Raw genomic sequence first — 66,901 nt, 5'->3', positions numbered from 1 at the left:
TTCATATTAAACTTCGGTTACTTACAACCTTTCGGCCCGGAATGTTACTATCTGTGGACAATTCGTATCGTTTTGACACTATTCGGTCCCATTCGTTCTGATCTTTCCGACCGCAGTGGTCGCTGGTCTGGTTGAACTAAATGAGCAAAAGACCTAAAAGAGCGAACTAGTTCGTGGGAGCGATTGAACGAGATCGGAGCGCTCCGATCAACGAACGAAACGGCACAAGCCTAGTTCTTTTTGAAGTTTTATTCTAGAGTGTGTTCATAAGAAAAGAGTCAGAAGGTATTTGATCCCATACATTTCATGATTCTTTACTACCTATGTGTGGCATTTGACAAAAAAAGACAAGGCAAGCTACACTGGCGCCATCTATTAAGTACCACTATACACTAAAGAAAATACAAATTGATAATGCAATGCGGCAAAAGCGAACATGCCGTGGCATTCTGTTCTTTAACCTTTTTTTTTTAACTCGCCTGTCAGTCAAGGCGCTCTTAAAAAATCAGCAATAATTTTTATAACAGCAGTGGTATCGGAATCCAGATATTCAAATTGTTAGCAGTTTTGATATTGGTGTAATAACGGAATGCTCTGCTTTTCATAACAGTATCAAAATTAAAAAAAAAATGACAATTCTCTGTGCATTCAATGTTAACGGAAAAATTTGGACCGGATTAAAAATATACCTCGACCATCTGACCTACGAGAGAGTGTCGAAAAGTTTATCACGAAAAACATGTTTAAGAATAACGCCGTGGCTTGCTGTCGCGCGACCGTCGAGCGACAGCGATGCGACGCGACGAAATGAAACCTTCGATCTCTATGGAAGTAGGCGATGCGATGCGAGTGTCGCCCGTCGTCCACGCAAGACACGGCATAATCATACCAAGCGAAGTTAGCAGCGATTTTGATTGAGCATCATTATAAACGTGTAACGTCAATGAAATTAAAGCCTGACCAGACATGTATAGTATATACACAGTATAATAAAGAGTACTATAGTCAAGAGGGCGCTGTTATTCGATATATCCGGTGACAGTTCAGTTAAGTATGGAAAAAATAGTTCTTATAAAATTCCGCAACATGGCGCATATTCGTATATTTATCAGGTTTAATGACATTGGCGGGACTATCAAAAATGGCTGCCAGCTTTGTTTAATATGAAACACTTTTTTAAAAACTTTTTTAAGAAAAATCACTCGTTTCTCGACATCACCTTCGGTCATATTTTAAAACGATCGTCCCCTTACAGCGAATTTTCTCCTTGACTTAAAATTTGTTTAGTAAGTGATCTGATAAAAACTTTATTGCAACATTGATCTAGTTTCTAAGAGTGTTGACTGGATTTAGAACTTTGTAGCATTAACTTTTAAGTGCTTGGAGTAAAAGAGATAAATTACAATTCATTTTAACCCCCTACTTAATAAGAATCTTGTTTAAAATGGCAATTAAATAAAAAATAAAAATTAACTCTATCAACAGCTATTAAAATTATTATTAAAAATAGATCAGTTTTTTGGCGTTTAAGGGGTTAAAAAAATTGTCGTCTATTTTAAAATACAGGAATGAAAATTGTGTTTTAAATAATTTGTTTATTTAAAACATTTGTATGGACCAATGTAAAGTAAGCTTTTAAAAAGTTTTTACAACAAAAAATGTACCAAATCAAAGGATAAGACGATAATTTGGAAGCCAATTCTATTTTTTAAATGAAAATTGATGTTTTGTTGATATGATACGACATTGCAATTTTGTCCTCAAAAAAAATTATTCAAGTACCTGGAATTACACTAAAAGTACATTTTGCGTACACCAATAATAGATGAATCGTATTATATCAATTTCAAATTTTGAAATATGAATGGCGCTCCAGAAAGATGTGACATGTGGAACTGATAGGAAAATTTACAAAACTAGTTGTATTTTTGTCCCTTTCATACTTACCTCCATTCCCAAAGTGGGAGAGAGAAAAAAACTGTCATTTTATATTAAAATACCATTAACCTATTGTAAAAAAATCTCATTAAAACTATATTAGGCTAAAATTGTGATACCAACTTTGCAATAATACGGACAAAAAAATACTCGTCAAAATTGCAATAAAAATAATAATTCTTAAGTGCCTATATAGTTATGTAAATAACTTAGTTGTACATAATTTACCATTTATTCTATTGTAAATATTTATTTGGATAAGCTTTAAATAAATTATTGAGGCATGTATTTATTTTCTGACTTGGATTCACCTTTTTATTGTTTGATTGAGGATGTAGCACTATTTAAGAACAATTTAGGTTTAATAAAGTGTATTTATTGTTAATTTATATTTGCAACTTTTATTTTAAACCCTTTTTATTTTAGGTCACCTCCCCACACTAGGTAGCGTTTATTTGCATAATCAAACAGCTTATTAATTAAATCTTAGGCTTGTTATTAAAACGAAAATAATAATAAGTACATAGCAGACTAACTCCGTATCGACAGATAAAGTCGAAGAAAAAAACGTACCTCTGTACCATACAGAAAAAGGTACGGGGGGCCTAGATGGCATTACATTAGCTTTGGGGTACGCTCGGCTAGATGGCGCTAATATTAATATTTGACATTCTAACACATATCAAGCTAAGAATATGGGCCAAATTGTCAAAACTGAGGTTCAAAAGTTTTAAGCCTATGTCAAGAGATGACAGTCTATGCACTATTACACATTTTACTTTGACAGTAACTCTCTATAATACTCGATCCTCTTCGGTACATACTAATTATTTTCGTTGGGTTGGGTTATCCAGTTACTTTTTGAAATCTACAAATGTTTTCTTTTTACTAATTCATAGAAGAATCTATCCATAATTTAAAACTTTTCTGTATTCAGTTTAAACAATTTATAACTTACATCATAAAATTAATCAAAACGGCCCTTTAAATATATATTTTATTGGGTTGGTAAGAAAGTAATGAGCGATCGATTGAATTCCACATAAAATTTTTGAGAGAGTTCTAGAATCGTCTATGGTCGAAAGTATATAAAGGGCGAGTCGCGCAGTTTCTCGTCAGTCATTCACTAGCTGTCGCCGAGCTAATATAAGGAAGAAAATGGACGAATTAAAAGTGCATGTAAGGCATTGCTTACTATATGAATTTCAGTCTGGCCATTCAGCCGCCGAAGCAGTGCGTAATATATGTCAGCGTGTTGCTCCTGAAATTGTGTCTGAGGCCACGGCGAAACGATGGTTCCAGCGGTTTCGTAGTGGCGACTTTTCATTATCAGATCAACCTAAGTCTGGTCGACCGGTGAAGATTGATGTAGCCAAATTAAAAACCTTAATTGAAGGAGATCCGAGGCTAACGAGTCGTACTCTTGCTACCGAGTTAGGCTGCTCTCATGTCACCATAGAAACACATTTACACGAGTTGGGAAAAAACTACAAATACAATGTTTGGATACCGCACGAACTTGATAGAGATCAACTAAACCGCCGTGCCGATATCTGCATAAGGTAACGGCGGCTATCAACGCGGGTATCGAAATCGACGTCCATTACCGCCGCATTTGCAAATACACATTTTATAGGCAAACCGACCAATTTCTTAAAAAAAGTTACTCACACAAAGGAAGCCTGTTTAGTTGACTAACGCACATATAGGCGATAGAGAGTGTGAATGAAAGAAGACGCTCGCTATTTGACAGTTTTTGCCACGGGGCCGCGAGAAGAGGTTGTGTCATACTGACGTGTGACGCTAAACCTAAGTGAACTCCAATATCATTTAGTAGTTTACGTAATAATTATGGCAAACAGGTGAAAGTTATGCATTTCAAATTATTGTTTATAGTTTTCTACATGACTTCTGAGTACTTTTTACGTATTGTTTAGCCTGGAAATGTGTTTAAAGTGGAAATTAAAAGACAGCGGTGAAAGGCGCCATTTCGTGAGTAGATTCTATTACTGTGGTATACCACAGTAATAGTTAAAGTAGTGATATTAGTTCTTTTTGCTTTATTTTAAGTATATGTGATCAGTTATATAATGTCTTACAGTTGTTTCAATCTTGATCTATTCACGCTATCAAAGAACTATTTACGCGGTATGAAAATTATTCAACAAAACCTTAATTTTTAGCAAAAACTTCATGACTGATTTCGTAGTTTCTATGAAAACCGTTAATTTGTCAATTTTTTTAAACATTGACATAAAGTCTGATGCTTACTTACCAGTTATGTAAACTTGGTTTTAATATAAGGTTGCAATATTTTATTTTGATTTGTAATGAAAATACATCTGTATGACTTTGTTTTTATGGGTCGGAATTAGATTTTATAATACTCAAATTTATGCCTATTACCGATGGTACGATCAGATAACCCTCGGTAATAGAATATATAAGAATCTATTACCGATCCATGCAATATTTGTTTGGGTCGGTAATGGGTTCCTATAGAAGTATCTATTACCGAGCGACATATTAGTCTTGTATCAAAATATGACATTTAGTGTACCGTAAGTACAGATTTCTTAGGTAAAACTGAGTCTTCTGTGGGTATTCATAAAGGAGGATAGTATAGGTATATGTATTTGTCATAATTTGTATATTCAACCGTCGGTATTAAGCTCCGAATTTTGAGATGGGTTTCTATTTACCGATGGCAGAAAAACACTGTCATTCATACCCTCGGTAATGAAATCTCAATTCGCGTTAATAGAACTGCAGCCTGTTCATTACCACGGTAATAGAAAATTTAGGTATGTTGGCTTCAATAATCATTTTATGACATATAATAAACTAAAATGATCCTAAAACTCTTCAAAACTAATAGTTCAATAAATACTCTTCCATAAAAAAAATATTTGTGGTCGTTAATGAGCTTTGATACCCTTAATTTTTTGGTATCTTTTGAAATCTTCCTTAAGTACCACGTTAATAGGCGCCATTACCTTACAACTTCTGTCTTTTCGCCGCACATTCAACTGGTTGGACCATCTTATCACTGGAGATGAAAAATGGGTCTTATATATAAATCATACACGCAAACGTCAGTGGCTAGCTCCAAACGAAAAAGGAATAGAGGCACCAAAAACAGAGCCTCACCCGAAAAAAGTTATGCTGTCCGTTTGGTGGGATATTCATGGTATTATTCACTGGGAACTCCTACCAAGTGGAATGACTGTTACCGCATCAGTATACTGTAATCAGCTTGAAAATTTAAACCAAAAAATCTGTCAGAATCGTCCACAGCATGCTAAAGTTTTTTTCTTACACGACAATGCTCGCCCACACATTGCAAAAGTGACTCGGCTAAAGCTATTGGAGCTAGGTTGGAAAGTGATACCTCATCCACCGTACTCTCCAGACTTGGCACTTACGGATTACGCATTGTTCAGATCCCCTAAGCAATGCCTTGAATGAAAAAAAGTTCGATGATCAAGCCCATCTACGACAGTACATAGCTGAGTTTTTTGAATCTAAACCTAAGAACTTCTTCGCCGATGCTATTCATTCTTTACCAGAACGATGGAGATAAGTAGTAGATAACGAAGGCCGTTATATTTTTGATAAATGATTAAAATAATAAATTAAATAAAAATTACAATATTGGTTATGATTCGCTCATTACTTTCTTACCAACCCAATATAATTAAAGATCATCCCACATTCAAAATAAGTTAACTACTTTATTCTCTATATTCCTTCTTATCTTCAAAATTCCTTATTCAAACGCTCTGACGCTCTGATTGGTCAGCTACCAGCCAATAGGGATGCGGAGCGCGCGCACGTGTTTAACCAGCAACGAGTGCAGAGGGCGGTAGTATCGCTCGAGAGCTGATGAGGAGATGCCGTCTATGCCGATCGTCACTTGGAGTAATTCTTGATAGTTATGAGAATGGCCTTTTGACATTAGTTCTCTGTAATGTGAAAAGATTTAGCTATACTTAATTGGCGTTTTAAGCTTTTCTTCATAGCGTTGCTAATATCTATAATATCTGAAATTCTTTTAATTATAATTTAATTCTCAAACAATTCATAGAGTTGTGTTCCTGCCGGCAAAAATTGCCAGAGGTCAACATGGGTAGTGTGTGTTAGGTCCGTCATCACATATGAACACATCAGGAGTTGGCGGTGATCATCAGTCAGACCATATGCTTGTTTACCACCAACGTAGTATAAACAGATCCGCCTTGGTAAGGTATTGACGAAATTTCATTTGTTATTGTTAGTCGCGTTTCGGTTAACGAAAACATTGTGAGGAAATCGGACTAATCCCAATAAGGACTAGTTACCGGTATGCTTGTGTTAGAAGGTCAGATGGCAGTCGCTTTTGTAAAACTAGTGTCTACGCCAAATCTCGGGATTAGTTGTCAAAGCGGATAAAAGGCTCCCATGAGCCGTAGCAAATGCCGGAATAATGCAAGGAGAATAATGATGATGGGATACGTATTTGCGTCTCTCACCCTCCAGTCTCTGTGGATTTATAAGTTTTATAGTTTCTTAAATCGTACTAACTTCAACAGTTTCCCAGCAGCCTTGGATCCGTAGATATCACACCGGTTCATAGGTATGGTTTTTGGTATGTGTTCTTTAGCTCCAACTCGGCCAAATACGGCAGCTTTGCAAAGGCTTTCGAAGAGCTGGTGCTGGAGAAAGCTGCTTAGGAAGTATCTAAAATCATAGAAATCTATATAAGTTTATAAACGGCAAAGTCCTGAGTGACTGACTGACTTAAATCAACGCACAGCCCAAACCGCTAGTAGTTATATAAATCAAGGTGAATTAAGACGAAAACAGCTACAAAAAAGGTTCCAGTCTGATCTTGGATACAATAAATGTACCTACAATATTTGACAATGAGGTCACAGAAATGCAAGAGATGGCAAAGTGCAAGAAGTTAAAGGTAAGTTTAGGTTAAAAATAAGTATAGCAAATGAGGAGAGACTATAAAAGTTACCCTTTATCGTCAGGTATACATGACGGATGAAATAAATAAAATAATAAATAAATATTAGTGGACATTCCTACACAGATTGACTGAGTCGCACGGTAAGCTCAAGAAGGCTTGTGTTGCAGGTACTCAGACAACGATATATGTATATAATATACAAATACTTATAAACATAGAAAACATCCATGCCTCAGGAACAAATATCTGTGCTCATCACACAAATAAATTCCCTTACAGGGATTCGAACCCGGGACCGCGGCATAGCAGGCAGGGTCACTACGCGCTAGGCCAGACCGGTCGTTAAAAAAAGTATCGTCGATCCCGAAATTCTGCAAAAAACTTAACTATATACTTAAAGCAAATGTTATTTTGAATGTATCTTCGATGAAATTATGGCGTTTACTTAACTTATTCACAAGAAGTGCTATCAATGTCAGTTGCCAATTTAAATTGCAATGATCCATCTACGAAAATATTTTTTTTTTATTATAAACTGGCCAGTGATCGACCTTAGTCGCACCTGATGGAAAGTGACGACAAGGCCGAGGTTGTAACTCACTGGTTCAGTAATAGCCTATTCACTCTTGACTTGAATTCACCCAGATTGTATTCGCCCGGGAATACAGACGAGGGGATCATGTTCCATTCCTTAGCAGTTCGCATTAGGAAAGAAGAGGCAAACCTCTTCGTGCGAATGAAAGGTAGGTAGACAACGTAAGGGTGAAACCGCTCCCCGCGCCTGGTTGTCCGGTGATGGAACGGGGAAGGAGGAACCAGGTCATGCAGTTCCTGTGCACACTCTCCAGAATGTATAATAATGTGTAATTATATTTAAGTTCGTCGAACCTTATAAATGGTGTGTTATCAGGGACATGATACTTAGCCCCAGCATCAAATCCCTCCTCACTCCTTCTCTCCGGAGGCGCTACACCTTGCAGTTCCATCATCAGATCCCAAAACTCTTCATTCAGAGCTTCCTCCTTCAAATCTCCTTCAAAATACCTCCATCTATACTCATCTATGACCAGCGCAAATGGTATCTGTGGTATTTTATTTAGAGCTTGTTTAAGAAGTAATATATCATCTGTGGTTAAATCTTTCCATTCTGCATTTGAATTTTCATGAATTTCTTTAGATTTTAGAATTTCTTCATCAATGTTGTCTCTTTGGGGATCTTCATTTGTTGAATCGATGGAATGTAGTTGCTCTTTAGGTAAGGATTCTTGGCTGGATAGTTTAGTATCCAGTTTAGGGTTGATGAAAAGCATGGAGTCGTTGATAAGGCCGAGGCGGTAGAGGTGTTGTGGGGTTAGGACTCCGTACATGATGGTGTCTCCGATGGTTTCGTGGAGTGCTGAGTTTGCTTGCTGGGAAAAAAATAGAGTAACTGGAGGTACTATTAGCTGCAAAAGTGCAAGGCGAATTTATCAATTAATTCATTCATCATTTCTCCATGCAATTTTGCAACTGATAGTACATATTCATTTGAAATAGTGATAAAATCCTTCAGTATGATGCCAAAGGAAATACGATGACATATCATCATATTTAAATCATCCTTGGCAGGAGTGGTGTTCAAGACATGGAGAGGTAACTTTTGAAATTTAGAATAATATTTGAAATCGAATTTGAATTTTACGCTCGAGATTAAGACCAAAACATAAACACTTTTGGAGATAGAAAAAAATCAGGGTGGAACTTAGAATTCCTATAATTTTGGAATTTGTAATTTAGTTTTGCTTTAGTAAGGTGAAACACGTACCCTAAAAATACCAGGCTGGTTTTCGTACGCCATGTAGTACTGAATGTGTCCCAACTCATGATGGATCACGTACAGATCTTCTGCTGTTGACCCTGAACAATATAAGAGCCTGAAAAATTAATGGTGAATTTAATTCGGGGATCCGGCAGACCACACCGCCGATGGCGGGATAAACTGGACTCATTTTTGATTGGCTGGCCAGAAATAGCACTAGACAGAGAAGATTGGAAAAAGAGGGGGGAGGCCTTTGCCCAGCAGTGGGACACAGTAGGCTCTGAATAATAATAATTAATTCTTCTAGGAATTTTTTATATCACGTCGGTGACAAACAGGTATACGGCCCGCCTGATGGAAAGCGGTCACCGTAACCTATGGACGCCAGCAACTCAAGGGAGTCACATCCATTACTTTTATCGATGAGGGCGTAACAATAAGGAGTTTTTATGATATAGAGGTAGAAGACAAACAAGCGGACAAGTTGCCTGATGGTTAGTGATCACTGCCGCCCATGGATTCCTGAAAGACCAGAAGGGTTGGATACAATCACGCCTGTATCCCATAAAGGGGTAGGCGAAGCACATGAGACTACTCAAGTTTCAGTGCCACTCTTGGCAAGAGGTTGAAAGAAACGAAAATTGTGACATTGAGGTTGCCAGCCTCTCGCCTTCGCTACAACCATATCACACAGACGACTTTTACGACACCCACGGGAAGAAAGGGGGTGGTGAAATTCTCAACCCGTCACTACACGGGCAATACTCTGTGGTAATACCTGAAGTCGCCACCTTGAAACAAGTCTGCCGCGGTGCCATGGCAACGCGTGGTTGCGCTGCGCCGTTCAAACACGGATTGCCGCCAAAACGTATCCGTCATGGCGGGCAGGCCGAGGGATTGGTAGAAATCTTCCGCGTGTTTTACCTGCAAAAATGTAATTAGTTATACTCATTAGATTCAGACTGTTTCAGTATTGCTGACTTGCTGACGCAAATAATATATCTTAAATGCATTGCGGCATTTGCGGCAGTACCCTCGACAACATTACCACAGCAATGCTGACTACATTTGTGACAGCAGTGCCGTATAGTATGGCCACTCCTGCTCCCCGCTGAAAGTGCCGCCCACCCCCTCTCGGTTACCTCACAGTTATCGCCTGTCAAAACGCGAACCGTCGACCAGTCATATTTCATTATACGCGTTCACCTACACGAGCTTAGACTGTGTGATGAACTCGCCTCTTTCATATATTTGATCGCCAGTGTCCGAGGTGGTAGTGCGGTCATAATATTACGCTGCGTAAGTGCAATTACACCTTGCGTATAATTTAATTAGTTCGTAATGTTTCAAATTTACAGAATAACTTATTTTAAATGGGAGAAGAAAGAGGCTCAAGAAGAGAATCCATACTAATATTATAAATGGGGAAGTATGTGTGTCTGTTTGTTTGTCCGTCTTTCACGGCAAAACGGAGCGATGGATTGACGTATTTTTTTGAGTGGATATAGTTGAAGGGATGGAGAGTGACATAGGCTACTTTTTGTCTCTTTCTAATGCGAGCGAAGCCGGCAAAAGCTAGCAGTATATAATTAGACAGACTCATGTAGGTATTATAAGTACTTAGGGATAGGGATTTGCAAAGAATTTAAAATTACATACTGTTTTAACATACCATGTCCACAGTAGTCCAGTTAGTGTTCTTAATGCTTTTGTCGAGGTCTATTATTTGAGGCAGAATAAGATCAGCAATTGACTCCCAGTTCTGTGCCCATAAATTGCCTAAAAAAAAAGAATTTAAAACCTTTAAACTCGAGATTAAAGTCTACTTGATGTCTCGACTCTCGCACTAGGTACATTTATTTATTTATTTATGTATATGTGTATTTTATTCATATATATATATTATACTAATATATATGTAGGTTTACTTATTGTATTTGTGTATGTTTATTTTATAATAGTAGATATTTAATCGTTAAAATCTCATACTGGCTTTATAATCTTGTGCACCAAACTAACTATCTCTGTTTTTCCCAATGGTTGACTGGTAGAGAATGCCTTAAGGCGTTCAGTCCGCCATTTGTACTTTTTATTGATAATTTGTGCAATAAAGTTTAAATAAATAAATAAACTCTGAAATGATCTCGTCAATCTCGTGTACTTATTATTGTTTAGTATCTCATCATCATCATCATATCAGCCCTTTATCGATCACTGCTGAGCATAGGCCTCTCTTCTAGTACGCCACTTTTCCCGGTCCTGGGCTAGTCTCATCTAGTTGTGACCCGCTATTTTCCGGAGTTCAGTATTTAGGTCTAGGTGAGTTTAGGAGTAGTCACTAGATTTTGGTCGCAACTACATTTGATGATGATAATCTAGCCATGGAGCCCCGCGTGGCGGGGTTTTTAATTCCATTCACTTGGTCAGTTTGCTCTTTGGGTATCTGAAGCAACCTAACAAATATATGAATTTTACTACTACATACATACATACATACATACAATCACGCCTGTATCCCATAAAGGGGTAGGCAGAGCTCATGAAACTACTAAAGCTTCAGTGCCACTCTTGGCAAATAAGGGGTTGAAAGAAAACGAAACTGTGACATTGCAGTGACAGGTTGCCAGCCTCTCGCCTACGCCACAATTTAACCCATATCCCACAGTCGCCTTCTACGACACCCACGGGAAGAAAGGGGGTGGTGAAATTCTTAACCCGTCACTACACAGGCGACTAGTAGTATGTTGAATTTTATAATTAGCTACCAACTACCAATATAACCTTACCAAGTAAATGCGCAGGTATAGCACCTTTCTCCGGCACTATATCTCCATACTTCTTTCTCAAGTAATATCTGGCAACACCATGTAGAAGGGAATACAACGGTTTGACTCGGTTGTATAGACGACGGCAGATCAGACGTAAGTCGGTTACTTCTGATTCGTCACGCCAGGTGGCGCCGATGTCTGTGTAACCTAAAATAAATAAATATTTTTAAGTGAGTTCTAATATCGAATCAACTTAGATAATTAAGGTAATGGCGCCTATTAACGTGGTACTTCAGGAAGATTTCAAAAGATTCCAAAAAATTAGGGGTATCAAAGCTCGTTAACGACCACAAATATTTTTTTTATGGAAGAGTATTTATTGAACTATTAGTTTTGAAGAGTTTTTGGATCATTTTAGTTTATTATATGTCATAAAATAACTATTGAAGCCAGCATACCTAAATTTTCTATTACCGTGGTAATGAACAGGCTGCGGTTCTATTAACGCGAATTGAGATTTCATTACCGAGGGTATGAATGACAGTGTTTTTCTGCCATCGGTAAATAGAAACCCATCTCAAAATTCGGAGCTTAATACCGACGGTTGAATATACAAATTATGATAAATACATATACCTATACTATTTTCCTTTATGAATACCCACAGAAGACTCAGTTTCATCTAAGAAATCTGTACTTACGGTACTCTAAATGTCATATTTTGATACAAGACTAATATGTAATAGATACTTCTTTAGGAACCTATTACCGACCCAAACAAATATTGCATGGATCGGTAATAGATTCTTATACATTCCATTACCGAGGGTTATCCGATCGTACCATCGGTGATAGGCATAAATTGGAGTATAATAAAATCTAATTCCGACCAATAAAAACAATGTCATACAGATGTATTTTCATTACAAAATAAAATATTGCAACTTTATATTAAAACCAAGTTTACATAACTAGTAAGTAAACATCAGACTTTATCTCAATGTTTAAAAAAATTGACAAATTAACGGTTTTCATAGAAACTACGAAATCAGTAATGAAGTTTTTGCTAAAAATTAAGGTTTTGTTGAATATTTTTCATACCACGTAAATAGTTCTTTGATAGCGTGAATAGATCAAGATTGAAACAACTGTAAGACATTATATAACTGATCACATATACTTAAAATAAAGCATAAATAACTAATATCACTACTTTAACCATTACTGTGGTATACCACAGTAATAGAAGGTATACCACAGTAATAGAATCTACTCACGAAATGGCGCCTTTCACCGCTGTCTTTTAATTTCCACTTTAAACACATTTACAGGCTAAACAATACGTAAAAAGTACTCAGAAGTCATGTAGAAAACTATAAACAATATTTTAAAATGCATAACTTTCACCTATTTACCACAATTATTACGTAAACTACTAAATGAGATTGGAGTTCACTTAGGTTTAGCGTCACGCGTCAGTATGACACAAGCTCTTCTTGCGGCCCCGTGGCAAAAACTGTCAAATAGCGAGTGTCTTCTTTCATTCACACTCTCTAGCGCCTATATGTGCGTTAGTCAACTAAACAGGCTTCCTTTGTGTGAGTAACTTTATTTAGGAAATTGGTCGGTTTGCCTATAAAATGCGTATTTGCAAATGCGGCGGTAATGGACGTCGATTTCGATACCCACGTTGATAGCCGCCGTTACCTTATATTAATTATAGACTTACATAATATTGTCTTCGGTTACCGCGATAGTTACCTACTCATAAAATAAAACTATGGAAACGGAATACATCGCGTATAATTAATTTAAAATTCATCCCAATTTCATTGTAAATTCATTAGCATGTACATAACAATTATCTTAACTTAACAGATTGCTCCATCATTTCTTGTCTGCATATCGAAAGCTGTCACAAAAGCTGCCCTAGCGTAAAAGTGACTGATGACAATCAAGTGCGGGTAGTTCGAAAAACTCGTACAGCTAGAAGATGTTGATACAACTTCCAGCCAGTCTACCCGTGACCACGGACGTAATGTCATGTCCGAAACGTCGGGTTAAATATAAAACGTAAGTTTTACGCGATTAAGTCCCGTTTTAATTTAATAATATGAGCTGTCACAAAACTTAAAATTCCGCTTAGCAGCCTTATTCTCTACATCCACCAACTCCCTATATGGCAGGAGGCGACCAACTATTATATTTTCCCCTCACTAGCTCGGAAACACGTGTTTTGTCCTTTAATACCAGCGGGTAAAAACGCATTTTATCCACAAGTGGGTAAAGTAATCTGCCACCGCCAGTAGGAATAGTTATTTGTTATACAAGGGGGCAAAGTTGTATTTTAACGCCGAGTGTGGAATTGAAAAACGAGCAAGTGAAAGGATTCTATAGTTGAACCACGAGCGAAGCGAGTGGTTCTAGAATAGAATCCTGAACTTGCGAGTTTTTTAACACATGAGAAGTAAAATACAACTTTGCCCCCTTGTATAACAAATAACTATTCCTACTGGCGGTGGCAGATTGTTCCAGCACCTGATGGCTGCATATCGAAAGCTGATAAAAACTTACCATTCCGTTTAGCAGCCCTATTTTCCACATCCACTAGCTCTCGATATGGCTTCTTCATAGGAGGCCCAACCTTCTCCCTCCAAGATATCCACAACCAGCGCAAAACTTCCTCGTTTCGGGAGAATCTCATCATTTTATCGAAATCGGTGTCGCCGTACAAACAGAGGGAGGTCTCGGATTTCTCGTTTACTGCTAGTTTTGCGACTCTGAAATAATATGTTGGTTGACGGATTTTTTAAAGAATAAATTTAACTAATGATGATACAATAATAATAGGTACAAACTTTAGAGTTGTATATTACTAGCTTTTGCACGCGATTTCGCTCGCGTTAATTTCGCCAATTGCGGAATGCTCCATTCAAACTTCCACCCCCATTTTAGGGAAGTGGGAGTTTAGTAAAAGATAAAAAGTAGCCTATGTCACTCTCCATCCCTTCAACTATCTCCACTTAAAAAATCACGTCAATTCGTCGCTCCGTTTTGCCGTGAAAGACGGACAAACAAACACACACTTTCCCATTTATATAGTATGGACTTGGACTAGCTCTTGCCCGCGGCTTCGCTTGCGTTAGAAAGAGACAAAAAGTATCCTATGTCACTCTCCATCCCTTCAACTATCTCCACTTAAAAAATCACGTCAATTCGTCGCTCCGTTTTGCCGTGAAAGTCGGACAAACAGACAGACATACACTTTCCCATTAGTATCAATTTAAACTTACCTGGATACTCCTTCAGACTTCACATTCAGTACTCGTTTGACAGTTGCGATATAATCCAAGATGGCGGACTCCATTCCTGACAGATCTGTAGGGGGTTTGGTTTTGTCAAACGGGATGCAGACTTTTGCGTCGGAGTATATGGATTGAAGGCGTTCGTATAATTTGCTGATTTTCCTGAAAAAGTAATTAATGAAATGAATAAATATTATAGGACATTCTTACACGGATTGACTGAGTCCCACGATAAGCTCAATGAAGGCTTGTGTTATGGATACTTAGACAACGAGATATATAATATACAAATACTTATAAATAAATAGAAAACATCCATGACTCAGGAACAAATATCTGTGCTCATCACACAAATAAATGCCCTTACTGGGATTCGAACCCAGGCTAATGTTTGTTACCACACCAACTTGTAAAAACTCTCTTGATTCTTTGAAAACGGATGAGAAAGCTGCTTATTATTGTAGCGTTACGTACTCTTACAAGAGTCTTTTGCAAGAGTACGTAACTGCTAACCTAAAGGGTGAAAAGAATTTGAAGGGATGGAATGAAAATAAGTAAATAAATCAGGGGTAGGTACTTTATTATACGGCTCTTTTGACGATATGACACGAGGTATTAAAAATAATAAGTCAGATAATCCAAAGTCCCAAAGCAGCGGCACGCAACGTGTGAGAAGACTCGAGGTAAAGGCGGGCAGCGGTTAAAGATGATGCGGAGTACAACGTGCAGGGGCAAACGTCGAGTACGACGTGCAGCAGCGTTCGCCGGGAGCTTCCAGCAGACAGGCCAGGTCACGCGCCCTAGCGCCAGGCACAATCAGCAGCGTTCGTAGGAGCGCCCAGCAGACGGGCCAGGTCACGCGCCCTAGCGCCAGGCACAATCAGCAGCGTTCGTAGGAGCGCCCAGCAGACGGGCCAGGTCACGCGCCTCTAGCGCCAGGCACAATCAGCAGCGTTCGTAGGAGCGCCCAGCAGACGGGCCAGATCACGCGCCCTAGCGCCAGGCACAATCAGCAGCGTTCGTAGGAGCGCCCAGCAGACGGGCCAGCTCACGAGGTAGATTGCACGGCCCGCAGCTCGCCGAAGGAGGAGAGGACTTGAAGAGGGTTTTCTTGAAGAGTGCGGGGCCTGGCTTGGCCCCGCACGGACCCTTTATAACTCGTTAGCTCTTAGGAGAACGACGAAATAATAACTGATGGGTTTGACACGAGGGCCGCTTATATACCCATGATTGAGAATTTAGAAAACTAAATTTAAAATTTAAATATTATCGCTAGCCAATTATAAAAATATGGTCTAAAACTAATAAACCTACATTAAAAGTATACATACTTAACTCTTTAGTCAGTTTAAAACATGAAAGAATATTGATTGACATGGTGATGTCAATCAATAAATAAATATGTCAAATTAAAATATGAATCTAATTCGATGTTTTTCTGCAAACAAATAGTTAAAAATGTTGTAGACTAGAAAGGTAAGTTTCGCCGTTGCGAACTGCATCGATCAATACTATGTTTATTACATGTAGGAGAAATAGAATCTAAATTTGAACATAAATCGTTGCAGTTACAGACAGACGCCAGTAAACAGATAAAAAGGATTACAAGAGCATATCTACTACATTTGTCAGGAAGAAAACCATGAAGTATTTCCAGAAGGTAACAAAGTAAATTTAGAATAGAGATCATTAGAAAAATAGAGAAACAAACAGAGGTCGTAGTCTTTCCACGCATCTTACAGATTCACGAGAGTTTTAGGTCTCCCTATAACGTTAACATATGCATTTTCCAGGCAAGTGAACTGAAGATAGAACGTACGATTTCGATGAGTTGAAAATCGGAATAAAGGATTGTCGCTGTCTTATAGCAACAGAGTGCAGGATCGCCAGTCTGTGAAGTTAAATATTAGAAGGTATGATCGAGATACTACATTATATCCACAATAGTAATTTCATACTTATTTAAGTTTGACGACCGGTCTGGCCTAGCGCGTAGTGACCCTGCCTGCTACGCCGCGGTCCCGGGTTCGAATCCCGGCAAGGCCATATATTTGTGTGATGAACACAAATATTTGTTCCTGAGTCATGGATGTTTTCTATGTATATAAGTATTTGTATATTATATATATCATTGTCTGAGTACCCACAACACAAGCCTTCTTGAGCTTACCGTGGGGCTCAGTCAATCTGTGTATGAATGTCCTATAATATTTATAAAAAAAAAATACAAATTTAAACATGCCCATGTGGAGACGGCTAAATTTAACAGCATCATTCCCAGATATTTATGCATTTGAAAAAAAAACTTAACAAGGAGATTACAAAAACTTACATAGCCTCATCGAGCGTGAACCTTGGGCCCCTGCAGAACAAATACGCCATCCTCCTCTCCGTTCCATTTAGCAGCTGACTCCGCTCAAGCGAGGCCAATCTTGCGCAACTCCTCTCCTCCCACGCAATCCGCTGTCGTTGATAGTTCGCAGACCTGTAATAAGAAAAGTGAATACTTTACTGCCTGTGTGGTGACGGGTTAAGAATTTCACCACCCCCTTTCTTCCCGTGGTCGTAGAAGGCGACTATGGGATATGGGTTAAATTGTGGCGTAGGCGAGAGGCTGGCAACCTGTCACTGCAATGTCACAGTTTCGTTTTCTTTCAACCCCTTATTTGCCAAGAGTGGCATTGAAGCTTTAGTAGTTTCATGTGTTCTGCATATCCCTTTATGGGATACAGGCGTGATTGTATGTTGTTGTTATGAATACTATACTATATTCTAGAGATGAATACGAATATTCGGCCGAACATTCGGTTCAGCTATTACCGAATCGAACATTCGGCCGAATATTCGGTTCCGCCATATTTAAATCCTGGCTTACAGTTAAAAACTTTACAATGATTGGTAATGGCAAAGAGGATCAAGTATTATAGAGAGTTACTGTCAAGGTAAAATGTGTAATCACAGTGCATAGACTGCCATCTCTCAATACAGGCTTAAAACTTTTGGACCTCAGTTTTGACAATTTGGCCCATATAGTTAGCTTGATATGTGTTAAAATGTCAAATATTAATATTAGCGCCATCTAGCCGAGCGTTCCCCAAAGGTGTAACGCCATCTAGGCCACCGTGCCTTTTTCTCTAGGGCTTTGAGTTACGTTTTTTTCTTAGATTTTATCCGTCTATACGGAGTTATATATGTCTTTGATTCTGTCTAAGCTAGCTCTACAACGACATAAATAAGTTTCGCGGTGTCACTTTCTTATAAGTACTTAATACTTTGTCACATCTTTGTCACTACAGATGCCATCAGAGTTTGCTACTAGGCATTTTTTTTTCTTTTTTGTGCATCCAACCAAGAGTGTATCCTGAGTCTCAATTCGACACGGCCAACTTGACGTTTCACGTTGATTCTCCGTTGATAGTGAGCGTAGCCGAATGCACACCCGCTCACGATAATATCTCTTTCGTAGCTATCTATCTCTATCGCTCTTGTGTATTGGTGTGACAGAGCCAGACTACATTTCTGCAGAGTTTCGGTGGCGTTTCGTGTCGCAGAAATGCCATTCGGTTACCTGTACTGTATTATCCATCCATACTAATATTATAAATGGGAAAGTGTGTGTCTGTTTGTTTGTCCGTCTTTCACGGCAAAACGGAGCGACGAATTGACGTGATTTTTTAAGTGAAGATAGTTGCAGGGACGGAGAGTGACATAGGCTACTTTTTGTCTCTTTCTAACGCGAGCGAAGCCGCGGGCAAAAGCTAGTGTATTATATTTGACGACCGGTCTGGCGCAGTCGGTAGTGACCCTGCCTGCTACGCCGCGGTCCCGGGTTCGAATCCCGGTAAGGGCATTTATTTGTGTGATGAGCACAGATATTTGTTCCTGAGTCATGGATGTTTTCTATGTATATATGTATTATATATATCGTTGTCCGAGTACCTGCAACACAAGACTTCTTGAGCTTACCGTGGGCCTCAGTCAATCTGTGTAAGAATGTCTTATAATATAAAAAAAATGCGACATATTGTTTAAATTACCTCAAAGGAAGCTCAGGGTTCCCAGGATCCACAGAAGACTCCCAGGCAATCTCAGCAGCTGCAGCATTGAACTTAATGGTCACATCGTTAAGGTGGCGGATGTAAGGGCCGTGGGGAGACCCAGTGCACGCTCCTATGACGGTAGCTAGGAAAATGAGTAGATTGAGTAACTTCATTTCTGTGTTATTCGCATAGTTGTTCTCCTGAAAAATAAATAATGCTAATTAGTAAGTATATTACGAACTTCCATTATTTATTTATTATAACATCATCGTCATCATCCGCCTTGCGTTATCCCGGCATTTGCCACGGCTCATGGGAGCCTGCGGTCCGCTGTGACAACTGATCCCAAGATTTGGCGTAGGCACTAGTTTTACGAAAGCGACCGCCATCTGACCTTCCAACTCGAAGGGTAACTAGGCCTTATTGGAATTAGTCCGGTTTCCTCACGATGTTTTCCTTCACCGATAAGCGACTGGCAAATATCAAATGACATTTGTTTATTTGTTTATTTATTACAGTACATCCACATCATATGTATTACATCTTACACAATTGATTTAATTGCTTATAGTTCTCAGTCTGATACAAAATGACAATTAAGGAGTACATAGCACTCTCCAAGTATGAATCTGGGAACGAAATCATCAGACATTTCACACATAAGTTCAGAAAAACTCATTGGTGCGAGCTCTACGTATACAATACCATAAAAAAGGGTTCACCGGAGTCCCAGTGATCCCTAAACTTGAAAAGCGGCCATCTTATCTCAAGTACCAGTGATTTCAGATAGACAGCGTTCATTAAAACGTACACGATAACAGCTGTCCGTCCTGATGGACATTTGATTAATGTTGACGTACTGTAGCCTTAGGCACTGGTCCCACCGCGATTTAGTAAGCTATGCAAATATAACCTAACCACAAAATTAAAATTTTGAAAAAACCCCCGACCGCGACATAGTTGACCGATTTTCATGAAACATGGCTAAGAACACTCCCGACTAACTCAGCTTTCAGACAAAAAAAATTAAACCTAAATCGGTTCATCCGTTTGGGAGCTACGATGCCACAGACAGACACACACACACAGACAAACAGACAGACAGACAGACAGACATACACACAGACAGACATACACACAGATAGACACGTCAAACTTATAACACCCCTTCGTTTTTGCGTCGGGGGTTAAAAAGGGACTGACGGGAAATACTGCCGAAATTTATTTTTTATCTGAAAGTTGAATTTTCAGGTTTGTATGAGATTTTCAAAATTTCAAACGTAATGCGGAGGCTGAAGATGTTGATTTAACATACATACATACATACATACAATCACGCCTGTATCCCATAAAGGGGTAGGCAGAGCACATGAAACTTCTCAGGTTTCAGTGCCACTCTTGGCAAATAAGGGGTTGAAAGAAAACGAAACTGTGACATTGCAGTGACTGGTTGCCAGCCTCTCGCCTACGCCACAATTTAACCCATATCCCACAGTCGCCTTCTACGACACCCACGGGAAGAAAGGGGGTGGTGAAATTTTTAACCCATCACCACACGGGTTTGTATGAGATTTTCAAAATTTCAAACCTAATGCGGAGGCTGAAGATGTTGATTTAAAAAGCTGAAAATTCATACAAAGGCTTCATAGACTAAGGGTCATTGATTGATAACTATAAATTAGGTTTGCTAATTCCAGAAAAGTGTTTTTTCTCAAACATGCAATGAAATTAATTTTGTCTTTACGTTCCTTAAAATGGGCTGGGAAGTATCGCTTTTTAGGCGCAACAACTCGAGAGGACTGTAAAGGGATTTCATATTATTTTTTAGGCAAAGTATATAACTTTTTTTTATAAAATATTGTCCTTTAGAGCATTTTTTATTTATTTCATTGTATGTTTGAGAAAAGCACTATACATGCCTCGGCGTAAAAACGGATTCCCGGCCTCGTATCCCTATCCGGATTATATACCCATATGGTATATACCCACTTGGCCGGAAATCCTCATTTTCCCGGCCTCTGATGTAATGTACTATTTCGCTCTACACTAACTGTACCTACATTAAGGCTGCTTTCAAAAAAAAACGTCAAAAGAATGTAAAATTGATAGTTTTAGTCGGTGAAATACTACACTTTCCGTTATCCAATAGATTTATTTAATTCAAGTTCCAGTTAGAGCATTTTATTATCTTGATTTTTATGAGACTGGATTTTTGAAAACTAATTTACTAAATTAATTATGAATTTTTCTCTAATGCACGTTTAGAAAAACGCACGTATAGAGCTGAATCAGTCGATCTTATTTGTAAAATTTGGACAATTTTGAATATTAAAACGGGTAAATTTATAATTCGTATATCCTGTACCACAATCATTTCAGACTAGATTTTTATTTTAAGTTTTTGAAAAAGAGTAAACTAGCCTAAGGCGAATTCAATTTTTTCAGAAATTACCTAAAATTAAGTGACAATTTCTTTGAAAATCTACATCACATCGAAGTAAGTTTTGTACTTAATTAATCAGCAACGTTTACTTAAATTGCTGTTATGTCTTAGTGATTATAAATTGCTATTATTGATTTTTGCCAATTTTTTGAAAACGAGCCTTCACCGGTACAATTATTACCACTTTTGGACATTTTCTCATATTTTGTTAGACCAAGTAGAAAAAGTCCTATAATGTGATATATATTTATAAACTACTCGCAAAGCCCTTTAATTTGATACCACACACGGTATGATCGAGCGCTCGGTTGCGATTTCACTATTTTTAACACGAAAGCCCTCTTAAGGTGTATACATATTTTTGGCACTTTGTATTCACAGCTGTGTTGTTAACAGTGAGCGTAGCCGCATACACAAACGCCCACGAAACGCTCACGATAATATCTCTTTCGTAGATCTATCTTTATCACTCTTGCGTATTAGCGCGACAGAGCCAGACTACCTTTCTGCGGAGTTCCGATTTCTCCATTCCGTTCAGCTACGGGACCTGCGGGCCGATTTTTGAGTCTCACGCGTTCGAATTCAGAAAATTGTCACCGAAAATAATTAAGTAAGTCACCGTTTTGACGCGTGATTGATGCGTGGATTACGCTAGGCTAGATGTAGGTACAAATAACATACATTCACTGATGTACCTATGGATTTACAACTCTTCCCTTACTTCTCTATGATTTCGAGTCACTTTCAAATATCGGGGTGAAACGTATTGTAAAGTTTATTTGTTTTGCGGTTTTCGGACAGTTCATTTGAAATAGTGTAAATATGCCAACTTAATTAAAATAGGGATATTATTAAATTCGAGGTCTCAAAGTTTCCAACGCGAAAATGAATAGCCTAACCACAAAATTAAAATTTTGAAAAAACCCCCGACCGGGACATAGTGGACCGATTTTCATGAAACATGGCTAAGAACACTCCCGACTAACTCAGCTTTCAGAAAAAAAAAAACTAAATCTAAATCGGTTCATCCGTTCGGGAGCTACGATGCCACAGACAGACACACACACAGACAGACAGACAAAAAGACAGACAGACAGACAGACACGTCAAACTTATAACACCCCTTCGTTTTTGCGTCGGGTGCTTTGGGGAAGCGGTATATCCCCAATATTACTTACTAATTTGGTTTGTATTATACTCTGTCAAACAAGTCTGTCAGTAAATAAGAACAAAGAAAACTATATGCATCCTTTTCTTTAGGGTGCTAGAGAAAAGGATACCTATAGTTTTTTTTGTTAATGTTATTATAAATAAAACGGATGACAATATTTTAAATTACTACAATTACTGAACAATTGTGTTTTAAGGGATACATAAATTAAAAAGGTATAGGTACTCAAGTTTTTCTAATAATATAAGGTGCTAACAAATTAGTCAAGGATATTTTAAGAGATAATAAATTACATTAAAACAATTAACTTTTAACTATAATTAAGGAACCTTTGTATACCATATTTTTTGTTTTCATTTTCCGAACAAAAAAAAAATTATAATTAATTTTTCAAATAATCACCCCTATAAGAGGCTATTACTTTAAGAGGCCACTTGAATGATAGTTTAAAGAGGTTCTAGAATGTCTAGAGAGATCTCATTTAATCATCTTATTAAAATGGTGTTTTAACGTAGCAAATTTGTTCCTATTTTTCTCCAAAAAAACATAACAAAACCAATGATATTTTATACTTAAATGTACTTCGAGAGCCGAGTACTATCAGCTGTAAAAATATCCGTGACTAATTTGTTAGCACCTTATATATAAAATGGCAAAATGTGTCGCTCTCGCATAGGTCTCTTTAGTCATCAAAAGCGATGTCTTTCGGACATTGCACCATAAATCGTCTGAAATAGACGCTAAGGCCATATATATATATAGGAAGTCATTCAATTAGTGTAAGATAATAACTTTGGTACAAGTGCAAAATTAATGACGTTTTTAACCCCCGACGCAAGTGGTGTTTGACGTGTCTGTCTGTCTGTCTATGTATCTGTCTGGGTTTACTGACGATTCGCCAAAAAACGTTTCCCAAAGTTTCACATCCCAAACTATTATTCCCAAATTATCATTTCCCAAATAAACGTTTGGCAAAACAACTTATCGCAAATTGACATTTAGCAAAACTTTTTTTGGCAAGTATTTGTTTCCCAAAATATTTACTTGGTCAAATTTCATTTTACCAAAAAATATTTAGTCAAAGGTATTGTTTGGCAAAATAACCATTTCCCAATATATTTTAATTAAATGGCGCACTAGAAATTTGTTTGTTGATTTTATACTTTGTGTCCAAGATTTGTGTGAAATAATGTGTATGTCGTACTTTTTTTCCTCCTGCTGAAAATGTCAAGGATGACATTTTCACTTACATGTTCGGATAAATTTATTAAACGAAACCTGATGTTTTCAAGACCATTATGTTCTATTAATTTTTAATTACTTTAAAAAGTCATTTCCGGTTTGCTCACTGTCAACCTAACACGCTCCTCCTCGCTTCGCTCGTCGTCGCACCTAAACTGACTCTGTCACACACGAGTTTTCTGTTACAATACTAATAGAATCATTACATTACATTTATGCCTGGTAATATTTATTGTCAAACGTGGTTTTGCATGGTGTAATTTGTAGAAACATTTTTTTCCAAAAAATTGTCGACAAAATAATTTTGTCTAGTAATCAATTTGACAAAAATAAAGTTTAGAAAACTTTTCTTGTCCAACTGAAGCACTTGGGAATAAAACTGAAATTATCATTTGACAGATTTTAAGTTAAATGCAAAAAATCTTCGGTACATGAAATGGATCCCGTAGAAATGAAAATGTAAATGCCTAATTTTCACGAAATTTTCGATGTGAAATTTTGACAAAACATGTTTTTGGGATATAAGTTTTGCCAATAAAAACGTTTGCGAAATAAAGTTTTGTCTAAATAAAATTTGACTAAGTGAAATTGTGCCAAATGATAATTTGACCAAACAAATTCATTGCGAAACATACCTTTGCTAAACAATACTTTGGGAAATGAAACTATTGCGATATGATTATTGGGAAATGAAATTTGACGAAACGTTTTTTGGCGAAACGGCAGGACACCATCTGTCTGTGCCATCGTAGCTCCCGAACGGATGAACCGATTTAGAATTTTTTGTTTAAAATAATTAGTCAGGAGTGTTCTTAATTAGCCATATATGTTTCATGATAATTGGTCTACTAAGTATGTCGAGGATTTTTCAAAATTTAATTTTTGTGGTTAGGTTATAGATTTATTTTTAAAATATTTTTTTTTTATTTCTAATAGGGTTCAATTTTATAATGATTTAAAGTTTTATTAGAGGTAAAGAATTGAAGATTAAAAAAAAGTTACATTAAATCGCGATCGACCGTTCCGTACCTAATTTCTTTTTAATCCCTATTATGGGCCTTATCCACAAATGACGTCACAACAAATCAAGTTACTACCTTAATATTGACTAGGTACCACAAGTCTGTATTCGGAGGCAATGTCGCCAGTACCCTTGGTACAATGCAGCAACGGACTAGTTTAGACATTAGCTAGCTTTTAAGTTTAGTTTAAGTAGTTTCTTACCTACCCACCCAATGGAAAACAAGATATTACAGTGCTGTATTGTCTTGTTTGCCATTGCTAGTAAATAATATAAGTAGATACCTATAGAACCTAATGTATTAGGAGCCTCGTCTGCCAACAAACCATACTCTGGTTTGGCAGAAGTTAAATTTTAGTTTTAAAGTTTTAGTTTTGAATAAACATTTATTTCATTTCATTTCATTATATAATTATGTAAATATGTACAATACAATACAAATATTCTTTATGGTTCACCAATATAACAAGATTTCATCACATAACTTTAATTAACTATGGTAGACAACAGGCGGTCTTATCGCTAAAGAGCGATCTCTGAGCGATGTTCATGTAAATAAAGTTAAATTTTTCAATGAGTATGAGTATAGTTTTGTCCACATGACGCCACAATAAATCATCCGCTATCCTTGTAATTCAATTTAAAAAAAAAGTTACCTTAATATTGACTCCCACAAGTCTGTATTCGGCAGCAATCGGCAGAGTATGTGTCGATGGCGATTGCTCGAGCTCAGGAATCGCACTGGCAGGACGATAGTGACTTATTGCCGTCACGGATTTAGGGCAGAGTCACAGCGTTAGAGAAGCGACACACTTACCACTTCACTTATAGTATGAATTTTCTGAGACGATTTTTTGGCTTTTGCCGTAATCTGTTAAACAAAAGCCTTTGTTTCTATTATTCACGGTGGCTAGCTCCCGTTTAAACGGCACGCGGTAAAGTCTCAGTGTAGTTAAAAAGCAACTATCATGATAGTAATAAGGTTCAAATCCATAAAAAGCCATTTCGGAGATAACACGTGTTGTCATCTTCGAAAAAAGTTACCTGCATGCTGCGAACTGTTTCATAAATTTCAACCTTATTGCTATCATGATAGTTGCTTTTTAACTACACTGAGACTTTAGCGCGTGCCGTTTAAATGGGAGCTACTGTCCGCGCACGAGTTCCGTGCACGCGGAAGGAATGTTAGGAATGTTGGGTGACATGACCGAGAGCTGTGAATTTGTCGATATAGTTGTCGCTGATATGCAACGTATTTTCGTAGGACAGATTAGGTACTATGAACTAAGTTATTTTAATCAAATTAAAATTAATAATCCACTTTTAATTCTATATGTACGTACAATTGATATAATGAAGTAAATAAAACTAGTGTAATTATAATATAGTTATATATTTAATCATAATAACCGGACAGTAACCGGATTAGTATAATGTGTTTAAAAAAATATTTTTTATTTAATTGTATACTGCAAGCAGATGGCATCGCTTTCTCACGCCGATAAAGACCCGACAAAAGGTATTAGACAAAACAAACAAAAAAGAGAGGTAATAAACACGTAACGATAATAATATGACGCTAACATCAATAACACAAACGTGCAGAATTGCAGATGGTGCGTAACAATAAACTTTACGACTAGAGAATTAGGTACTTAAGTAAAAAATATGTGGTTTTTAGTTTTACCTCAAAAATAAACTTAAAAAGTTTGGGAGAGTGTGTAGCGACAAGATTCGATTTTGCATTCATAGTCATACTTGTTATGGAGAATTTTTGGCCAAAAGCTGCACTTTTGGATGGAAGCAAGCCGCTTTGCATGGTGATAGTAGACATCATAGTAAACGATTTTTTCCGAGGATATCGAAATTTCATCCCTTAGGAAGCCGAGCGTAGCGAGGTGTTTTATGAAAATGAAAAAAATTCTATCTTTTTATTGTATCGTCCGATTTTGACAAAACGTATCTCAAATGAAAGGTATTGATTTGTGTAATTTAAAAAAAATACAGAGAAAAAAAATTTGAAATAAAAGTAAGAAAAAAATAAAAAAAGTAAATTTACGTCTCGCACTGAATAACTTCAAAGAATGACAGACAAAATGTACAATGTCGATATACGAGTTTTTTTTAAATAGAAGACAGATAAATTTTTAGTTGAAAACTGAAGACCGCATCGAAATCAGATTAGCATTTTTTAAGATACAAGTTGCCAAAGTTGGGGAAGATCGCTTTATATGGCCACTTTGAAATTCCTTTGCCAGAAAGTCAGAAATAATATGTTTTTCTGACACAGAAAAATACATAGTAACAGTACACATCAAAATAAAATTAAAAATTCCGAGGATATTATAATTTCATCCCTTAGAACGACGAGCGTAGCGAGGTCGGTTACGAAAACCGAAAAAAAAATCTCATTTTTTTGTACGTCGTCCGATTTTGACAAAACATATTTCATTTGAAAGGTATTGCTTTATGTAACTTAAAAAAAAATATTGAAAAAAATTGGAAAAAAAAGTGTAAGATTTAAAAAAAAAAACCTTAATTTTCGTATCACACTGAATAACCGCAAAAAACGGTAGACACGGTGTATAATTTCGATATATGATTTTTTAAAATTAAAGACAAATAAATGCATGATTATAAACTAAAAACTGAATCGAAATCGAATCAGTAGTTTTTAAGATGCAAGTTGTCAAAGTTGGCTTAGTTTGTTTATATGGTCGCTTATAAATTCCTTAGTCAGAAAGTCAGAAACATTATATTTTTCTTACAGTTAAAAGTATGCATAGGTAATAGACATCATTATAAACATTTTTTTATAAGGATATAAAAATTTCATTCCTTAGAAACCCTTAGAAAGACGATCCAATAAAAAAAAACTGCCTTTATTTGTTTTTCGTAACAGACATCGCTACGCTCGGCTTTCCAAGGGATGAATTTTTTATATCCTCGTAAAAAATTGTTTATTATGATGTCTATTACCTATGCATACTTTTAACTGTAAGAAAAATATAATGTTTCTGACTTTCTGCCTAAGGAATTTATAAGCGACCATATAAACAAACTAAGCCAACTTTGACAACTTGCATCTTAAAAACTACTGATTCGATTTCGATTCGGTTTTTAGTTTATAATCTTGCATTTATTTGTCTTTAATTTTTAAAAATCATATATCGAAATTATACACCGTGTCTACCGTTTTTTGCGGTTATTCAGTGTGATACGAAAATTAAGGTTTTTTTTTTTAAATCTTACACTTTTTTTTCCAATTTTTTTCAATATTTTTCTTTAAGTTACATAAAGAAATACCTTTCAAATGAAATATGTTTTGTCAAAATCGGACGACGTACAAAAAATGAGATTTTTTTTCGGTTTTCGTAACCGACCTCGCTACGCTCGTCGTTCTAAGGGATGAAATTATAATATCCTCGGAATTTTTAATTTTATTTTGATGTGTACTGTTACTATGTATTTTTCTGTGTCAGAAAAACATTATTTCTGACTTTCTGGCAAAGGAATTTCAAAGTGGCCATATAAAGCGATCTTCCCCAACTTTGGCAACTTGTATCTTAAAAAATGCTAATCTGATTTCGATGCGGTCTTCAGTTTTCAACTAAAAATTTATCTGTCTTCGATTAAAAAAAACTCGTATATCGACATTGTACATTTTGTCTGTCATTCTTTGAAGTTATTCAGTGCGAGACGTAAATTTACTTTTTTTTATTTTTTTCTTACTTTTCTTTCAAAATTTTTTTCTTTGTATTTTTTTTTAATTACACAAATTAATACCTTTCATTTGAGATACGTTTTGTCAAAATCGGACTACATAATAAAAAGATAGATTTTTTTTAATTTTCATAAAACACCTCGCTACGCTCGGCTTCCTAAGGGATGAAATTTCGATATCCTCGGAAAAAATCGTTTACTATGATGTCTACTATCACCATGCAAAGCGGCTTGCTTCCATCCAAAAGTGCAGCTTTTTTTTCATGTACTAGTATGACTATCAATTCGTCCCCAACACTGTTTTCGGGCGAGCGTGGGGTGTGATGCGACGCACGGGCGCGGGGTACTCCCTTTACCTCAGCCCCCGAATGCACGGAACTCGTGCGCGGACAGTAGCCGCCGTGACAACAGATTACGGCAAAAACCAAAAAACCATCTCAGAGAATTCATACTATACCTAAATGGTCGCGCACCGTGCTGTTTCAGAGGAATTTCTTCCCACGAACGCTCCGGTTGTGGAATGAGCTCCCATGTCGAGGTATTCCCGATGAACTGAGTATGGGGTACTTCAAAAAAGTTCAAGTTTCTAATGGGTTGGCAACGCGCATGTGACACCCCTTGAGTTGCAGGCGTCCATAGGTCCCCATCAGGCGGGCCGTATACATGTTTGCCACCGACGTGGTATAAACGTGAAACGTTAGGTGAACGTCTTTAAAAACCCGTAGTAGAGTGACCGGACCGAAAACCAGGTGTAACGAAAAGTGTTATGGCGCGGTGGCTTATATCTCTGTAACTATAATACATACATAGACAATTTTAATATGAATGTATAGAGGAAAGTAGCCATTACTCGGACATACATAATTTGTTGATACAGATAGCGCCACTTTTGCAGTAAAAGCGTTCCATTCGGGCCAAAAATGTCATTTTTTGTAGTGTTTGTTTAGGAAGTACTCACAAAAATTGTATTGTGCTGTACCATAAAATGGTATTATTAGATAGATCTAGTGCTAAATTATCAAAATATTATAAAAGATTAACATATTTATTTATGACCAGCTGGAAAAATTCAATAATGTGGCATTTTTTACAAAAATTTGGTGCTAGTTCATATTTGAGGACATCGTATGCAAAAATTAAAGCATAAAACTGTCAAAAATTACTTAAAACACTAAGATTAACTAATAAGGATTAAAATAAATATACATTATCCATAGCAAAACTTATTCATCTTATAAAATAATGCATTAGAAATTATGACGGCGGCAACGGCTGGCAATGTACTGAAACTTGTTGGCAATCGTGACTCTTTCGATTCGTTTGAGGCAATCATATGCTAAAATTAAAACATAAAACCGTCAAAAATTACTAAAAATACTACGACTAACTAATAAAGATTACAATAAATATAAATTTTCTATAGTAAAACATAGATCTCCTTAAATATGCATTAGAATGTAATAGCGCCGCCGTCGCATATAACATACCGAAGCTATCTTGTCTCTTCCGATTCGTTTAAGGCCATCGTATGCAAAAATTTAAGCGTATAACTGTAAAAAATTACTTAAAATACTAAGACTAACTAATAAGGATTACAATAAATATACATTTTCTATAGTAAAACATATTCATCTTCTCAAATATCACCGGCGGCCGCATATAACATACCGAAGCAATCTTGTCTCTTTCGATTCGTTTAAGGCCATCGTATGCAAAATTTCAAACATTAAAGTGTAATACTTTTATTATGAAGATCAAGCAATAATGATTCATTGTAGTTCAAATTCAGTAAAGTAACATATTAATATTCTCAAATAATGCATCAGAATCTGTAGCGGTGCGGCGACAGTAAATGGAAGCGACGGCGGTTGCTTGAGAATTTGGTCTTTTTAATGTTCATTCATTCATTCAAATAGCTACACACTTACACTTAGACGACCTGCTAAGCCGCGGTCCTGGGTTCGAATCCCCGTGAGGGTATTTAATTGCGTGACGAACCCAGATATTGGTTCCTGAGTCAAATTTCTATGTATAATAAGCTTTGCTTAGTTTGGGGCTAGGTTGATCTATGTAAGGTGTCGTCCAATATTTATTTATTTATTGATATGTACGGTACTTTTTTTAGTGGTGCGCAAGTCCCACAGTGTTTTCATGCGAGGCCGCAGGCCGAGCTACAAATAGATAGTGCTAACGCAGAATACTTTTCGCCGCTTCGCTTTTAAGACACTTTTATTATTGCTCTGTGTGGGAGCACTATCTGTCCACAGCTCGGCCTGCGGCCTCGCGTACTTTGGAGCGCCTCGGGGACGCTCCGGGCCTTCGGCCCTACGCGGTGCTCGGCCTTCGGCCTTCGCTGGGTTTCAAAGCTCAGCGTTGGGCCTCCGGCCCACCGCTTCGCTTTTTAGACACTTTTATTATTGCTCTGTGTGGGAGCACTAACTATCCGCAGCTCGGCCTGTGGCCTCGCGTACTTGGGATCGCCTCGGGGACGCTCCGGGCCTTCGGCCCTACGCGGAGCTCGGCCTTCGGCCTTCGCTGAGTTTCGGAGCTCAGCGTTGGGCCTCCGGCCCGCCGCTTCGCTTTTTAGACACTTTTATTATCGCTCTGTGTGGGAGCACTAACTGTCCGCAGCTCGGCCTGCGGCCTCGCGTACTTGGGAGCGCCTCGGGGACGCTCCGGGCCTTCAGCCCTACGCGGAGCTCGGCCTTCGGCCTTCGCTGGGTTTCGAAGCTCAGCGTTGGGCCTCCGGCCCACCGCTTCGCTTTTTAGACACTTTTATTATTGCTCTGTGTGGGAGCACTAACTATCCGCAGCTCGGCCTGTGGCCTCGCGTACTTGGGATCGCCTCGGGGACGCTCCGGGCCTTCGGCCCTACGCGGAGCTCGGCCTTCGGCCTTCGCTGAGTTTCGGAGCTCAGCGTTGGGCCTCCGGCCCGCCGCTTCGCTTTTTAGACACTTTTATTATCGCTCTGTGTGGGAGCACTAACTGTCCGCAGCTCGGCCTGCGGCCTCGCGTACTTGGGAGCGCCTCGGGGACGCTCCGGGCCTTCGGCCCTACGCGGAGCTCGGCCTTCGGCCTTCGCTGAGATTTGAAGCTCAGCGTTGGGCCTCCGGCCCACCGCTTCGCTTTTTAGACACTTTTATTATTGCTCTGTGTGGGAGCACTAACAGAACTGTCCGCAGCTCGGCCTGCGGCCTCGCGTACTTGGGAGCGCCTCGGGGACGCTCTGGGCCTTCGGCCCTACGCGGAGCTCGGCCTTCGGCCTTCGCTGAGTTTCGAAGCTCAGCGTTGGGCCTCTGGCCCGCCGCTTCGCTTTTTAGACACTTTTATTATCGCTCTGTGTGGGAGCAATATCTGTCCACAGCTCGGCCTGCGGCCTCGCGTACTTGGGAGCGCCTCGGGGACGCTCCGGGCCTTCGGCCCTACGCGGAGCTCGGCCTTCGGCCTTCGCTGGGTTTCGAAGCTCAGCGTTGGGCCTCCGGCCCGCCGCTTCGCTTTTTAGACACTTTTATTCTTGCTCTGTGTTCACTATCTGTCCGCAGCTGGGCCTGCGGCCTCGCGTACTTGGGAGCGCCTCGGGGACGCTCCGGGCCTTCGGCCCTACGCGGAGCTCGGCCTTCGGCCTTCGCTGGGTTTCGAAGCTCAGCGTTGGGCCTCCGGCCCTCCGCTTCGCTTTTTAGACACTTTTATTATTGCTCTGTGTGGGAGCACTATCTGTCCGCAGCTCGGCCTGCGGCCTCGCGTGCTTAGGAGTGCCTCGGCCTTCGCTCTTCGCTAGGTTTCGAAGCTCAGCGTTGGGCCTCCGGCCCGCCACTTCGCTTTTTAGACACTTATTATTGTTATGCCTGGAAGCACTGTCTGTCCGCAGCTCGGCCTGCGGCCTTCGCTAGTTAGATTAGGATTACGTCCCCTCCTTAGTAGCGGTGGTCCACACAACGTTTCACGTTATCCATCGCGGCTGTGTCTCTGACGCAGCCTACCTTAATTTTTTTTTATACTACGTCGGTAACAACTTGGCAAACAAAGTATACGGTCCGCCTGATGGAAAGCGCTCACCGTAACCTTTGGACGCCTGCAACTCAAGGGGTGTCACATGCGCGTTGCAAACCCTTTAAAACTTATTGTATACTCCCTTTTGATGTGTTAAGCACAGGTTCCAAGGAGGGTTCGGGTTGCCGACGACTCAAAGACCTCTAATACAGAAGTCTAAGTATATTGAACGTCCAATTTTTACCATATTTTAAGTAGAACTAATGCCTATACATAGTGTTAAGTACACAGCAAAAAGGAGTGTACAAGTTTCTAATGGGTTGGCAACGCGCATGTGTCACTCCTTGAGTTACAGGCATCCATAGGCTACGGTACCGCTTTCCATCAGGCGGACCGTATGCTTGTTTGCCACCGACGTAGTATAAAAAAAGTACAAAATATAGAGTGGACAATCGGACACGATTCTTCAAACTAAAACGTCACTGTTGACACTGACATAATATCCGATCTATATTGCATCTACGAGATAGCTAACATTTAAATTTTGACTCGCGCCGCATATCTTTAACTGGAAGATGCGCTTAAGACTAAGCTCTCCCCCGGGGCGAAGTCAGTTCGTCTTAATTTGCGTGTTTTCTATTCCATTACCACGTACAAATCTTTGTTATTAAGTCTATTTGCGATTTGGCTATTTTTGTAATTTAATATAAAATGGTTTTATTGTAAATTGAGGAAAGTTGGTAGGGGAAAAATGTTACAGAATATCATATTTAATTTAAATGTAAGTAGTAAGTATCGTAACAATAAATAGATATTTGCCAAAAATATAGTTCATTATATTTAAAGTCACACACAGGTCGAACGCGATTAATTAACATTATTATACCTTTTTTCCAACGGGCATTAAAGGTTAGCGAAGAAATCCCTATAACTCTTCCTATGCCATATTCCATACATACCATAATAGTGTTTTCAGTACAGGCCCCGTAGCCGAATGGCATTTCTCCGACGCCAAACGAAAGCGATACGCCGCTGGCTCTGTCGCGCCAATATGCAAGCGCGATAGAGATAGATATCTACTAGCGCTTCGTTTCGTGAGCGTTTCGTGAGCGATTGTGCCATTCGGCTAGCCACCCAGGCCCCGTAGCCGAATGGCATTTCTCCGACGCGAAATGAAAACGAAACGCCGATAAAAATTGTCTGGCTCTGTCGCGCCAATACGCAGGAGCGGAAGAGATAGAATAGATATCTACGAGCGTTTCGTTTCGTGAGCGTTTCGTGAGCGTTTGTGCCATTCGGCTACGCACCCAGGGGCCCATTTCTCGAAAGTTATTAGTCTAATAATTTTAGTGTGTCGTCATGGCAACCCATACAATTTGACAGTTCGTGGACTAATATATAATATTAGTCTAATATGGTTCGAGAACCCGTGTGGTGACGGGTTAAGAATTTCACCACCCCCTTTCGTCCTGTGGGTGTCGTAGAAGTCGACTGTGGGATATGGGTTAAATTGTGGCGTAGGCGAGAGGCTGGCAACCTGTCACTGCAATGTCACAATTTGGATTTCTTTCAACCCCTTTTTGCCAAGAGTGGCACTTTGTTCATGTGCTCTGCCTACCCCTTTATGGGATACAGGCGTGATTATATGTATGTACCTATGTATCATTCGAGAAAAGGGCCCCAGATGGTATTATTGTACGCATTAGTGCGAGAAGTGGTTCATTAAATGCCAGGTCGAAACTTCGGAGGGCCATCTGTACTGAAAACGTCGTACGATACACGTGCGAAGAGAGAATTCGTAATCCGTGTCGATTTTAGTTTAAGGCTACTCTTATCATACCCTTTTTTCCGCACTTGTAATCGTAGTATTACATATATCATTTGTAGACTAGTTTGTAGTTAAAACCCGTTACAGAGAAACTACACAGTGTTTGTGTGCAAAAGTGCTAAGCGAATAATGTTGCTGACTGTACCTACATACTTCAGAAATTCAATGCGAGCGTGTCTGTTGCAATTTTCAATAACTAGATATTGAATTCTGTCTTGTAACCTATTGGAATATTTTACGAGAATTACGAGATACTTATTCTCATCGCTAGAAATAGTACATTAAAATCGCCGTCAATAGAAATTGTCAACAATGTAAACAAACTATTGTATTAAATATAAATATTTTAGCACAATTTTAATACAACTAGGGAACAAATCAAATTATTTTATTGAATATTTTTTGATTTGTTCTTTTTTCAAGTAGTCACACTACTATATATAAATTATAAATTTAAATAGATATCATACACGAAAGAAAAAACGACAAGGCCCACTGGTGGCCGAGCCGGGAATCGAACCCGGGTCTTCAGCTTACGCGGCTAACGTCTTCACCACTAGACTAGGGCGGGCGCCACCAGTGGGCCTTGTCGTTTTTTCTTTCGTGTATGATATCTACTCGTATTTAAATTTACAATTTTAATATTTTAAAGGTTGAGTACCATAATGTGATATGAATTAATTAAATAACTCAAGGATTTAGCCAGTATGTGATGAGTTAGAATGGAAATTAAAGGCATTTTGACTGCAAGGTTTGTTTACATTGTTCACAAATTCTATAGACGGCGACTTTACGATACCGGTACGGAAACAAGGAAGTTCTAAACGAGTGGAGATAAATCACAAACTACTAAGAAGATACAGATAAATTAAAACACGACTGAAGGGAGTGTTTTAAATCGATATGAGATAAGTTACGAGCGTGTGTGGTGACGGGTTAAGAATTTCACCACCCCCTTTCTTCCCGTGGGTGTCGTAGAAGGCGACTATGGGTTATGGGTTAAATTGTGGCGTAGGCGAGAGGCTGGCAACCTGTCACTGCAATGTGTATAGTTTCGTTTTCTTTCAACCCTTTATTTGCCAAGAGTGGCACTGAAGCTTCATCAGTTTCATGTGTTCTGCCCACCCCTTTATGGGATACAGGCGTGATTGTATGCATGTATGAGTTACGACGTTTTTCAGTATAGATGGCCCTGTGAAGTTTTGACCTAGCAAGAAATTTGCATAAAGAATGGATCGCATAAATGAAGTGTCGCACAATCGTTATTCGCCCAATTACATTTCGCACGAATAGTGTCGCACATCCGTGGTAAACCCAGAAATGGACCAACTTTGCGCACTATTACCAATTCAATTCCTCTTCTTCTAACTTAAGAGCAGTGCTCTTGTCGGTGGAGCAATCTCCAACTCGTCCGGTCTTCTGCCAACTCCTTCACCTTCTGGTACGACACGACCTGAACCTTTTCTTTAATTTGGGTGAAATAGTTTCTCCTAGGTCTTTCTCTTCCCCTCTATTACCAATAGTGCGGGCAAGAAGCACCATCTGTAAGCACTGAAATAGTTATTTGTTTTACAAACCCGGACCCGGGGGCAAAGTTGTTGTTTAACCGCACGTACTAATATTGATAACCGAGCAAGCGAAAGATTCCAATAATGTCCCGCGAGCGTAGCGAGTGGTTCAAAAAGCGTAATATTGAGCGTTTCGAGGGTTTCAAGGCACGTAAACACTTTTGGTTGATTCTCGGCTAGATGGCGCTTATAATAAATAACGGATTTTATACTAAAGGAACTTTTGCAGGGGATTTTTTTGTATGGAGTTATCGTTTTTCTCTTATTGATTATTAGCCTGACAAGTTTTTATTTGACCCTCGCCACGTTGCGGATTTTCAGCTGAACTAATTTCTTTTACTGGCAAGTTAATATTTGACACCCGTCATCGAAAGTCATTGAATGTCAGTGATGTAAACGAGAAGTAAATATTTTAGATTTTCTAACGGTTTCATCGCAAATATGCCCAAAATAATATTTAAAAAAGTGAAAATAATTATACTTAACGAGATAAATTACTAACAACAAAAAAGGATGAAGGATTTCACAGTATTTCGATAACAATGTTCCGAAATCGGTTGTTGACATGTCCGGTACTGACTACTACTGACAATATATAGTGCAGTTCTCCTGTACTGATTATTTAATTTCGATTTAGCTTAATATATTTTTTGTTCTTATTTAAGGTGTCTGTAGCTCAGCCGTGAAAATGATTTATAGAAATAAGGAAGCCGTTACATCATTGACACCAGTATAAAACAAGGTCCCACGCAAAAACAAAATAAACATCGACGACTTGGATAAAGGCACAAGATTCATGGATTTTAGGCTGTACGGAAACAAGTAGCGAGTATTTAAACCATGCTTATTAAACTTTGATTCTCTAAAACCCTGTTTTCATTTTCTACAAATATTTACGCGAAACCAGTACACGCTGTCCCCATTATACATGACGTCCGAACATTATTTCCATATGAAAGCGGTTTGTATTTTTTTTTACACTCTTTCAGGGTCAAATAAAATCTTGTCAGGCTATATATTGATTCACCACACCAAGTTCGTTCCACAACTTCCAAAGTCGCGGTATGTTGCCGTCATCGACCTACAATAGGGACTGAGCTCACACTTTTTTTGCCATACTAAATTGAACCTTATCACCTGCGCATAAAGGCGTTCTTGACAGACTAGCACAAGTGTGTCCACATGAGAGGGTCAAAGTTGGGGCTGGTGTCCCTCTCGCACGTGTGACCAGTGTTAAAAAATTACTATAGTAGTAGTATTTTTACCTGTATGATAACTAAGTTTATAAACTTCTTAAATTATTTTCGTATTATATCGAGGCAAGGGTATTAATACCTTGTAACGAATTGGTAAGTCATTATTATGAAGCCATAAAACCAAAAAATTGCGCAATTATTAAAAACCTTTAATTGGGTATTAGTAGATTTGGTAGTAACTTTGAATATTGACTGGTATCCCCAAATGATGACAGTGATGACGTCATTCAAATGATTTTGATAGTGGTAATAAGTGCGAGAGGGACACCAGCCCCAACTTTAACCTCTCATGTGGACACACTTTTTGGCCTAACAACTCATTCTGGTTTAATTATAATTCTGTGGTTGCCGTTTGTTACACGATAAGCAAGTATCCGAACGCATACGTACGCTGTCAAAAATGACAGTACGTTTGTCAAAGCTGTCCATGAAGCTGTCACACAAACGTCAACGCTGATAGCTAAACGCTGTGTTGATTATTGAAAATTTAGCTTATTTATCATAATTTGTTAAAATACTCAATGTATTTTGATAAATAAATAATATTCCAACATTTTTTCAAATGTGGTAAAGTGAGAACGAGATTAAAATGAGTAATATTTACATTCAAGAACCGCCCGCGCTTGGAAAGGTATTTTTCGTTTCGTTTTGAGAATTGTATTCAATTTTCTTTACAGAAATAATATCTTAATTAAAAACTATATTTATAGCATGTTTAACATTTTAAAGCCGAACGATAGAATAGAATAGAATAGAATTCATTTATTCAGCCAATACATCACTACAAACATCAGAAATAGAAATACAAAGACTTAAAACAAAACAGTAGAAGTAGAAATGAGAGGCCGAAATGGTCTCCACTCAGCAATGCAGCTGACACGACAGGCGTGTCAACGGCGCTGGTTTTCTGCGGAGCCAGCGAGATGTGCGATGACGCTAGAATTTCTTTATTAAAACAGTACTACTTCAGTTAGGTCTGGCCACACAACACATTGTATCGTCTTATACCTCTGCCACACACTCGACGAGCGGCGTGGGAAGTAGCGAGGGAAGCAGGCAGAGGCATAGTGTGGCCGCGCTACTCATCATGCCCATCGCTCCCTATTTTGTCGGTTTTATGGCGCGAGTCAAAGGGACGGCAACAACCTAGTGCGATAATCGCGCGAGTAGGGCAGTGTGTGGTCGGGGAAGGCAACATCGCGGCCCCATAGGTGCATAGGGCCTCCACAAGATCCTTCCACGCCTGTCTATCTTGAGCCACCGCCTTGGCCTCATTCCAACTCAGTCCGAACTCCTGCAGCTCGTTCTCTACGCTCTGCCTCCAGGTGTGTACGGCTACGGGGCGTTTGCGGGCTCACTTTCCTCCTTGAGGCCGCCTCTCAAACGCGATACTGGTGCTGTTGGTAGCTCCTCTTCAAAGGGTATGACTGATCCATCTCCATTTCCGCTGAGCCACTTCCTGTGCGATCTGAGGTTGTCGGCATACACTCCACAAATCCTCATTCCTTATGGTTAACCGCCGCAATAGTTACTCAAGAAAAATAAAACTATGAAAACGGAATGGAACACTGTAAAGTGTTTGAAGTGTCGGGATGAATTGTAAATTCATTATACGAGATATAAGTTTCCATAGTCTTATTTCATAAATTGTAACAGTTTGAAACTGTGTTGCAGGTGCTATTAAAAACATCAGCGGGTGAAATTGACATAGAGTTATGGACAAAAGAGGCCCCCAAAGCGAGCCGCAATTTCATACAACTATGTATGGAAGGATACTATAATGGTAAGCTTATATTGTCTGAAATGGTTATTGAAACCCCATTTGTTGAGCATTGACGTTTGTAACTTACGCTCTTTCTGTTCGAAGTAGTAATAAAAAGGGAATTTCGCATTAAAATAGCAGTTTTTGGGAAAAGTAAAAAAATACGTGTACCTTTAAATATTCAGTTCTTTCGAACCAAACAATAAAAAGTAGTAGTCGATAATATGAAATGTTGTCAATTGCTTAATTTCAGGTACAATATTCCACCGGGTGGTGCCAGGGTTTATAGCACAAGGCGGGGATCCAAATGGAGACGGTACGGGCGGAGAATCCATCTACGGAGCACCATTCAAAGTAATTATAATTAAATTAATTAAATAGCATTTATTTCAGACATTTTGAAGTGCATTTCATTATGTTCTTAACATATACATGGGCATTTTCAGATTTGGGACCCCCCAATCAGCGAAAGTTGTTAACAAAAATTAACTCACTGTCAGTTTTGTGACGATAATTAAGCATGAAATTTCAATAAAAATATTGTTTTTGTGTTAATTACATAAACTTTAAACGATAATCTACATTGAGAATGTAAAAAAGTAAATTTTTAGACAGATTTTATGCTTAATTGTCGTCACAAAACTAACAGCGAGCTAGTTTTGTTAACAACTTTTGCTAATTGGGCGGACCCAAATTCTGAAAATGCCGCAATACATAGTTATCTAGGTTTCATCATACAGATGGCCTTGCCTTGATGCCTTTTGTAGGTAAAGTTCAAAGTACGAGTTATCTTTAACTTATAAAACACCGACCGACCGGTCTGGCGCAGTCGGTAGTGACCCTGCCTGCTACGCCGCGGTCCCGGGTTCGAATCCCGGTAAGGGCATTTATTAGTGTGATGAGCACAGATATTTGTTCCTGAGTCATGGATGTTTTCTATGTATATAAGTATTTATATATTATATATATCGTTGTCTGAGTACCCACAACACAAGCCTTCTTGAGCTTATCGTGGGCCTGAGTCAATCTGTGTAAGAATGTCCTATAATATTTATTTATTTTATTTATTTTATAAAACATGCAAAAAACATTTGCAGTCTAGTGCCTACTCTAAAAATTCGTCGAGATAACGCAAGGAGGATGATGATGATGTAAAAACATCTGTATCATAAAATTATTACTATTATGGTGAGACCGCTCATAGCTCACTCTTGACACTACCATAGATTAAATAGAAGATCATACCATCCCATACATTAAAATGCGACCGCCTAAGAACGCACATACACTACACCACACAGACGGCGCCACAAAAAAAATGTCTTGTAGGTTTCGATTATACTTGTAGATGGCGTTAAGTGTCACTTTTCACATAGATTTATGGCTCGAAAGTGACACTTAACGCCAATCTTTCAATTCAAATAATCGATGGCAACAATGCAATGTGTGCTCAAGAGCTACACGAGCTTATTCCACCGTCCCCATTCTACCATCGGACTCTTAGACTCACGGCCGGTCTCCATCCTTACTTGGTAGATATTCCACGAATCCGCACGAAGCGCTTTGCTTCTTCTTTTCTTATGCGCACTGCCAAGGAGTGGAATCCCTTGCCGGCGGCTATATTTCCGAGCTCATATAACCCGGCAACCTTCAAATCAAGAGTGAAGAGGCATCTTCTGGGCGAGCTCACTCCATCGTAGGCCACGTCTTTGCCTTTAGCTAGTCTGTGGTCAAGAGTAAGCCCATTTATATAAAAAAAATGCATTTGTTTGTGGCGCCATCTATGTGTCTAATGTATGGGATGGTATGATCTTCTTATATACAATCTATGACACTATAAAATATCTATGTGTGTATCACATTAACAAATTAAACGGTGCACTTTCAGGATGAGTTCCACACTCGTCTCCGGTTTAACCGTAGAGGTCTCGTGGCCATGGCCAACGCTGGGAAGGACGACAATGGCTCTCAGTTCTTCATTACTCTCGGGGCCACTCCGGAGCTGCAAAACAAGCACACCATCTTTGGGAAGGTCACCGGTTAGTATTTGTTACGCAATCTACTATTATAGGGTTTCATACCAAAATACTATGATGAAGTGGAGAATTTGTTAAGATTTGTAACCTGACTTAGAAACACACACACACACACACACACACATGTTGATTTGGAAAATAAGAATGTTACAAGATAATAAAATTATATTAAGTATGTTTCACGTTATAGTTATGAAGAGCGGTGCCTCCTAGCACAGGTTATTTCGCAAATAACTTACAAAGAGACACCTGCAGCAACTGTAAGATTTTGTAAAAAAAAAAAATGTATACAAATAAATAATTTTGATTTAAAAAAAAATACCAAAAAGGTACAAAAGAACTCTTATGGTGCGCCCCTGCCGCCGCCGACAATAGTATTAAGGTAGGATAGGACAACATGAAACTACATTTAAATTTATATAAATTTATTCTGTACGCACACACTAACAAGCACACAGCACACACATGACACTTATACAGATCTTTCAGACGAACATAAGTATATATTGTAAGTAGCTGACACACCCACAGGCCGAACACACAACCGACCTGATGGACATACTTGTAAAACATATTAACTAGAGAAATAAACACCTTTCTATTCTATTCTATTCTGCCGCCACCGACCCCCGCGCCTAGCTAGCGAGCTGCGGCCCGCAGTTTGCGTCGTTAAACTATCAGCATCGCGCGTGCTCAATGAAAATGCTCCTCGTTACGGAGCGAAACATGTCGAGCGGCCTTCGACAATTTTACGTGAATTACCCGATTTTACATGTTTAATATGTCAGTGTCTCACTGTAGTTTTATTATTAAAATTAAAGTTAATCTGGCAATAATAGGCTACTTACATTATTAATTACTGTCTAATTGAACAAAAAAAAATAGCACCATATTTTATTACGAATTAAAAACCCGCAAAAAGTAATTTAAAGTTTACTTTTACGTGATCAGGCAAAAACAACATCAGCCATATTAATCTATAGAATATCTGTGACATGACGTAAGTTGATTTAGAAAAAATATTTGACATAGTCACAGCCGGGCAACGACTATGAATTTTAATACAATAGAGGTGGCTTCTATGGAGATTAGATTAGTACCTCTAATTTCCATAGTTGATTTGAATTATGTGACGTCACTCCAATGGCCAACACCGTTTACGGAGTCCGTAATTTAAAAAAAAACATATCTTTAATTAAAAATACGCAGTCATCACGCGCTTTTAATCCCCGCAGAAAACAATAACTTGATGTGCTAAATTCGATACGAGTCTAGTAGCCTATTACCTACTTTATGACACATCAGAACGTAAACTCTTTTCCAGGTGAAACCATCTACAACGTGTTGAAACTAACGGAAGGCCTCATCGGTCCTGACGACCGGCCGGAACATCCACACAAAATAACCGGAGCTACAGTCATTATTAATCCGTTCGACGATATTCAACCGAGGGTCGCGGCCACTAAACCTGTAGAGGTTACTAAGAAGAAGAAAGAACGGGCGGCGGCTGTTAAGTAAGTACATAAATACATACATACATAAATAAATATTATAGGACATTCTTACACAGATTGACTGAGGCCCACGGTAAGCTCAAGAAAGCTTTTGTTGTGGGTACTCAGACAACGATATATATAATACTAGCTGCCCGGCGTACTTCGTATCGCCTTATACTTGGAGGCGCAAAACATGGGGCAAGGCAAAGAAGTGACCATTTTTACTTGAAACAATTAAGTAGCTACATCATTAATTACATTATAGCGTACCTATTTAATATACACATACCCATAGCTGGGCATTAACTCGTTAATCCGTTAATCGTTAATTAACGAAGTTAACATTTCGATTAACGGATTAACTTTTAAGTTAACTCTAAAAAATGTTAACGGACTCGTTAACTTCCGTTAAATTTCTCCGAGTCCGTTAATCGTTAATTTAGCAGGGCAGCGCCGCGAAAAACACGCTACTGTAAAAGTCCGAAGTACGGAAAATCCTAGGATTTAACCGGTAAATCCCAGCTTTTACCGATTTTGATCGCCAAAAGCCCAAATATTACCTAAAGAATTGTTGTTCACATGGGTTCGCTTTTACCAACGTTGATTCGATGAATCCTAAGTTTTACCATGGCAACTGTTCTAGATTATACTGTGGTTCTAGTGACCGGGCAGCAAATTCGAGCCCAATTTAAGACCACATTCTCTTCCCTAGCTTCTACCCGGCTTCCGCCTGCTGTGATCTTGCAGCTCTCCTGACACAGTTCTTGGCAGTAGCTCAGGCAATCACTGCCTTCCACATGTAGCCTAGAGTTCAATAGGCTTGCTGTAATTCGGGCTTTTACAGTAATATAATACATTATAGTGGATTACTGATACAACTAAATATATACCTACAGTAAAAATATTTTTTTGTCACGCGTTAACGGATTATCGATTAACTTTAACTTACGTTAAATTTGTTGAAATGTATCGCATTAACGATTAACGAAGTTAACTTTTTTAGTAACGGATTAACGATTATCGAAGTTAAATATTTGATTAACGGTGCCCGGCTATGCACATACCTATTGAAGAGATAAGATTACCTTTTTCCTCTTGTGGCAATCATCCGGTTATTGCGTTGTTTTAGTTACTAACTGTAATACTTTAAATTGCTTTTGAAATCAATTTGGAGTTTTTTTACCATTCATTTAAAATACACCATTTACGCTAGTTTATTCCAACTACAAAAATATACTATTTTTATTTTATCTCAAAACACAAATCACAGCAATAACAGTTGACAACGTCTAATGGCCGCTGTACACATATGGCCAACGGTTCCACCAACCCCCTTGGCCAAGCGTGTAGAGGGCTACTTGGCCGTAAGTTGGCAGTTGGCGCTTGCGCTGGCCGGCCAACCGATTGGTGTCGGTTTTTTGTCCACACGTCAAAGGATCTTGGCGCCAATGGCCAACTGCGTTTACACGTTGGCGCTTCATTCAGTTTGTCGTCAACCGTCAGAAAGGACAGTAGTGAAATATTTACGAAAATAATAAGTTTATCTATGCCAATAATAGTGTTGATTTTAGGAAATAAAATAACCTTGCAAATTTTTAATGTATTGCCTAAAAAAGATAAATGTGCTTATCAGAATATTCAAAAAATTGTTAATATTTCAAATAATTTAATTTTACTACGGGGTTATTATTTTTTAATCAAATTTTGCTGACAACGTAAATGTTCTAGAATTAAATAGCCTTTTCCATTCCACGTCCATCTTTCATGAAGAGCCAATGCCAAGTGATTGGTTCACCAATGTGTAAACAGCGACTCTTATCTTGGCCAAGGGGTTCCACCAAGGGTTGGCGGAACCGTTGGCCACATGTGTACAGCGGCCATAACAGATTTTTTTTCTGTTATGACAGCTCATTCTCATTCATTTCATTTCAAGCAATATTTTTTAGCCGCATTACCTGGCCGCTACATATTAAGGTGGATGATACACTGGCTCCGGTTGTGCGATGCGAATCGGAGCCAGTGTGACATCCACCTAATCAACTACTTGTTGCACGATTAGAGTGAGATGGAGCAATAGGTAGAGAAGGACAAACATGTAATGCCTCACTCTATCGCTCTATCTCACTCTAATCGAGCAACCGATCGCCATGTGTGTAGAGATCTTGAGGATTGTGATCGTTTCGGTTTCCTTCGCCTAAGTTTTGCACGGAGCGAATGTAACTATTTATTTGCGATGGTACCGGTTCATCACTACTTTTGTGAAGTATAAAATTAATAGCTGTAACAAACTGTCAGATTTGGTTCGAGTCGGACAGCGGATTTAATTCGGTCCGAACCATATCCGGCCGTCTGTAGAGCACGCGGACCAAATCCGACCGGTCCGGCCCGAACCAAATCTAACCGTCTGTTACAGCTATTAGAGAAATTTATAAATCTGGCAAGCAATTTGACAATGACAACTTCATAGACTACTTAAAATAGCTGTAACAGACGTGTGCGTTCCGATTTAGTATTATTTCTTATTTCTTTAACGAAATAATTACTAATTTTCACATTATTTTGCCATTCCTTATTTCTTTAACGGAATAATTACTAATTTTCACATTATTTTGCCAAGATAAATTAATAAAATCACAATGCGTTTGGAACGCATCCGTCATTAATGTAAGTTTGGAACGCACCTGTCATTAACGTCACGTCATTGTCAAGTTGTCAGGTAGGAACAATTTGTATGGGAAAAAAGAATCACTGTTTTCTAATTATCATCACAATATTTACATGTTTTTACACTGCCTAAACCTTCTGCGGTCTAATACAAACATTTCAATACCAAAATTACGTAAATCGGTCCAGCCGTTCTCGAGTTTATAGGTAACTAACAAACGCATTTCATTTTTATATATATAGATAGATATAAATACTTATATACATAGAAAACATCCATGACTCAGGAACAAATATCTGTGTTCATCACACAAATAAATGCCCTTACCGGGATATGAACCCGGGACCGCGGCGCAGCAGGCAGGGTCACTACCGACTGCGCCAGACCGGTCGTCAAAACATACATGTAATCACGCCTGTATCCCATAAAGGGGTAGGAACTTAGGAAGAGCACATGAATTACTAAGTTTCAGTGCCACTCTTGGCAAAAAGGGGTTGAAAGACATCCAAATTGTGACATTGCAGTGACAGGTTGCCAGCCTCTCGCCTACGCCGCAATTGAACCCATATCCCACAGTCGACTTCTACGACACCTACGGGAAGAAAGGGGTTGGTGAAAGTAAGCAGGTACTAAGTACTAAAATTAAAATTTTGAGAAAACCCCCACCGCGACATAGTAGACCGATTTTCATGAAACATGGCTAAGAACACTCCCGACTAACTCAGCTTTCAGACAAAAATAAAAATCTAAATCGGTTCATCCGTTTTGGAGCTACGATGCCACAGACAGACACACACACACACACAGACAGACAGACGGACAGACAGACAGACACGTCAAACTTATAACACCCCGTCGTTTTTGCGTCGGGGGTTAAAAACTTCACACCACAGCCACATGACATAACCGGGACCACGGTCATTATTATAATCAAAGACATATGTAGCTTCGTATAGAAAAAGGTACGGTGGCCTAGATGGCGTTACACCTTTGGGGAACGCTCGGCTAGATGGCGCTAATATTAATAGGCATATAATTAACCGGGCAACTAAAATATTAAACGGGAAGTTATGTCGGGCATACAATAATATACGAGTAATTTGGCTGTGTTTTAACACTGTGGCGACAAAAAAAATATATGAGCCTCAAATATTAAGCATCATTATTATTGAAAAAACGGCAGCAAGTTTCAAGCGACAAAAATATTGCCGAGGAACATTAAACAATAATTTGGCGACTAAAATAATAATTGGCACCTAGTATTGTAAAGCGTAAGATTTTTTATATTTGTAGTCATATAGATGTTAGCACCTAAATAATTATACTTAGCTCATCGTTTAAAGTAGTATTTAAATTGCGGAGGCAACTAAAAAAATTATTGTGAAGTAGGTTTTTTTTAAAACACATATAAAATCGTTTCTTTATGGAAACGATGCGATGGTCTCATCGGAAGATCAGCGCTGGAAGTCACCAGCAACACGCTGAGGTGAGGCCATTTCGTGGCACTTCATTCCTTTCTGTCTTGTTGTTATTATGTGTATTTTGTCTGTGCCTGTGTTCACGAATAAATGTTTATTCTATTCAAACATCGTATTTGCGACCCATAAACCACGGGTAGTATTTAAATATCTCACATATATTTTCGAGCGAGTTGCAAGCGAGGGAACGCGTACCAAATCATTTTATAATAAGTACACAGCAAAAAGGAGTGTATAAGCTTCTAATGGGTCGGTAACGCGCATGTGACACCCCTTGAGTTGCAGGCGTCCATAGGTTATGGAGACCGCTTTCCATCAGACCGATCATATGCTTGTTTGCCACCGACGTGGTATTCAAAAAAAATGCCATGATAATCGTATTGTATAATATTACAAGAGCAGAATTATTTTCTGCTAGCAAAAAGTGGGTTAGGGTTAGGTTATTTTTTTAGTAGAATATAAGTCCTACCAAATTTGCTAAGTATGGCATAATTCTTAGGTACTTTGTATGAACAAAACAACGATAGCAAAAAGGAAATGAAATACAGTCCCAGAGGCATGCATCCCCAACACACATGACTCGCTATCAAAACAGAAATAGGAAGAAGATGGACAACTTTTTACCGCCTAAATATTATGCAAACAAAAATCTACGGAAGTACTCTTAATTTAGAAGATTATTTTGCTCATGAACATTATGCCAGCATAAGATTCGATATTATAAAATCTGCGGAACGATTTATGCCAAAGCATATTCTGAGTAAGGTTTTCCTGCCAACCAGCACCCCCAAACACCCAATTTCTTACCCATAAGTATAATATTTTGTCGACCGTTATATTTTATAAGAATCCTTTTTTTTATTAAAATGACAGCTCAGGTTATGAGTGCCGATGTATAAATTTTAAATGTACTTTTTATATTAATTTGCTATATAAATATTTTAAAAGAACTGTATATTTTATATTAATAGGCAGCCGTTTTCCTATTAAACTGTATCTCTTAAATTGTTTCCAATATAATAATTCAGTTGCCAAATAAATAGTTGGTACTCGCGTCTGAATAAACCGTAGCCGTAATAACATTAAAATGCTACCTCATGTTGAAATATTTTGAGGCCCCATTTTAGTCGCCAAACTATTATTTTTGATACCCATTTCTATGGTTATTTAGTCGCCCGGTTAAATACGTGCCATATTAATATTTGACATTTTAACACATATCAAGCTAACAATATGGGCCATATTGTCAAAACGGAGGTTCAAAAGTTTTAAGCTTGTGTCGAGAGATGGCAGTCTATGCACTGTGATTACATATTTTACTTTGACAGTAACTCTCTATAACACTCCATCCTCTTTGTTATTATTAACCCGTTCGACGAAATTAGTAATTTCAATCTGTAGAAGTTAACGATGTTCATAACTATTCCAAATTTCAAAGCAATAGCAAAATTAGTTCTCGAGATATTTAGTAATGTGACAGACAGACAGACAGACTGACTGACTGACTTTTTTAATATTTTTAAAGTTTGATGAAAAATTGTGTGTATCTCGGAGCGTAAGAATATTGCGAACTCGAGTCTTGAAATCGCTTCTGCAAGCCTTCGCGATTAAATCTACCCTCATTAGTAATATTTTATCCGCTCTACGTAGCACAATTTACTTTTCCCCTCACTAGCTCGGAAACACGTGTTTTGTCCTTTAATACCAAGCGGGTAAAAACGCATTTTATCCACTAGTGGGTAAAGTAATTTGACCTTGAATAAAGTCAAAATAACTGCTTTAAAATTGATAAAAGTAGGTGAATCTAGTAATAAAGATGATTTACCACCTGTGGAACTACTGGAAGAAGTGATAATACGCATTTTTTGCGTTGTAGTTTCCTCGCTATAGTGAGGGGAAAAGTTTTGTGTTACACTCGGGTGCAAATGTATTTTACTTCTCGTGTGTTAAAAAACTCGCAAGTTCAGAATCCTTTCACTTGCTCGTTTTTCAATTCCACACTCGGCGTTAAAATACAACTTGTATAACAAATAACTATTTTTTTTACTAAGAATTAAAAAACCGGCCAAGAGCGTGTCGGGCCACGCTCAGTGTAGGGTTCCGTAGCTTTTCGCATTTTTCTCAAAAAGTACTGAACCTATCTAGTTCAAAATAATTTTCCTAGAAAGTCTTTATAAAGTTCTACTTTTGTGATTTTTTTCACATTTTTTAAACATATGGTTCAAAAGTTAGAGGGGGGGGGACGCACTTTTTTTTCCTTTAGGAGCGATTATTTCCAAAAATATTAATATTATCAAAAAACAATCTTAATAAACCCTTATTCATTTTTAAATATCTATCCAACAATATATCACACGTTGGGGTTGGAATGAAAAAAAAATATCATTCCCCACTTTACATGTAGGGAGGGTACCCTAATAAAACAATTTTTTCCACTTTTTATTTTTGCACTTTGTTGGCGTGATTGATATACATATTGGTACCAAATTTCAGCTTTCTAGTGCTTACGGTTACTGAGATTATCCGCGGACGGACGGACGGACGGACGGACGGACAGACGGACACACAGACATGGCGAAACTATAAGGGTTCCTTAGTTGACTACGGAACCCTAAAAATGCAACGATACTGCCTCGGGTGAGAATGAACTCGGAATCCAAAGACCGTGAGTTCAAGAGCTCAATAAAATCTTTGTTCCAGAAACTTCGGTCTACTATCATTCGGCGAAGAAGCAGAAGAAGACGAGGGGGAAGCCATGGAGTACAGAGGGAAGCCCAAGTCCACCCACGACCTTCTAGAAGATCCTAAACTCAGCAAGATGACTGCCGCTGGTAAATATTAATACATACATACATTACATACATATGTAAACTGGACTAATCAGTATGGGGTTCTTCAAAAAAGGAGTGTACAAGTTTCTAATGGATCAGCAACGCGCATGTGACACCCCTTGAGTTGCAGGCGTTCATAGGTTACGGTGACCGCTTTCCATCAGGCGGACCGTATACCTGTTTGCCACCGACGTGGTATAAAAAAAAATAAGGCCTATTTACTTACCCTTTGGATAAGATGACAGATGGCAATCGCTTTCGTATAAAACTAGTGCTAATGCCAAACCTTGGGATTGGTTGTCAAAGCGGACCCCGGACTCAAGAACTTCTGTGTCTTAAGTGTTGTCCCGATATTTTTGCTACGCTTTGGCAAATAATCGTAATCTCAGGATTTGTCGTAAGCACTAGTTTTTAGACCACAAAGGGAAGGTTATATCCACTTAGGAACTTCTAGAAGATCCTAATCTTAACAAGGTGCTTTCTTCTGGTAAGTAAGAAACAATTCCAAATCCTTATATACTTTCTCAATAAAACTTTCGTTAGCGCGATGTAGAAATCGTCGCTCGCGGTACAGCGCCATCTCATGCTTTGTATCAAAGACCTATCAGACTCTATCTGGCGTCAGTCAGGGATCGATTCTTGGGCCATTGCTTTTTGGAATTATGGTCAACGATTTACCATCTGTTCTTAGGTCTGCGAGAAGTTTGCTTTACGCTGACGACCTCAAAATTATTTACGGCGTGCAAAACATCTCTGACTGTTTATCTCTCCAGGATGACGTAGACCGAGTTCACTTATGGAGTGTAAAAAATAGGCTGACTTTTAATTCATCAAAATGTGCAGTCCTTACATTTAGCCGAGCTCGTAATCCCCTTGTCTGTGAATATTTTCTGGATTCTGAGACTATTACTCGTGTCAATTCCATACGAGATTTAGGCCTAATCTTAGACTCCAGCCTCAACTTTCATGATCACATTACCTCATTGGTGCGCGACTGTTATAAGAGGTTGGGGTTTATTATTAGGAATTCTAGGGATTTTAATGACCCCGATACATTAAAGATCCTTTACAATTCACTAGTGAGAAGCAAAGTCGAGTCGGCCTTCGTCGTTTGGAACCCTTACGAAGCATCTTACGTCTTACTTCTAGAGAGAGTGCAAAAAGTGTTCTTACGATCCCTTTATAAAAAAATGTATGGGTACTACCCGTTTTTATATCCCACCAAATTCTTGCTGGGTGTGCTGGGCTCTCTCTCTCTGGAGGTAAGACGTAATCATGCACTTCTCACTACTGCCTGTAGCGTCCTGCGTGGGGAGTCGGACTGCCCCGAACTGGTGGAGCAAATGGTGCGTCTGTACGTCCCCTCAAAGACCAGAATTGATTTCAGACCTCGGGACCGTTGCCTACTGGCAGTCCCGGCTTCACGTACTGTAGCGCGCAGGAATTCCCCTCTGGTGCGTTCCTTGGTCCTCCTGAATGCGTTCCTCGCATCAGCCCCTCAGTGCGACTTATTTGCAAGCAGACAGGTTGTTGTGCGTGATGAGTGTCTGAAGTTCTGTGAGAGGATTGATGCAAGGCCTACTACAGTTAAAATGTAGGTAAGATAAATTGTGTTTAGATATCTTTTGTTGTTATTTACTGTTGCTGTGTTGTATGTTTTATTCTATGTAGTTAGCAGTGATTTAGTTTCGACTGTTATGCTGTTAACATGTTTTGTAAATAAATAAAATAAATAAAAATAAAATAAAAATCTCACGTGATATTTAGTAAAAGTGTGTACAATGCTTTTCTTGATTTTGTGGCTTTTCTAGCCTGAATTTTCTCTTGATCCCATACAAGCTTTTGATCGTGGATAGAAATGGAATCGATTGATATAAGGAAAATGTAACAAAAATGTCCTTTTTTTTCTCGCATCCCGATTTTTATTTTTTTAATATATACCCCCAATCTACATTAATTCGAAATCGAAGGAAGGTCTTCACAGAGAGATTTCCCCTACTATAATTGAATGATTATTTCAGTAAATTAATTACATTTCTGACATTTTTTTACAGAATTAGAACTAGAAGAACGAAATCAAAGCGAAAAACCTCCAACTCAAGAGGAACTAAACGAAAAAGAAGAGGAAACAGCAGCCGCAGTCTCGAGTATAAGACATAAACTTAAGAGGAAAAGTCCAGAGAGAAAGAGTGAAAGCCCAGAAGGAAAAAGAAGGAAGAGTCAGAGTGATGAAGAAGAGTATTATATTGGGATGGACAGAGATAAGGAGAGGAGGAAGGAAAGGTAAGTTTAATCATAAAGGAATAAGTAAGTAAGTTTTAGTAGGAGGTAGGGCATAGCGAATGAAATTCCGCTTTGTGTGGTAGGGCACAGCACAGCGGATATCGTCTCGCTCGAATCTAGATCAGAGCCCGACTGGGGTAGTACCTCCGCCTTACAGGAGACCGCAGCCAAATAGCACTAGACCCTACTCATAGTGTTGTGTTCCTGCCGGTGAGTAAGGCTGCCAGAGCTCAACGAGGGTGAGGTGCTGATGACGGGAGGACTCACGGAACTAACTTGTTCCGTCTATTGTCCTTTGAGTCGTCGGCAACCCGAACCCTCCTTGGAACTTGTACACTCCTTTTTGCTATGTACTTAACACAGCAAAAGGGAGTGTACAAGTTTCTAATGGGGTGGCAACGCACATGTGACACTGTTTGAGTTGCAGGCGTCCATAGGTTACGGTGACCGCTTTACATCAGGCGGGCCGTATACTTGTTTGCCACCGACGTAGTATAAAAAAAAAGTTAGGGAAGAGTTGTAATTCCATACATCATTAAATTTTATGCGAGTTATTTGTATAGGCATAGTTAAGTGACATCTAGCGACAATCACGCGTCAAATAGCGTGAATTATTCATATTTGACAACCGGTCTGGCTCAGATGGTAGTGACCCTGCCTGCTAAGCCGCGGTCCTGGGTTCGAATCCCGGTAAGGGCATTTATTTGTGTGATGAGCACAGATATTTGTTCCTGAGTCATGGATGTTTTCTATGTATTATAAGTATGTATTTATCTATTTAAGTATGTATATCATCGCTTAGCACCCATCGTACAAGCTTTGTTTAGTTTGGGGCTAAGTTGATCTGTGTAAGGTGTCCCCAATATTTATTTTATTTATTTTTTATTTATTATTATATTCATATTAATTTGTTAATAATATAATTCATACTAGCTTTTGCCCGCGGCTTCGCTCGCGTTAGAAAGAGACAAAAAGTAGCCTATGTCACTCTCCATCCCTTCAATTATCTCCACTTAAAAAATTACGACAATTCGTCGCTCCGTTTTGCCGTGAAGGACGGACAAACAAACAGACACACACTTTCCCATTTATAATATTATTGTCCTGGATTTGTAAAGTCACATTTTTGACACATTTGTTTTGAAGTATGTTGCGATGTGGCTAACAAGTATCGTTTGCCAAATCTAACGATTAATTTTGAATTGGTTGAATCGATTAGGCCCTATGTGCAAGGAGGCGCTTAAACAAATATAGGATTTCTATCAACTTACTGAAATGTCATTTGAATCGAAATGACAGACTGCCACAGCACTAGTGTAAAAATAAAAATGAATGATAAATGTCATAATAAGTAAATCCTGCGTGATAAATTAATATCGTAAAATACTCACTAACGAAGATCCGCAAAAATGTAACATGTGCTAGATTATGTTTAAAGTAAGCGAAATATTGTTTTTAAGCACTTGATTTTTTTAAATATTATTACAGGATTTTATTTAAAATCTCATTATAGGTTGCGCTAGTTTACGTATTGTGGACGCTGTCATGTGTCAAAAAGAGGTTCTTACAAATCTGGGACATTATTTTTTATTTTTTTTTATTTTATTGATTAGGGAAACAAACAGCATACATAATTTCTTATAGTTTACAACGATATGTTAACACATTAGCCAAAACAGTTTCCACTGAAAGTTAGTACATACAATTTTGCTCTGAGAGACAAACATGCGATTAGGTATCTTTAAGTTTACATTACATAAATGTAACATAAGGATGTAAAAAAAAAGTAGAAAAGAAATAGTACTAAACAATGAAATTAAACAATGAATTACAAACCAGTATAAGTAGTTTGTGCGCTATAACTGCTAATTCTAAAATAACTTACACTAGTTTGACATTAACCAAATGAAGGATCCTATCTATTTATTGTATACATTTAAAGGAGATGTAATGTAATCATTTAGCTGATGCTTTTTGCTTATTAGTATGGATTACATATGTCATTCCTTATTCAGTAGTATTATAATTATGTTTATAGTTAGTCCATATTTAGTATACTATGCATAGGTAGTATAGTACAATATATTATCCAACAATTTAGAATATAAACACCAAACATTGTTTGTTACAGAGACAGAATAAGAAACGAAATAAAGCAACTCAAAAAAGAGATGAACGCGCCCAAAGAAGACAAACAGGAGGAAAAAGAAGTAGAGAAAGAAGATAAAAAGAAAATTAAAGAAGACAACGAGATGTACAAGGATTATGTGGAAGAACAGGAGAAATATAAGAAGATGAAGGAGAAATTACCGAAGAAAGGGGCTGCCAGGTAAATAGTTAACTTACTTCCTCCTTGCGTTATCCCGGCATTTGCCACGGTTCATGGAAGCATGAGGTCCGCTTGACAACTAATCCCAAGATTTGGCGTAAGCATTAGTTTTACGAAAGCGACTGCCATCTGACCTTCCAACCCGAAGGGTAACTAGGCCTTATTGGGATTAGTCAGGTTTCCTCGCGATGTTTTCCTTCACCGAAAAGCGACTGGCAAATATGAAATGACATTTCGCACATGATTTCCGAAAAACTCATTGGTATGAGCCGGGGTTTGAACCCGCGACCTCCGGATCGAAAGTCGCACGCTCACAGAACTATATTTAGATAGAAGAAACAAGTTCATCTATTTGTATAGGGGCCGAGCGTGTCAAATTTTGTACTGAAGTTGATTCTTGCCTGTAATTTTAAATATGTCTCAGGCTCTTGATTGTTCATAATTTTTGTGTTGTTGCAATTGAATATCACGTAACGAGGCATTTTTTATGTTTTGGTTGACTTCAACTTACAAAAATTGACGCCCGAAAGCTGCAAGCTGCGAGTAAAGACGGACAACTCAGTGGATTTCACTGAGTTCATTTGACACGCTAAGTAGATACGTTTGTTGATCTATGGTATATATGACATCTGTGCGCACGCTCTTACCGCTCCACCAGACGATGTCACAAAGTATAGTTATTCGTTTTACAAGGGGGTAGAGTTGATGTTTAACCCCTCCTTCTAATATTGATACCCGAGCAAGTGAAAGATTCCAATACTGAACCACGAGCGTACCGAGTGGTTCGAAAAATGGAATCTTGAACGTAACGAGGGTTTCAAGGCACGAAGGTGATGTCTCTATACTGATGATATAACGATTCGGATTCACAGTCGTTTTCGTGAATATACACTGTGTTGTTTTTGTTTTCCGTTAAATTCGACACGTCGTTAGGTCCATTACCAGGAATCACCTTGTATACCGCTTTTTGATAATTAGAAAAAACAGAAATTCCATCGTTTTCATACATAATAAATTAATTAATCGGTCTGAGAGACCCTTAAGAACAACATTCAAGTTAGTGTCAAGTAATTGACGTCACATGTCACAATAAATAATACTAAGAAGTTATAAATGGCGTACTACACTAATTGAGCCATTTATTAATTTTTCGAATAACAGTAAGAGTTAAAACACAAGTTTCTTAGAGACATTTCTTGTAATTCATCTAAAGTACCTTCCCTTAAAGTTAACGGAATTCAATAAAATACGGTGTATGTATGTTCGGTTTAAATTTGTGTGTGTCCGTGAAAGTATCAAGAAGAATGAAGCAACATCGTCTTTTCAGAAGCCGTCGTACAAAAGTATCAAGAAAACCGTTCAAAAAAAAACCGTGGGTGAAGAATTTATACGAAAATCGAGATTATCCTGACAACTATACGGATTCCAAATTTCTTGAAGAACTAAGGAAAAATGTACATGTAGAAAAAGTGACTATAAAGGAAGCTATAGAAGGTTCTTTTAGAGTTGTATTAAGACTGTCTATATGCGTGCTTTACTCCGTTTTATTTACCTATATGTATAACAACTGGACGCATACATACACAGTTATATATTTAGCTATAACTTTTACTATATGTAGTTATATCTTATATCTATTCATTGAAGGTAGCGAGTTACTTAGTAATCTTAAAACTGTCTTAGTATACTTAGTTATAGGATATTTAGTGTCACCTATATTACATACTTTGACAGATACTGTCAGTACAGACACAATATACGCTTGGGCTGTAATCATGATGCTAGTTCATATGATATTTTTTGACTACGAAGTACCTATAGCACTAGTGTCAAAGTCTCTATCTATAAATGCCGCCATTTTTGGTTCTGTATGTTTAGCTTCAAGACTATCGACGCCGTTTGACGCGTTCGTTCTTTTGACAGTATCTGTCATTTTCTTCGTTTTAAGTCCGCAACTTTTTAAAGTGTTACTTAGAACTAAATTGTTCTTACCTTTATGTGTTTTCACAGTGTTTTTAACTGTTTTTAGTTTGTATTTAGTTTCAGTGACTCTGTTGTATTATTATGTGATATTGTTATGTATTTTGACAGTGTATTGTCCTGTGATGTTTGTTAAATGGCAGAAGCATAAGGATAATATTTATGGTCCCTGGGATGAGGCTGTCATTAATGATTCTGATGATTTAGATGAGTGTTTGAATGAGTTTCGATAAAAATAATATTTATTTATAGTCTAAAAGTGTATGAAAAAAAAAGTGTGTCTTTCTTCCCTTGGGTGTCGTAGAAGGCGACTATGGGATATGGGTTAAATTGTGGCGTAGGCGAGAGGCTGGCAACCTGTCACTGCAATGTCACAATTTCGTTTTCTTTCAACCCCTTATTTGCCAAGAGTGGCACTGAAGTTTTAGTAGTTTCATGTGTTCTGCCTACCCCTTTATGGGATACAGGCGTGATTGTATGTATGTGTATGTATGTATGTAAAAGTGTATGAAAATATCAAAGTGCCTAATTACATATTATGCACTCAATATTATTTTTAGTTACATAGCTAGTTTTAAAACCATTATTAGTAAATGTATTAAATTAATTAATAATCTTTTATGAAATCTTAATAAAATGCACTAAACATATTTAATATTTTTTTTATTCACTACCTATAATAGCTGCAAGAGCTAATTGCATTTGGTATTTTTTATCATTTGCATTTGAATAAGTACTAGTTTAAGCCCACCTCTTGGGCCTCGTACTGGGGATCTCAGGTGTTGTTCACAATACAAACTCAATGGTCTTCTCACAGGTTTTTATTATAAAAACGAAAAGGGTTTGCAACAAATCTTCCTCGCTTGCGATAATTATGACAGAGAGAGAAAAAGAACTTAACCACAGATATGTCTTTCCCGTCAAAATGGCGGCTTTACACGAACTATCATTATTAAGTTGGTATGCTTGATCAATCATACAATTTTATAGCCAATGAGATTATGATTAAGGTGTTACAATATCAAACCCAGGTTCTATACAGAATAAAGACGGAACAGAGAAATACAGAAAATATAAAAGCTAACACTAGTAATCCTACCACGACGCTAGGTGTGTGCTTTATATGCTGCATAGCATTGCACCAATGCTCCTAATCATCAAAATTAATCTATAGAAATTATCTGTGCATGACGTCATTCGACTCGAAAACAACATTTTCTGACATTTAAGTACTCGAAACCGACGAGCGTGTATAAGAAACGTTATGAAAGTGTGTGAAGCGAAAGTGGTTTGTCAGGATCGTAGTAAATGGAAATCCGTGATCTCTGCCTACCCCTCTGGGAAACAGGCGTGATTGTATGTATGTATGTATGTTAAGTATGAGGCATACATGTTATGCCAGTGATTGCTTCGACATGAGGTTAGGTTTGTATTCTATGACGTCACTACATCGCTGAGAGCGTTTTCGGTGACCAAAATAAATAAAATATGACACACATTTTTAATCGAAAATACGTAGTCATGATACACTTTTAATACCCAAAATCTATAAAATATTGGTTTCTTATGTCAAAAAGAAATAAAGCTGAATGTATTTTCGATTAAAAATGTGTGTAATATTTATTTTAACTTTGGCCACCGAAAACGCTGTCAGACGTGTAGTGACGTCATAGAACCTAACATAACTACATGTCGAGTCAATCACTGATACGATGAACTGTATGCCTCATAACTTAAATGTCAGAAAATTTTGTGCTCAAATCGATTTACGTCATGCGCAGACAATCTATAGATTAACATGGCTAATGATGTTTTTGGCTAATTAAGTTAAAGTAAACTTTATAAATGTTTTTTTGTGGTTTTCAAGTCGTAATAAAATATGCTTATGAACGGACAAAAGGGGGCAAAATAGAAATACCAAAATCTGTCAGGTGGTCAAAGACATGCACTAACCTTCTCTCCGGGAGTCAGGAACTGCAGGCAGGATTGGCTGGGGTCCACAATTCACCACGGAAGCACAACCGTTTTCGCACATGTCTTATAACAGTCTGTCATAGGTGTCAACAACTAATTAGAGGGCCGCGCGGGTGGAGCGAGGCGCGAGGGGAGGGGAAACCTATCTTTTAAATATATATGGTTAGGTAGGTAGAATTATAGGTGGAATTTCGAACAGTAGTATTTTTTTTCGGTTAATTGGACCGTAATAAATAATATAAAATAGACTTTCAAAAAGGATCAAGTAGCCTATTCCTATATGTACCATTCTCGGAATTAGTATATGTTGAAGACAACCGGAGATTTGTTAGTTTGTAAATCTTATAAACTAGAATCAAGATACTCAGAATGATCAGGACTAAGTCTAACTTTAGCCAGGCTGCTCGTATACCACGAAGGCAAGGACGTCCTCGAAACGTCGGAGGTCAGTTTAAAAACTTAAGCGATTAAGTCCACCACCACCACTAGTGGTGCTCATCTTATTTCGATTTTTAATTTATATATAGTAGTGTGACTACTTAAAAAACACAAATCAAAATATTTGTTAAAAATAATTTGATTTGTTCCCATAGTTGCGTATAGATGGCAGCACCAGTCTCTCTAGCTATATCGTAAACCTGTAAAGGTTTCGTATAAGAGCTTGCCCTTAGAGTTGGTCAAAGACGCCTAGTCTTACAAAGATGACATATAGAAGAGAAATTCCGACGGCTTCCGCTGTGGCGAGGTGGCCTAGGGGTTCATGGCGTTAGCCCGGATTGCTAAAGACGCCGGTTCGAATCCGGCCTTCACCACTAGTGGTGCTCGTCGTTTTTTCTTCAATATTATGATATCTTATTTTGACGATTAAGTCCAGTTTACAATTTTAATGAAATAAAACCGGCCAAGAGCGTGTCGGGCCACGCTCAGTGTAGGGTTCCGTAGTTTTCCGTATTTTTCTCAAAAACTACTGAACCTAGTTCAAAATAATTTTCCTAGAAAGTCTTTATAAAGTTCTACTCTTGCGATTTTTTTCATATTTTTTAAACATATGGTTCAAAAGTTAGAGGGGGGGGGGACTCACTTTTTTTTCCTTTAGGAGCGATTATTTCCTAAAATATTAATATTATCAAAAAACGATCTTAGTAAACCCTTATTCATTTTTAAATACCTATCCAACAATATACCACACGTTGGGGAAAAAAAAATCAGCCCCCACTTTACATGTAGGGGGGGTACCCTAATAAAACATTTTTATTTCCATTTTTTATTTTTGCACTTTGTTGGCGTGATTGATATACATATTGGTACTAAATTTCAGCTTTCTAGTGCTTACGGTTACTGAGATTATCCGCGGACGGACGGACGGACGGACGGACGGACGGACGGACGGACGGACGGACAGACAGACATGGCGAAACTATAAGGGTTCCTAGTTGACTACGGAACCCTAAAAATCGTGTTACGTGTATTATTTTCTTAAGTTTCATGTTATCAAGTAGGTACATTGTTACAGAGAAAGCTTCACGTTAGAGCTACTCGCTAAGTTCAAGAACAAACTGCACGCTATAAAAGAAAAGGCTTCCACTTCGGAGGCCGAGCCGACGGCGAGTACGGAAGGAGCCGAGGATGACAACCTTAATAGTGACGACTGGTAAGTTATTTCGAAAATCCATACTAATATTATCAGGGAGCGTACTTTTCGTGCCGATGACATCAATTTGACGTCACACTCCATATAGGGTGATCACAAATTGTTTTATTGTAAATAGTTAATCATTAGTCATTAATCATTTTAAGTTATGAATTTCTTTGCATGGTAATGAATGCAAGAAGGATGGTGTGCCTTACGTTAGAGAGGAATTATCTTTTCTACGTATTTATTGTAATGTGTTGTTAACAATACTATTTAATTAAATGTATGTATAAAAACAAATCAAATAATTTTATTCACGTTTCACATTTCGAGTAGGTATTATTTATGCCACATGTAAATGGACTACTGTATTTGAAGTAATTTGTACACGATTAAAATGATTGACGACTAATGATTAATAATCTAAATATATAAAAGAAGAAGCTGACTGACTGACATATCAACGCACAGCCGAAACCGCTGGTCCTAGAGATTTCAAATTTGGCACGTAGGTTCCTTATGTAGTGTAGAGGAGCACTAAGAAAGGATTTTCCAAAATTCACCTCCTAAGGGGGTCAAATGGGGGTTCAAAGTTTGTATGGGGAAACAAGATTAGTTTGACTATTTTATTCGAAACTTCACAGGAAGATTCCTTAAGACATATGACTGAATACGTGTTTCAGGTTTTTTGAAAATTTAACCCCTAAAAGGGTGAAAAGGGGGTGATAAAGTCAAAAAATCAATATGGGTATCGTTTTTATGGTTTATCGGGTCGCTGATCACGATAAATACAACGTTTTTAAAATCTAACGAGGCGGAAGTGAAATACCTTCTCCCCTGTTGTGGTGCAATGGGGTTTAAATATCAAAAATATATATAAAAGAAGATATTGACTGACTGACTGACATATCAACGCACAGCCGAAACCGCTGGTCCTAGAGATTTCAAATTTGGCACGTAGGTTCCTTATGTAGTGTAGAGGAGCACTAAGAAAGGATTTTCCAAAATTCACCTCCTAAGGGGTCAAATGGGCGTTCAAAGTTTGTATGGGGAAACAAGATTAGTTTGACTATTTTATTCGAAACTTCACAGGAAGATTCCTTAAGACATATTACTGAATACGTGTTTCAGGTTTTTTGAAAATTTAACCCCTAAAAGGGTGAAAAGGGGGTGATAAAGTCAAAAAATTAATATGGGTATCGTTTTTATGGTTTATCGGGTCGCTGATCACGATAAATACAACGTTTTTAAAATCTAACGAGGCGGAAGTGAAATACCTTCTCCCCTGTTGTGGTGCAATGGGGTTTAAATATCAAAAATATATATAAAAGAAGATATTGACTGACTGACTGACATATAAACGCACAGCCGAAACCGCTGGTCCTAGAGATGTCAAATTTGGCACGTAGGTTCCTTATATAGTGTAGAGGAGCACTAAGAAAGGATTTTTTTTAAATTCGCCTCCTAAGGGCCTCAAATGGGGGTTCAAAGTTTGTATGGGGAAACAAGATTAGTTTGACTATTTTATACTAAACTTCACAGGAGGATTCCTAAAGACATATGACTAAATACATGTTTCAGGTTTTTTGAAAATTTGACCCCTAAAGGGGTGCAAGGGGGGTAAAGCCAAAAACACAATATGGGTATCGTTTTTATGGTTTATCGGGTCGCTGAGCACGATAAATACAACGATTTTAAAATCTAATGAGGTGGAAAAGAAATTTTACCCCCTGTTGTAGTGCAATAGGGTTAAAATATCCAACATAGCCATAAGAGGAGCACTAAGAAAGGATTTTTCAAAGTTCACCTCCTAGCATGATAATTTGACAGGGACAGGGACAGGGACAGGGACAGGGACAGGGACAGGGACAGAGACAGGGACAGGGACAGGGACAGGGACAACTTCACAGGAGGATTCCTAAAGACATATGACTAAATACATGTTTCAGGTTTTTTGAAAATTTGACCCCTAAAGGAGGTAAAGTCAAAAACACAATATGGGTATCGTTTTTATGGTTTATCGGGTCGCTGATCACGATAAATACAACGATTTTAAAATCTAATGAGGTGGAAAAGATATTTTCTCCCCTGTTGTTGTGCAATGGGGTTAAAATATTCAAAATAGCCATAAGTGTAGGTTTAGTTTTTATCTATACTTCTGGTTCACGATTTCAAATTGACACGGAAGTTCCTTATAGGAAGGATTTTTCAAAGTTCACCTCCTAGCATGATAATTTGACAGGGGCAAGGACAGGGACAGGGACAGGGACGGGGACGGGGACGGGGATAGGGATAGGGATAGGGATAGGAATCGGGATAAAAATAGGGGACGGGGACGGGGATAGGGATAGGGGAGGGACAGGGACGGGACGGGGATGGGGACGGGGACAAGGATACAGATAGGGACGGGGATAAGAATAGGGATTGGGGTCGGAAATTATTCCGGTCGGCAATCGCTATCTAGGCAGTGTAAAATGCAGGTGGCTCAGCGGGAAGGGATTAGTAGGCATCAGCGAGTATCCTGCATCCGTGATAACTATTATATTCAATGTGCTGTAAGAAGATCGTTGTTTGCTTGCCTTTTATATGTTTACATTCAGATTCAGATTCAGATTCAGATTCAGATGATTTATTTGCCATTACAAGTATAAATACATGCAAATATAGTTACAAATCATACTCTAAGTACTTACATGCTAGGATTACTTATTCTATGCTGATGTACAAGATCATGAAGTTGTCCATTAAAATAATGAAATTATTACATATAATGTCATGTTACAAGTTACAACTAAATAATTACAGAAAAAAAAAAAGTCAATAAAGATTAATTAAGAGCATTAGCAAAATATTCATTAATTGAGTAGTATGGCCTATTAGTAAAATAATCCTTTAATTTTCTATTAAATATTCTGAAATTTGTGCAGTCTTTGATGTCATTACTTAGTTTATTAAAAATTTTGATTGTCATGTTATTAAAACTGCGATCAAAGTGGACAAAGCTAGATTTGGTTCGGGCTAGTCTATTGTTGTTCCTCAAGTTGAAATTATGACTTTCACCTGAAGTGGGATATTTATTTCTATTTAAATATACATATATACATATGCGATACAAGTACATTGAGGTGATCGTCATGATTTTAAGATCTTTGAACATATCTCTATGAGTAATTGGTATGCTTGTTGATCTAGTAATTAGTCTTAACGCCTTTTTTTGTAAGAGTAATACCGAATTTATATTAGTGCCGTTGCCCCATACTTCGACACAGTACCTAATAATACTTTCAAAATATGAGAAGTACACAGTTTTCAAAATTTTGGTGTCTGCAATTTTGGAAATACTTTTCAACGAGTAACACGCACTAGCCAACCTTTTGCATACCGTCTCTAACTGGTTATGCCACCTTAAGTATGGATCTAAATCTACTCCCAAAAATCGAATACAGTCAGATTTTTCTATAGGTAGATTACAGCTTAGATCAGTACTCCTAGAGCTCCGGCGAAAGATAGTGTAAAAACTTTTTCCACAATTTATTTTTAATCCGTTGCTTGTAAACCAACTTTCGAGTTCCTTCCAACATCTTTCAATTTGCGTACAAAACTCGTGAGTGGTTTTCGCATTTAGTATAATGCTAGTATCATCGGCGTATAAGTAAGGTGAGCCGTGAGTAAGATTCGCTGGCAAGTCGTTTATAAATATAAGAAATAATAGGGGCCCAAGTACTGAGCCCTGTGGCACCCCATACTTAATTATACCTTCATCAGATCTATACTTAATGCCGATATCTCCATACGAAATTTCAACATACTGTGTACGATCAGACAGATAAGACTCAAAGAGACTAAGGGCTGTTCCACGAACTCCGTAATACTCCAGCTTGCTAAGAAGTATTCTGTGATTGACGCAGTCGAAAGCTTTTGTCAGATCACAGAACACTCCACCACAGTGCTGTCCTGAGTTCAGGCTGGACATCACCTCAGTAACTAAGTTTATGACAGCATCAGTAGTGTTCTTCCCTTTCCTGAAGCCGTACTGACATGAAGTAAACAGGTTGTATTTCTCGAAATGCTTCTCCAGTCTTGTAGCTATACACTTCTCAAATATTTTTGATACTACTGATAAAAGAGATATAGGTCTGTAGTTGTTCAGATCAGAACGGCTTCCTTTTTTGCAATAAGTATAAGCAAAATGGAAAAAATTGTAAGCGATAATGCAAGGAAGTACTTTTTACCCTACCGACCATAGCGTCGAGATACTGGCTATGTGGGTTGTATGAAGTTTCCCCAGTATAAATATTTATATAGGTAAAATACATACATATTCGTACCTACTACCTACGCTGTGGTCGCTGTGTAACAATTCTACAATCATTGCAAGAATTTCTTTTAAAACAATAGTAATATGTGTAAGGTACAGTCAGCCAAAAAGCAGTGTAAGGTTCTTGGCTGACCGTACAGCAAATAGATCAGTTACAATGGCCCCCCAGTCGAGAATTGCCCCGCTTTACCTTAATCGAAATAATCGCGGACAGATGTACCTACAAAGAAACCTACGGATCCAAATGAAAATCTTATTTTTTTGTAAACGTTTCAATAAGAATACTTTTATTACGCGGGCGAAGCCGCGGGTAAAAGCTAGTTTACAATAAAACTATTTGGGATCACCCTATACGGAGCGTGACGTCAGATTAATGTCATCGGCATGAAAAGTACGCTCCCTGAATATTATAAATGGGAAAGTGTGTGTGTTTGTTTTTTTGTCCGTCTTTAACGGCAAAACGGAGCGACGAATTGACGTGATTTTTTAAGCGGAGATAGTTGAAGGGATGGAGAGTGACATACGCTACTTTTTGTCTCTTTCTAACGCGAGCGAAGCCGCGGGAAAAAGCTAGTAAAATATATTTTCATCACACTCCCACAGTAAATGTGAAATTTCACGCAGGCGAAACGGGAGTTATAGAAAAATCGTTATCTAAGGGAGTTATGAAATTTCTAGCGTATTTAACTTTTATTTATATTTTGTCATATCGCAAGTGCGATGAAAAACATTGTGGAGAGTAATTCGGGGAGTAAGGATATTGAAAATTCTGCTTCGACTTTCAATATATAGGTACTCATTCTGATATTCTAGTTTACTGTACCTACACAATAAGTATACTATTACTTACCTGCTACTTTATTTTCGTCACACCTCGGACACTGGCGATCAAATATATGAAAGAGGCGCGTTCCTAGCACACAGTCTAAGCTCGTGTAGGTGAACGCGTACCATGCTCGTATGAGTGAGATATGACAGGTCGACTGTTCGCGTTTTTGACAGGCAGTAACTATGAGGTAACCGAGAGGGGGTGGGCGGCACTTTCAGCGGGGAGCGGGAGTGGCCATAATGTACGATAGTACTCTTTATTATACTTTATTACTATAGGTAATTAGGTACCTCTACTTACCTGCTGTTTTTATACTTTTTCAGGCTCGGTCACAAACTTCGGTTCGAAGAAAAAGGGCCCCTTCTAGCGAAAGATGCATCCACGAAAGGAGACGACTGGTTCGACATATACGACCCGAGGAACCCGCTCAATAAGAGGAAGAGAGAGAACACTGATAAAAAGAGCAAGAAATAGTGTTAATTTAACGTTTTTGGGACCCCTTGGTGACTTCTTCCTAGAAAATTTCAAAGTCAAAGTATGTTTAAATTAGACATAGATCAAGCAAACGTATCTACTTAGCGTGTCAAATGAACTCAGTGAAATCCACTGAGTTGTCCGTCTTTACTCGCAGCTTGCAGCTTTCGGGCGTCAATTTTTGTAAGTTGAAGTCAACCAAAACATAAAAAATGCCTCGTTACGTGATATTCAATTGCAACAACACAAAAATTATGAACAATCAAGAGCCTGAGACATATTTAAAATTACAGGCAAGAATCAACTTCAGTACAAAATTTGACACGCTCGGCCACTATACAAATATATGAATTTGTTTCTTCTATCTAAATTAAGTTCTGTGGTTTAAATAGACTTTGAAGTTGTGTTGTGTTAAGTAAGAAATACCTAGTGTAACTTTAGGAAAAATACAATATTTTATAAATAATCGTTTATAGTTTTATTTTAATTAATTCCTTTCTTTATAAATGCCGGCCAAATGCGTGTCGGACCACGCATAATAAAGGGTTTTTGCAGTACCAAGAGCTATACAAGCAAAAAAGACACAAGCGTTAAATCCATACTTATATTAATATTATAAATGGGAAAGTGTGTGTGTCTGTTTGTTTATCCGTCTTTAACACAAAACGGAGCGACGAATTGACGTGATTTTCTAAGTGCAGATAATTGAACGGATGGAGAGTGACTTAAGCTTCTTTTTGTCCCTTAGTAAGCCCCCACTTCTCTACAATATGGGGGGGTGAAAGTTTGAAGGATTGCGCAATTTTCGAATTTAACTCGAGCGAAGCCGCGGGAAAAAAATTTGGAAAAAACGGGAAAAAATTCATAATGCCACCCTCAGAAAAAGGGCCCCTCGTAGTAAAATATGCCTCCATTTTAGCTATGCGAGCAATGCGAGCATCCGGCTGGTAGTAAGCACTTTCCGTAGCCTATGGACACCTGCAGCTGCACGACAGAATACTCCGCACGTTGACTGGTTCTAGTGGAAAGCCACATTTTGAATGAGAATCCTTTTGTCCAAGTAACAGTATTTTTTTACAAGTAATTTCAGCGAATGTGTGAAAAATTAGCAGAATTGCTGTTTTAATTCCATTGTTTATTTACGTCGAGACTTCGCACGTGAAGTTACTTTTAATATAAGCTCTTCAGATTTTACACAAGTAAAATAACCAGTATTTTGACTGCAAAACTTCATGCTGAGTAAACTTGGTATCGTCTTGAATAGTTTTATTATATTTTCGTAAATTTTCAAGAATTCTCATTATCCTCGTAAGGCCCAATGTACATTACAATGTACATAGCGTTGCAATCTAATTTGAACCTTCCATGAACTCAATAAAGTAGAGTTTCCATAGTTACATTGTTTTTTGAAACAAACGAAAATCTTACCAATTTATTTATAGAATAAGGTTCAAATTCAAAATGGGAAAACTAACTATGGTGGGATTGGTGGGCCTTACGAGGATAAGATTTCGAATTCTCATTACGTATTGTTCTAAATTATTGTCATTATGTTTTTGTAAAATTATAAGAAGACGAACCCAGACGTTACCTAACTTCAAATCCGTTTAAAGTGTTTAAACTTGACTTTGTACTAACTTTACAGCGATTCCTTTTTTGTTAGTACTATACCTACGTCATTTTGGCATGAACGTCATTTTTGGCATGAACGTCATTTTGGCATAAGTACGTTTAGACAAACAGACAGACGTTTAGGTAGCCATTT

The 66,901-nt window shown here is 38.1% G+C and overlaps 2 protein-coding genes across 4 annotated transcripts; one reads left to right on the top strand and one right to left on the bottom strand.

Annotated features, from left to right (window-relative positions):
* Positions 1-5,636: 5,636 nt before the first annotated feature.
* LOC125238791 (angiotensin-converting enzyme-like) lies at positions 5,637-18,992 on the bottom strand. The gene is made up of 11 exons (XM_048146234.1): positions 18,804-18,992; positions 17,099-17,251; positions 14,755-14,928; positions 14,036-14,241; positions 11,480-11,668; positions 10,366-10,472; positions 9,472-9,617; positions 8,700-8,808; positions 7,784-8,304; positions 6,502-6,657; positions 5,637-5,903 (listed from the first exon to the last, which is right to left on the bottom strand). Exons 1-11 carry the CDS (start codon positions 18,977-18,979, stop codon positions 5,741-5,743), a joined length of 2,100 nt encoding a protein of 699 aa, XP_048002191.1. The 5' UTR covers positions 18,980-18,992; the 3' UTR covers positions 5,637-5,740.
* Positions 18,993-37,507: 18,515 nt separating this feature from the next.
* On the top strand, positions 37,508-65,602 carry LOC125238784 (spliceosome-associated protein CWC27 homolog). Of its 3 annotated transcripts, XR_007178471.1 has the most exons (11): positions 37,508-37,679; positions 38,723-38,831; positions 39,064-39,164; positions 40,699-40,849; positions 42,171-42,360; positions 49,186-49,316; positions 51,371-51,599; positions 53,731-53,928; positions 59,396-59,533; positions 64,986-65,201; positions 65,519-65,602. XR_007178471.1 is itself a non-coding variant. In XM_048146221.1 (10 exons), exons 1-10 carry the CDS (start codon positions 37,638-37,640, stop codon positions 65,134-65,136), a joined length of 1,440 nt encoding a protein of 479 aa, XP_048002178.1. In that variant the 5' UTR covers positions 37,508-37,637; the 3' UTR covers positions 65,137-65,334. The 3 variants fall into 3 exon arrangements, 2 of the variants coding, with proteins under 2 accessions (XP_048002178.1, XP_048002177.1); XM_048146221.1 differs by lacking the exon at positions 65,519-65,602 and having other exon boundaries at positions 64,986-65,334; XM_048146220.1 differs by lacking the exons at positions 59,396-59,533; positions 64,986-65,201; positions 65,519-65,602 and adding an exon at positions 55,256-56,220.
* Positions 65,603-66,901: the final 1,299 nt, after the last annotated feature.

Source organism: Leguminivora glycinivorella, chromosome 24 (assembly GCF_023078275.1).
Source record: "Leguminivora glycinivorella isolate SPB_JAAS2020 chromosome 24, LegGlyc_1.1, whole genome shotgun sequence".
NCBI lineage: Eukaryota > Metazoa > Arthropoda > Insecta > Lepidoptera > Tortricidae > Leguminivora > Leguminivora glycinivorella.
The sequence above is the reverse complement of the archived record's forward strand: the minus strand, read 5'-3'. Positions and strand labels throughout refer to the sequence as shown.

Excerpts from the sequence above, each read along its gene's own strand:
- LOC125238784 (XM_048146220.1), top strand. The coding sequence starts at position 37,638 with ATGAGTAATATTTACATTCAAGAACCGCCCGCGCTTGGAAAG. Across the intron at positions 38,832-39,063 it reads TATGGAAGGATACTATAATG|GTACAATATTCCACCGGGTG; the intron begins GTAAGCTTATAT and ends GCTTAATTTCAG. Across the intron at positions 53,929-55,255 it reads CCGAAGAAAGGGGCTGCCAG|AAGCCGTCGTACAAAAGTAT; the intron begins GTAAATAGTTAA and ends TCGTCTTTTCAG.
- LOC125238791 (XM_048146234.1), bottom strand. The coding sequence starts at position 18,979 with ATGAAGTTACTCAATCTACTCATTTTCCTAGCTACCGTCATAGGAGCG. Across the intron at positions 14,929-17,098 it reads TTCACGCTCGATGAGGCTAT|GAAAATCAGCAAATTATACG; the intron begins GTAAGTTTTTGT and ends TTACTTTTTCAG. Across the intron at positions 8,809-9,471 it reads TTTCAAGGTGGCGACTTCAG|GCTCTTATATTGTTCAGGGT; the intron begins GTATTACCACAG and ends TTAATTTTTCAG.